Genomic DNA, 72,089 nt, shown 5'->3' with positions numbered 1-72,089 from the left:
GAAAAAATAGAGTAGTGCTATGTGTACATAGTTGTGTACAAAAAATTTGTACACATGAAAATTGATGTGAGATATTTTAATTTGGCTTGTTGATGTGAATCGGGAGCCATTTCAATTAAAATTCACCAAATGTCATGTTGTAAAATTTTTTGTATACAATTCTTTAAATCAAGTATTTTCCAAAAAAATATAATATTTTGTTGGAAAAGACTATGAATTTGGTTTATGTTATTTTCTATTTTGATTATTCTTAATGAAAAATAATACGACATCCATAAAATTAAAATTTAATCGAGTCGAATTATTATAAAACAGGTCAAATCGTCATATTTTAATGCATATAAAATTCAAGCAATATGTCAAAGATGATTTATTTGCAATTATCCACTTAGTTATAAGTCGTTTGAACTATGAACCATAATTGCAAACTCACATAAATTTTAATAATTAAATCAAAATCGAGGCTCATAATAAAGAAGATAACAAACAATCTCTCAACTAGGATACAAACAAAACTAAAATTGCAAACAAAACTATTAGATCCGTAAAACAAAATTATGATAAGATACAATCGAACTCTCAAATTCAAAAGGCTCTGATTAAATCGAAGTTCCGTAACTCCGATTATCTAGATCCGAGAAACCAGTCAAAATAAATTCAAGGGGAAGAAATCATTCATTGAGGAGGAAGATTATTAAAGAAAACAAAATCAAATAAAACAAGAAAAGAATTTGGAAGCTATTATGATAAAAAAGAAATGCCAACTTTTCAAAAATCGTTCTAAAAACAATTTTAAAACACTTAATTTACAATATTTTGTTGGTTATTCTTTCAATTTACAGTAATGTAACTTTTCTCAACTATTTCCTATACATCATGCACGTCAAAAAGAGCCATCATTCTCAAATTACAATTATCATATTTACTCTTATTGAGCAACGAAACATGAAAGCGAGCGCCATTATTTACCATCTCGAAGGAGGATCTCCAAGATCTTGATACCACTTTGTTGGAAAGCAATTTGGAGAGGTTGGTTAAAGTGTTTAAAATGGAAGAGAAAATATTTGGAAGAGAGATACTTCTTTTATTATAAACTCAAATGCTTTGGTTGGATACAAAATAGTGGATTGAGACATCCTTTTATAGGCCTTGATGGATTATTCTAGATACATCATTAAATTAATACTAAACTCTACATTTTTGGAGAGAGCTAAGTTCTCGAAATTTAAACTTTGAAGTACATGCATTTGACTTTTAACACTTCTAGAGGATATTTCAACACAATTCTAGAAATTACTCGAAACTACTAAATAAATTAAATTTATATATTCTACAATTTTGAATATAGTAAATAAATCGAGTTTATATTTTTAACGGTCTTTTTCCATCGTTTATTTACAAAATATAGTTTTTTCAGCGAAAACAGGCCGAGTCAGACATGTGTTGTAGATAAATCCATATGATTATTATTTCCTCCAAAATCAGTTGTAATAAACATTCCACTACAACAAAACTGGCTATTTACGACGGTTAACTTACGACGGAAAAAAGTGCGCGCCTTTCTTACGACAGAAATTTAAATTCCGTCGTAAATTTTTACGACGACAGAACAAATCCGTCGTAAGTATATTATTTTATTATTAAACTTACGGTCAACTGTGCAATCAGTCAACTATGAAATATAATTTACGACGGAATTTATATTTCGTCGTAAGTTGAAATATTTCTTTATTATTCTATTATTAAATTTATTTACAAAAAAGGATAATTAAAATTTAATTATAATAACGACGTCGTTTAATTATAAATTATGACAGAAATCAAGTCGTCGTAAGTAGTATTTACGACGGAACTGTTTCCGTCGTAAGTTTTAATAAAAAAATATTATTTTATGAAATATACTTTACGACGGAATTTATATTTCGTCGTAAGTAAAAATATTTATTATTATTCTATTATTAAATTTATTTACAAAAAATGATAATTAAAATTTAATTATAATAACGACGTCGTTTAATTATAAATTATGACGGAAATCAAGTCGTCGTAAGTAGTATTTACGACGGAACTGTTTCCGTCGTAAGTTTCCGACCTTTCACATTAAATGTCACCGGCTAGCTGTTCAAAAATAATATTTTTTTATTAAAACTTACGACGGAAATTTATTTCCGTCGTAAATATTTGCAAAATATTGCTGTCTCTTTTTAAAGTTCACTCTTTTCACTTATTTTTTCTCACAAAAATATATCTTCATATCATTCAAAATACATGATGACATAACAACAACGAATTTTACAATCTTCAATGTATGTATTAAATTTTAATCTTATTTTATATTGTTTATATGCATTTAAATGTGTGATTTAAATTTTTATATTTATATGTAATATATATATGGGTGCTTATATGTTATTCACGTAGCATTTTATTTTCATTTGTAGATGTCTTATGATACTAGTTGGATCACTAAACGAATTATTCCCGGTGGTTATGGTTTTACGGAAGAATTTAATAAAGGGGTTAAAGATTTCTTGGCATTTGCAATAAAAAATAGCAAGGAACCGAATGATCCGGAACTTTTGATTAGATGTCCGTGTAATACATGTAACAATCAACTCTTTCAACTCATTTCCGATGTCGAGTTTCACTTATATGCGGTCGGTTTTCTTGAGACTTACACCATATGGCATTATCATGAAAAAGAATGTGGCTCACGAAATGAAGAAATGAATGATCGCGAAGATGTATTTGATGAATATGAGATGTTGAGGGATGCCTTTAGAGGGGAAGATTTTGGATATGTCAATAGTGTCCACGAGGAGCCGAACGAGCAAGCATCTAAATTCTTATACAATGTGAGTAATGTCGGAGAACCAATATATCCGGGCAACATCAAGTACACACAATTGAAATTTGTCACTAGATTACTACATTGGAAGAATCATAATAAATGTAGTGATAAGGCCTTTGATGAGTTACTCCTCTTACTTGGAGATGTGTTTCTGGAAGGGCATAAACTTCCTTTTAATTATTATGGTGTCAAGAAGATGGTCAAGAAGCTGAACTTGGGATACGAAAAAATACATGCATGTGAGAATGATTGTATGTTGTTCTACAGTGATGATAAAGATTTGGAAAACTGTAAGTACTGTGAGTTAAGCCGATACAAAGATTCAATTAATGGTGGGAGTGATACCATTCCGAGGAAGATCTTAAGATATTTTAAGATCACTCCTCGTCTACAGCGTTTGTACATGTCTACCCATACAGCCCAACATATGAAGTATCACAAGAACAGAATTGTGACTGAAGGGGTTCTTAGTCACCCTGCAGATGGAGAAGAATGGAAAGAATTTGACAAGAACTATCCGGATTTTGCAGCGGATATTCGTAATGTAAGGCTTGGTCTTGCAACTGATGGATTTCCCCCGTACAGTAATGCTACTTCTACTGTATACTCAGTATGGCCTGTAGTATTACTTGTGTACAACCTTCCACATACCATGTCCATGAAGGATCCATACATGTTTATGACACTACTAGTACCCAGGCCGAATGATCCTGGGAGGAATCTGAATGTCTATCTTAGGCCTTTGATTGATGAACTTATTAGTTTATGGCAGGTTGGTGTGCAGACATATGATGCTTCTACGAAGACCAATTTCATGATGCGGGCTGCCTTGTTATGGACTATCAGTGACTTTCCCGGGTTGGGTATGGTTAGCGGATGGTCAACCCACGGAAAGATGGCTTGTCATGTATGTATGGGTGAAGTTAAAGCCAAGCAACTACCACACAGCAGGAAGTCCAGCTTTTATGGGTTACATATGGGGTTTCTAGACAAACGCCGAAGAAGTCGACGAAAAGGTCGAATTGTCCATAACATGTGTGCTGGAATCACATTTCCACCACCAGGGAAACCACATAGCAAAGAAAGGGCAGATGGATTTGGGGATTCACACAATTGGACACATATTACTAGCTTCTTTGATCTACCATATTGGGATTCATTGCGTCTACGTCATTGTATCGATGTTATGCACACAGAGAAAAATGTGTTTGACAATATATTTCATACTATTTTATGTAGTGCCAAAACGAAGGATACCACAAAATCAAGAGAAGATTTGAAGGCAATGGGCATCATGCAAGAGTTATGGATGAATGGTAGACACAGGCCTAGAGCTAGATACGAACTCACCCGAGATCAGCTGAAATTGTTATGTAAATGGGTACATCGATTGAAACTCCCAGATGGTTGCTCATCAAACTTGAAGAGATGTTGTAAGATAGCTCAGTTGAAATTTCAAGGCATGAAGTCACATGATTGTCACGTATTTATGTAAAAGTTATTATCTTCTGCATTTCGTGAACTTCTTCCGGATGACATACACAAAGTACTTTGTGATCTTTCAAATTTTTTCAAGGACTTGTGCTCAACTACACTACTCGCATCAAATATTAGGCAGTTGGAAAAAAACATAGCTGGGATCATTTGTACTTTGGAGACTAAATTCTTTCCAGCTTTGTTTGATCCAATGGAGCATCTTCCCGTTCATCTACCCGAAGAGTGCAGACTCGGAGGCCCTGTCCCATCACGATGGATGTATAATATTGAAAGACTACAATGCAGAATGAAACAAAAAGTAGGGAACAAAGCACGAGTTGAAGGTTCCATTGCAGAAAAATATGTACATGAAGAGTTGACACATTTCTGTTCCATGTACTTTGAGTCAGGAGTTGAGACAGCGCACAACTTGCTAGGTCGTAATGTGGTTGATGATCGCTCACGGGATCCACATAAACTCGAGGCGTTTACATATCCGGTAGAGCTCCTCGGAGCATATACATGTTACCATTTAGATGTGGATTCCCTACATGTTGCAGCACATTATGTTCTTACTAACATGCGTGAAGTGGCATTCTACATCACGTAAGTAATAAAATATTTTCATTCATAATTAAAACTTTGAAACATTCTTCACTAACATGGTATGATTACTTTTTTCAGTATGTTCGAAGAAAAGGTTCGCAAGCATCATACATTGATATTGAGTGATACTGAGATGGATACAATGCTACACAGTCGATATCTAACGTCACTTAAGCGATCTGGGAAAGAGAGATCCTCCATCTCTGATTCAAAATGTACTGATAAAATTATCAGGTATATAAAATATTGTATTCTTTGGGTCCTATGCGACAATTTATATAAAATGTGCTTGATAAGTGGTACTTGATATAGATTGATATAGTGTTTGATATAGAGTTTACAGGGATCAGGAACAAACTTGAATCAAGTTCAAGTCAGCGTGGGGATACGCCATTACCGGCATGTTGTGCCCCTGTAATCTTCCCTGATATTCCACATTATTAGTTTTCAGAAGTAATAGGTCACTACTCACTAGAAGTTTAGACTCCGGAACAAAGAAAATATTTTAAGTGTAATAAATATTTGTTGATTTCAGCTTTTATTATGAACATCTCCTCATCTAGAAAGTTAGAAACTCAAGATTAACCTTTGATAAAATTTTAATCTATGCCTATCAAAAATCTCTCTAACAATGGTAATCCAACTATTTTAGTTATAGTAATAAAGAACCTATTATGTGAAAATAATAAAAAAATTAAGCCACTAGTCTTGGTCCTAATCTTCTGCAGAAAACTGATCTAGGGACATAATTCCAGCTAGAAAATTTTGTAGTAAAGTGCATGTTGCACAAACCCGAGCATGTAATGTAACCTTGGACAACACAAGTGGGCCTAGCAAGGAAAGTTTAGGAAATTCTTTTAAGTTATGCAAATACTGGTAGTTACAGATTAGCATCTTAATATTCCAAATTATTATTCTGCATGAAACAAACCCCTTTTTATTACAATAATTCACACAAATATCTACATGCAGTAGGTTATCATGTAATATCATTGCTATGTAGAACTTTATCAAGGTATCAAACTCTTCTAACACTTTAAATTTCAGTGAAGGGACTTAATATGTTAGATGTATATAACATTTATAGGATTTGAACCGGAGACGATCACAAGAGTTCTTAATATCATGTTAGGTTGTCGGCCCTCCTTAAATCTTTATGCTAGAAACGATTCTAGAATGTATATCATTGTAATTAAAATTAAAATTTAATTATTTCTTTTGAATCTTAAAATGGCTTCTTATTAGGACTAATACTGAAACTTTAGAAGGGTGAAAATTTGGCCACAGTATGCAGCAAATCAGTGAAAAAGGAACATAATTACTAGAACAAGAACACCAAAAACAATGCCCACCTAAAAATTTCACTATAACAGATTAAGGGAAATAGACAAAGGGTTCCCGAGATAAAACTAGATGCATCATAAATTAAAAAGAGTTATCAAGGATTAAGAAATTAACTAAACAATCAATATCTTAACACATGGAAGTGAGTCTACTCATCCCCTTAGAGCATATCCGACAAACTCTTTATATAGACTCTTAAATGTTAAAACCAAACTTTCTAGACCTCTAAATTAAATTGAGCATTTAAATTTAGATAAAGGAATTAATAATACACTTTCAGACATCAAGAAATTCAATGACTACATAACAAAAAATCACTAAGCAGAATGTTTCTAGCGAAATCTCTCTTTTCTTTTCATAGCTGATATCTTTATATCCTGACCTCTTGAATAAAGGACTGGTACTTTGCCTTTTTTGAAAGAAAACAAGATGTATATTTGTCAAAATATCAAGTATTTGAAAATGTGCAAACTATGTAATAATTAGTGGACTATACAATGGTGGAGATGGTGAATTTACTGAGAGAAGTTAAGCTATCTTTATCTGTTCCTCAACTTTATCATTGACTAAATTGCTGCCATTTCAGGATTGATTGTCCAAAGGCGTTGCGAAATATATTGGCGATTATTCGCATGTTTTGGCCAGATGGTTGTGTTGGCATCAAAGAAATTGATAGGAAATCTCCTGGGTTCTGGAACAAGTGTATAGAGGAGTTCTTGGTATGTTGCACATCTTTGTTATATTCTTATATATTAGATTGTGTTTATTTTATAGTTGTTCCCCTTTATCTTATGCCTTATACTATATCTTTTTTTGTAGCGCTACTACACATGGGACCCGAGATTTGCCACTGAAGATGAGGCAAGGGCTTCCATACTTGTGCATATGCGAGACAACATGCGTCGTACACTTGCTGATGATAGGGAAAGGGCTGATGACAAGATCGCGGAAGCTGGAGGGACTTATGCAGATCATAGGCCCCCATATATGAAGCCTGGTGTTTGGTCCAGATTAGCGGAGTATTGGGTAAGTGAAGAATTTAAGAAAAAGTCTGATGCTGGTAAGAAGGCTCGAGCAGCTGTGAAAGTGCCTCACACTTCGGGAGCCCGTTCATTTGATCGTCGTCGTCGGGTATATCATTTCATCATAATTCTTGACTTGCATCTCTTTCCAATTTAGCCTTAGATTTCTTACTAAATATAATACACATATGTAAATGAGCAGCCTCTTATCCCAGCAAAGTAATATGAATGATTTCCTTTTAGTGTTTACAAAATTTATATTAATTAGTTCAGGGGAAAATCACAAAATTATAAATATTTATCATTTATTTATCATGAAGTTGAAAATTTTGATTTGACTGGTTATAAATTTTCTTAACAGGATTATATGGAGTCACACAATGGCAACCTGGATCATCTTGTTGTTTATAAGGACTGCCACACTTTGAAAGACAAGGAGAGAAAGGGCGATTGGATTACTGAGGACGCCAAAAATATTATTGTAAGTTCTTTTTATAGAGTATCAATTTATAGTAGTGCCAGCTTCCGAAAAAATGAATATCAATTTATAGAGTGAGCCTTCAAAATCAAAATTATCTGATCTTCGTAAATTAATAATCTCTAAAAATAGCTATATATCTAAAATTTAGTTGGTGCCTTTATGTGCTTCATTTTTTTAACTAGTTCATATGTGGTCTAGACGTCAAGTTATAGTCTACTTGCCTTCTGCCTTTAGTATATCTGAGCCTTCAAAAATCAAAATTATGTGATCTCTTACCAAAGTTTTACCACCTGTTGGATATCTTGACAAGAGTATGTGATTGAGTTGGTTGGAGAGCCGGGAGGCGGAGCATTATTCCCACCATTATTCCCACCATTATTTACTGTATTGTATGGATGCCCTGCCTATAGCAAAATTATGTGCTAAGGCTAATTTATACACAGACTCTCCGATTTTGAATTTTGATTTTGAATTAATTATAAAACTCAGTATAAAATAGTTCAGGCCTCAATAATATCTAAAAAATAGCTATATATCTAAAATTTTTAATTGTTAGAATTTTTAATTGTTCAGGCCTCATAGAAGTGATTAATTAAAATGGATGTGTATTTGCATAAAATAATACACCCCTAGCCATTTAATTCCACTGTGAGTATTATTGATGTTTATAATTGCCGGCACAATTATTCTTTCTTTCGATTCAGTGTCTAATTATTTTATTTATAGGAGCGCTATATTAACATATGCGGAAAGAAAGGAGTTGATCCTAAGGTGACCCAAATTCAGAGCTGGGTAGAGGCGGTGGGTGGAGTTCGTAAGAACGTGATTCTTGGACATCCACGGGTTCGAGCCTCTGATATTTACGGTATATTTCTTTTATAGACTTTAAATGTTTAAAATATGTGAGCGTGAGTTGTTACATATAGTTTCTTCCCAGTGATAATATATCAACATTATGTTGTTATAGAGCCTGGTGCACGTCCGCCACGTCCTCGGAAAGGAGAAGGAAGCTCTGGAAGATCTGCTTTGACTCGCTTACAAGATGAAATGTTCATGCGTGTCGTGGATGAGACCTTGGCCCAGGCTCGAGCCAATCCCGAAGAGTATATGTTAACACCCGAGCAGATTCGTCTCTTAGCACAGGGAGTGGTGGAAGGAGACTCCTCACTACCTCCGAACCATCCTATTACCAGAGAGACGCGTCAAGCTATTGTTAGGGTTGTGGTGGATGTCCTAAATAATATCTATAAGACTGACGGACCAGGAGCTGCCAAGGTATGATCAATTTGATTTTTTATTTAGTTTTATTAATTTTTTTATGCCTCGTCACTTGAAATCACTCCTGAATAATTGTTGGAAGCTGGAAACATAAAGGCCACCTAATTAACTCAAAACTTAAATAGGCCAGCTTAGCACCCACTAAAGATTAACTTGATTTCCTATATCTTGATTATTAACATTTCCTCATGCAAATTAAAATTGTAAAAAACCAGACATAAATATGGTCCAGAAGCACACTTGCGGGGAAATACCCAAAGAGAAATATACCAAGTTTATAAAATTCTGGTGCATGCTAGCCCCCAACCAAATACTAATACATCCCTAATCATATATTTATATGATTATATAAACTTGAGAGTAGGAATTAGGATTCTTAGTTGGTAAATTTTAATTAACACAATTATATATGGACCGCTACCAGTGATCAATCACATAACCTAATTCTGATCTTCTTGTACAGATACTAGTTTTATCCATAATAAAATGATGATAAATTTTCTTGCATTACACCAAAGTTGGAATTCATACAAATAAAATAACCTTATTACCTTCCAAATTATGCGACCCCTAAGTTTATGTAAGTGTATACAAGTGTAAAAACAATTCATAGTAATTCCTCATTTTAATATTATCTGAATATACTAAAATGTGAATCATCTTTAATATGATTTGGGATGCTACTCGCAATTCTTAATCCGGGTGCTGCTTGATGTTTAGTCGCGACTCCAAACACATGATTGAAATTAATAAATAGATACAAGCTCAATTTAATTACTGAATTCATGTTCAGGTACGCTATAATTAACATCAACAATTCAGTAAAATAGAGTATAAGTGTTTTATTATACTTAGATTGAACTCTACCAAATCTGGGTGTCACAAGGTCTATACTCTAAGTAATAGCCTGGGTTAGCGGGTGAGGGCCCTTGTTCGAGGGACAAACCTCGACTCCAACAGATCTGCCTATCTGGTGAAAACAAGGGCAAGTGTTTTTCATTTGATTCGGCATGGATGTCAATGAGGTTGTGATTACTTTGATTATTTTTTTAATTTTAAGTTTCTAATTCAGAATTAAATTTAGCAGCACCACTCGCATCATGTAGGAATTTATTATTTATATGATCATGTTTAGTCTTAACAATTTACTGTAATTTATTACTTCGCATGGCAGTTTGTCTCTTATTAGATATGACGGTTAACTTATTAAAGTGTGTATTATAGGGAAAGGCCCCAGCTAACGAAGATGATTCGGATGATGGTGAGAGCAATGACGAGAGTACCGAGTCTGATGAAGATCGTGACATGATCGGTTCTTTTTATGATCATGTCCCTCGCGGTGGTCCAGTCATTAGGGGTTAATTTTAGCTTTATGTATTTGAATATTTGTAAGATAACCAAGTTGTGCTTGTAAACTGAATTTGGTTTGTAAACTGAATTTGGTTTGTAAACTGAATTTTAGTTTGATTTATACTTTTGATTGTGAATTAGTACGGATTTACGGTATAACTAATATAAATTATGTATTGTGACTTGATTGTGAGGTTTAGAGTCTGTTTTAAGTTTGCGATTGCATAAGATTTTGGCAGGTTTAGAATTTAAATTGGAAGCCGAAAATGGGTGGATACTGAAAAATTAGAATTTGGTTATTCTGGAAAAACAAACTTACGACGGTTGTTCTTCAAACATTCCGTCGTAATTTTTCTGGAAAAACAAACTTACGACGGTTGTTCTTCATATATTCCGTCGTAATGTATCAATTTTCATATTTAAAAATATTTTTTTTTGAATTTTCATTTCACGGCTTGTAGACCCCACCTTCTAAAATACGACATTTTTTTGTCGTAACTTTCTAACTTACGACGAATTCTTCCGTCGTAAAATTATCCCGTAAAGTAATATCCGACATTTTTTCCGTCGTAAGTATATAACTTACGACGTTATTATTCGTCGTATTATACTATCTTACGACGATAAATTCCGTCGTAAGTTGATTTACTATTTTATTGAGTATGTGGGCCCCGCCTTCCTAACTTGCGACGCAATTTTAACTTGTGACGAAAAAACGAACTTACTACTCGACCAAAAATGACGATTTTTTTCCGTCGTAAATGGCTCAATTACGACGATTTCAGTTCAAAAAAACCGTCGTATTATAGTAACTTACGACGATAAATTCCGTCATAAGTTGATTTATTATTTTATTGAGTATGTGGGCCCCTTCTTCCTAACTTGCGACGCAATTTTAACTTGTGACGAAAAAATGAACTTACTACTCGACCAAAAACGACGATTTTTTTCCGTCGTAAATGGCTCAATTACGACGATTTCAGTTCAAAAAAACCGTCGTAAATGGCCAAATTTCTTGTAATATTCGTCAAATAAATTTTAGTTAAAAATCAGTCAAATCAAGATCCTTGGAATAACTTATTTCCACATAAATCCGTAGAAATGTCTTCCCGTTAAAAAAAGAATTTGTGGGATCAATTATAAAGTCGGACTTATTTCCGTGGAATTTGTTTTACCATTTAAGTACTACATATGTAAATATTATGAAAAATAAGGGGCATGTTAAAAGATTTATACCTTTTGTGTTTGTTTATCATTTTTCTTTTATCGTAGAGAACCCGCAGCCGCTCCCCTTCAGGTGCGCACCGGGTAAACCCCACGGGCTCACACAATAGCCTGCAAATCACGTGAACAAGATAAACTGCACTTAAGTGACATGCTCTGGTTCAGGAGGCATAATCATAAATTTTCCTCCCGTGAGATTCAAATCTGTGACAAAGAGGATAATTATCCCTCCTTAACCAAGAAAATAAATTTTCAAACTTCCGTGTAAGTTGTATGCTTTGAAATTAGTACTCAAATTTCAATGTCAAAATATTTCGTGGAGTTTCTTCGATGGAATCAACACTCCGTTCAATTTATACCATAGTCTGTTGGATTTAGTTCACTTCAAAAAAGTCTTCCTTTGGGGTTTCTTTTGGTGGAATGATAAATGTGTCAAATTTATAACCTAGTCCGTTGAATTTAGTTCGGTCACATGTAATATCTTTCCGTTATTTAAAATTTCCAAATCTAACAGTAATTATATACTCCATCCATCTCATATTATATGTCATGTTTTGACTTTTATGTAGTCAAATTGACTAGCTTTTGACTGATAATTAAGAAAAATTTATATATCATTTAAAAAAATTTGAAAAATACATTTGAAAGAGAATTAGATATATTTTCTAATGATGTACATTTTTAAATTTATTTAATAATAAATTAAGTGTAATTTACGATCAAAATTTGATAAAGTTGACTATAAACTAGTCAAAACATAACACATAATACGAGATGGATGGAGTATATATATATGTATATAGATGGAGTATATATATATATATATATATATATATACATATATATATATATTCTTAATTTTTAATCATATGCTTGCACTTTAGGATCAACATTATTTAATAATTCCACCACATTTAATCAAATAATCTTATATCAAATTTTATGTATACATGTTCGAGTAATATTATTGATCAAAGAGTGGATATGTACGACATAAGAGACATTGCAGAGGTAAATAGACATTTTAAGGATTTAGAGGGATGAACCAAATGTATGAGCAAAATTTTTTTACAACATACTCGATAGTGCTTTTGAACCTATTTATTCAAATAATAATATATCATTTTTTTTGAAAAAAGCTGCTTCATTTTAAGAACAAATATAATTATAGTATATTACAGTAATAACGGGTTTGATGAGTTTCTTAAAATCATTGCATCAGTTAGAAAAATGATAAAGGAATTACAGTGATATGAGAAGATTGATGCTTGAGATAACAATGATATGTTTTTTACAAGAAAAATAATGATAAAACGTACCGTGACATATGCACATAAAGTCGATAATAAGGCACCGAAGGATCGAAAAAAAAGAAGATCCCAAAAAGAAACTTGCATTATTTTCCTCGACTACAAGGCTTATACATTAATAAAAATACTACAAACTGTATGAAGTGGTACCACAATAGAGTTGTCGATGCCAATAGAGTTGTAGTTGATGTTTAGTTATGTCACCCAATCAAAATGTGGAATGTAAATAATTTGACCAAAAAGTTGTTTTTCAAAAAGTTGTTTTTCATTAGACATTCAGCTAACATGGTTGGTCACGTAATTGTGAGAAAGGCATGTTCATTTCCGCGTTGAGTGTTTGATGGGAGTTCTTTCTTGTCAGTTTGAATTATGTATTGTTGGCTCATTTGGCTTAATGCAACATATTTTTCATCAAAAAATAAAAAATAAAAGAGGAGGGAGGGTTTTATGAAAGGAAACAAAAACTAAAAAAATTTCGGAGGCTATGCTGATAAAAGAGGAGGGAGGGTTTTAAGAGAAAAAAAGGAGAGTAACAGTTTATTAAATATCATACTGCATTTTAATTAATGTTTTAAATGACTTTCTTTTCTTGACAAGTTAATTGTATTTCAATAAAAAATTTAGGTTTTTATCATTGAAATATTATTTTCAAGCTTTTTTTGCAAAAAGAATTTGAAGTCAGATTTTTACCCTATTTATGTAATAATTTAATTATAAAATTAAGATAACTAATACTAATTTCGGCTTAAATAATCTTAATTACACTTTTTTCCAAAAAACATTTTTTAGAGAGAAAATAAAAAAATAAAAAGAAGGTTACAGATTTGAGAAGAAATTTTCTTTATTTTTGTCTACAAAATCTTCTTCCCAATTTTGAAAAATCATGAGAGTAAAAAAATAAACTATTTTCTAATTTTTATTTTCTTTTAGAGATTCCCATTCCGAACACAGCGTAAAGTTATCGGAAAGAAGTACAAAATCCTTATTTGAAAAACTAAGAAAAGAAGAGGGATTTGAAAATAAAAAGAAGATGAAATTAACGCTATTAGGATTTTTTGTTAGATTTGTTAGAAAATGGAAAGTTTGAGGCATGTTTTAGACATGTTCTTGATGTAATTTCCTAAAACTAATTATTGGAGGTTGTTCCTTGTAATGAGGACTTAAACTTTCATGTTTGGATCTAAGTCATTTTCTTAGTGTAATCTATATAGAAATTGAGATGAAGTTAGTAGTTTGAAATGGGTTTGTGGGTTTTGTCCCACATTGATAAGTAAAGAGGGGTGTAGTGCTTTATATATATAGTACTATGTGTAAGAGTAGTATATCAACTACTAAGGCATGTGGATGTGCATGGTGTTATTGTGTGCCTCACGCGCGGCCACACATACACGGGCAGCCGTCACCTCGCCACGACACGACTCGGGTCGGGTCGAAGGGCGATTTGGGCGAATGTCCCGGCGTCTCGCGACCTGGGCGAGGAATTTTACTTAATGTTTAATTAAAATATTTACTAACTTATTATATTGTTTTATGATGAATATTGAATCTGTATAACAGTAAGGATTTGTTAAGTAACATCAATTGATGCACAGAACTCAGCCGTTGATAGACTGATTATGTGCATTATCCGTTGATGGACAGATCTTGACGTGCCTGGATCAGGATTTGTTGCATATGCATCCTGATGAATGGATCAGGATTTGTTGAGTGCAAATACTTATTGGGCTGGCTGTATCAGGATTTAACAAATCCTGATATTGACTGTTACACTTTTTGATTCTGGAAATAGTTCATTAAATACAATTTAAGTCAGAATATTCGTTTTAATTAATATATTATATTCAGTTACGTTCTGTGTTGTATTATATACCGAACAAAAATGTTTGGAATAAATATATACGTCAATTACATATGTGTGAAACCCTAGCTGTTATCAATCTATTTTTCTCTCCTCTATAATATACAGATCATAACATAGGTTTTCTGGGCGAACTGAGGTCAGGTCGCTATTGAGATTCACGTATCTATGGACGAATTGCCCTATATCCTGGAAGTGATATTGTTGCAACCCAACCCAGCATAAGTGGGGCAATAATCTCTTCAAGAACAGTCTAGACTTCTCGAAGGCTATGCGCCTTAGCTGTTATTGGTTCTTTCAGATTTCTTAAAGCTTCTGTTAGAGGTAAGTGTTCTATCCTATCTTTGTCAATTCAGTTACTAATTATATCTTGTTGTTTTGCCTTCGTGTTTTGTTTCGTTATTTGGTTTATTGCCTGTTCTTGCTTAAATCTTGATATATATAACTACCTCATTATTGCGCGTAGTGTTAGTACATATACCCAACAATATTTTCCAAACTCTCGAGAGTCTTTCATAAATAATAACAGCTTGTGTATACATGAACACCCATCCTGGAAATACGGCGGACTACTTATTTTCATGCATACATGGTCAATAGATAAGGTTGACAGGATGTATAAATATGTTAGAGTAAATAAAGGTAGGCAGCCATATGAAACAAAACAAGGAGTTAACACAACAACTAGAAGTTTGATAATATCATCTTGAAAATAAGGAAAAAAGCTGGTCATATGAGAATCCATGAATTAAGGTGGGCTGAAGGAAATCAAAGCTGCAGCTCAACAAAACCAGACGGGTTTTGTGTATATGTGCATTAGTGCCTGTAATACCTATAGGCTAAGTTAGCAAATATATCTATTATATATACTGGTGGCAGGAATATGTGTAAAAGTAGATTGCATATATATATATATATATATATATATATATATATATTGCAGAATAAAAAAAGAAGCAGAAGCTCTCTCTTTAGTGAAAATAGATAAAACAAAGGCAGTAATCCTGCCGTATCAAAAATAAAAGTTGTAGCTTTGTTCTTATTTGAGCAAATATTTTGTGTTTTACAGTAAGTCCATACACGTTTTCAACAAGTGGTATCAAAGTCAAGGTTACGTTCGTCAAAAATGGAGAATATGATGCAACCCAACATTCCAAAATTGACGTCCATAAATCACGGGAATTGGAGTATCCAAATGAAGGTGTTACTCGGTTCTTACGATAATTGGGAAATTATCGAAAATAGGTTAAACGAGCCCGCTGATGCAGCCGCTGAAGCAACACTTCTAAATGCCGAGAAGACGACGTTAAAGGAAATCCGGAAAAAAGATAAAAGGTGTTGTACACAATTATTCAAGGTGTTGATGAATCAACCTTTGAACAAATTTCAGAAGTAAAAACGGAAAAAAAAGCGTGAGAGATTTTGCAAAAATCATTCCTAGGCCTTGAAAAAGTTAAAAAGGTGTGGCTCCAGGTTCTACGCGGGGAGTTCAAAAATTTGAAGATGAAGAGTTCAGAAAATATTGGTGAATTTGTTACGCATTTGAAAATGGTGAAAAATCAGATGAAAAGAAATGGCGAAAGTCTCGATGATGTTCGGGTCATGGAAAAATTAATCCGTTCGTTGACAAAGAAATTTGATTATATTGTTACTTCTATCGAGAATTCAAAGGATTTGTCCACAATTTCAATTGACGAGCTCGTAGGTTCTCTTCAAGTCCACGAGCAACGAATGAATCAATATGATGATGCAAGCCATTTGGAGAAGGCATTACAAAGTAAAGTATCCATTGGCGACAGCTCTGGAAGCAGCAGTTCTACACGGGGCAGAAGTGGCTTTAGAGGTGGCTACCGAGGTGGACGTGGAAGGCATTCTTTCAACAGAGGACATAATACTGAAGGTATCAACCATCTGGTCGTGGTCAAAATTTCAGAGGTCATGGAAGAGGTGGATTTCAACGATGTGATAAATCTCAATTTCAATGTTACAACTGTAATAAATTTGGTCACTTCAGTTACGAGTGTAGAGCACCAAAAGTGGAAGAAAGGAGTCACTTTGCTACAGCAAAAGAAGACAAAGATGTTGGTTCTGCTATGTTTCTCACTTACAAGGGTGATGAGGAAGGCAAGAAGAATGTTTGGTATCTTGATTCCGGTGCGATCAATCACATGTCTGGCCACAAGGATTTATTTACGGAGATAGACGAGACAATCAAAAGAGAAGTTATTTTTGGTGATTCTTCAAAAAATTCCGGTCAAAGGGAAAGGTACGATTACGATTGTGACAAAGAATGGGGAGAAAAAGTATATAAATGGCGTTTATTTTATACCTGCTTTGAAAAGTAATATCATCAGTCTTGGTCAACTTGTGGAGAAAGGATATAATATTCAAATGCAGGATAATTCTCTTACCATCAAAAATACGGTTCAAGAATTGATCGCTAGAGTGGAGATGTCAAAGAATCGCCTGTTCATACTCGATATGCAGATGAAGGTGCAGAAGTGCTTAAAGTCGGTCACTAAAAATGACTCGTGGCTGTGGCACTTGCGATATGGTCATCTTGGATTTTATGGCTTAAAATTATTATCAAAGACAAAGATGGTGGACGATTTTTCAGAAATCAATGAACCAGAAAATTTGTGTGAAGCATGTGTCAAGGGGAAACAACACAGACAAAGATTTCCTGTTGGAAAATCATGGAGAGCCAGGAGGCCATTGGAGATAGTTCACACAGATATAGCTGGTCCATTTGATATCCCATCCCTTGGAGGTAATAGGTATTACGTAATATTTATTGATGATTTTAGAAGGAAAAGTTGGGTGTATATCATCAAATAAAAATCAGAGGCTCTTGATAAATTCAAGGAGTTCAAAGTATTGACGGAAAAACAAAGTGAACATTATTTGAAGACACTCAGATTGGATAGAGGAGGCGAGTATACTTCAAATTTGTTCAGGAGTTTCTGCAGAGCACATGGTATAAATCATCAATTGACAACATCATAGACTCCACAACAAAATGGCATTGTAGAAAGGAAGAATCGCACTATTCTTGACATGGCAAGAAGCATGGTGAAAGCAAAACACTTTCCAAGAACTTTTTGGGCCGAAGCCATTCTATGTGCAGTTTATTTGTTGAATCGTTATTCAACAAAAAGTATCAGAAACAAAACTCCAAATGAAGCATGGAGCGGGAGCAAACCATCAGTTGGACATCTCAGAATTTTAGAGTGTATTGCTTATGCCCACGTTCCCGATCACAAAAGGAAGAAGCTGGATGATAAAGGCGAGAAATGCATCTTTACCGGATATGACAAAAAGAGCAAGGCGTAAAACTCTATAATCCTCTAACAAAGAATTTAATCATTTCTCGAGATGTTGAGTTCGATGAATCAGATTACTGGAGATGGAGCGAGGAAGAAAGAAAAATTCCTGCTTAATTCTTTAATGATGATGATGACAATGATGACTCAAACAATGAAGATGACGGAGATGATGACCAACTCCTCCACAAAGTCTGACTCAACAAACACCTACGTCGACACCATCAATGGGAGGAAGCAGCAGTTCAGAGGGAGCACTAAGAAAAATGCAGAGTCTGGATAATATCTATGAAAAAACCAGACCGGTACAAACATCTTTTGATTATTCTCTATTTTATTTAATGGTTGAATGTGATCCAGTTACATTTGAAGAAGCTTCTGAAGAAAGCAAATGGAATAAAGTCATGGACGAAGAAATTGGCGCAATCGAGAAGAATGATACTTGGGAGCTAACAGATCTTCCTGAAGGACATAAAACAATTGGCGTCAAATGGGTCTACAAGACAAAGACCAATCAAGATGGAGAAGTTGAAAAATACAAGGCGAGGCTAGTAGCTAAAGGCTACAAACAGAGATACAAGATTGACTATGATGAGGTATTCGCTCCAGTTGCAAGAGTTGATACCATACGACTTCTTACAACAATTGCAGCTCAGAACCAATGAAAGATTTTTCAGATGGACGTCAAGTCAACATTCTTGAATGGCTATCTCGAAGGAGAAGTCTACATTGAGCAGCCACCTGGATATGTTTGGAAAGGCAAGGAAAATAAAGTCTATTGGCTAAAAAAGACACTATATGGTTTGAAACAAGCTCCGCGAGCATGGAATACAAGGGTTGATGAATATATACGAGCGTGCCCTCTATACGAAGACAAATTCAGGGGAAAATAGCCCTGATATGTTCAACGATTTTAAGAAGATTATGACTAATGAAATTGAGATGACATATATTGGTCAAATGTTGTACTTTCTTGGAGTCGAGGTGAATCAAAGCAAAGAGGGGATTTTTTTGTCACAGAAAAAATATGCGAAGCGGATTTTGAAAAAGTTTAGAATAGAGGAATGCAAGCCAGTAAACACGCCAGCAGAACCGAGCATAATGCTCAGAGTTAATTCAACGAGAGAGTCAGTAAATTCGATGGTGTTCAAAAGTTTGGTTGGAAGTCTGAGGTACCTAATTTTTACTCGTCCAAATATTATGTATGCAGTTAGATTGGTTAGTAGGTACATGAAGAAACTGAAGTAAGATCACTTCATGCAGCTAAAAGAATCTTGAGGTACATAAAAGGTACACTTGATCATGGTCTGTTTTACACGCATTCTCAAAATCCAAAATTAGTTGGCTATTCAGATAGTGATTATGGTGGTGACTTGGATGACGGGAAAAACACTTCGGGATATGCTTTTCATAACGGTTCAGGGATATTTTCATGGTCTTCAAAGAAGCAACAAACAGTTGATCTCTCAACATGTGAGGCAGAATACATCGCAGCAGCAGTGTGCACATGTCAAGCTATGTGGCTAGTTTACATATTGGGCGAGTTAAATCTCGTAGAGGAAGGTCCGGTTCAAATTTATGTGGATAATAAATCCGCTATTTCTCTCACAAAAAATCCAGTCGCAGCAAACACATCAATATTAAATATCATTTTCTTCGCGAACAAGTGAATGATAAAATCGTGGAGTTAATGTACTACAACACAGAAGAAAATTTAGCGGATATATTTACAAAACTGTTGAAGCCGGACGTGTTCCATAAAATAAAAGAGAAGCTCGAAATGCAAAGTCGAGTTTGAAAGGGAATGTTGGATTTTCCAAACTCTCGAGAGTCTATCATAAATAATAACAGCTTGTGTATACATGAACACATATCCTGGAAATATGGTGGGCTACTTATCTTCATGCACGCATGGTCAATAGATAAGGTTGAGTGTTGACATGATGTATAAATATGTTACAGTAAATAAAGGTAGACAACCATCTATACTCTTTACTAATAAGCGAAACCATGTATAATTTGGTGCTAAAAGTACCAAAGTACCAAAGTACCAAATTTTGGTACTTACCTGACATAAGTTGACTTCTATTCTCAATAAACTTTGTTTTTAACGCAAATCGACTTATATTCTTTGTCAATTTTATTTTCTTTTTAGTTACTGTTCATCCAATTGTCTATTTACTTTATAAAATAAAAATATTTTTTAAACAATTTGGAAATTATATTAAAAATTTATTAAGTTACGTTAAATTAAGTAAAATAACTTATATTTATTTTCAATTTTAGAAAAACTACAAACTACTAAGTAAACTACTGATACGAATTAACTTATATTCTTTGTAAACTTTATTTATTGATAAATTATATTAAAAATTTATTAAGCTACGTTAAATTAAGTAAAATAACATATATTTACTTTTATTTTGAAAAACTACTAACTACAAAGTAAACAAAAAATGACCAAAATACCTCTTTTTAGATGTGCTTTTGCCCAAAATACCCATTCTGAAAAAATGTGCCCAAAATACCCACCAGATACTCCACTGATACTGGAGTATCAGAATGATACGCCATTTTCAATGGAGTATCAGGGTGATACTCCTTTGTCAGCAGAGTATGATGTTAGATACTCTTGTGTCAGTGGAGTATCAGTCCTGATACTCCTTTCCCAGTGGAGTATCACTATTATTTTTTTTTTTAAAAATATTTTAAAAAAATAATAATAAAATTTTAAAATTTTAGATGGTTCTCCACTGACAAAGTAGTATCTCACATGTTACTCCATTGACAAATGAGTATATGGGTCGATACTCCACTGACAAAGGAGTATCATCCTATACTCCACTAAAAATGCAGTATTTAGTGGGTATTTTGGACAGCTTAAAATTCTGGTGGGTATTTTGGGCCATTGTTATTTAAAAATGATTATTTAGGTTTTTCACCCCAAAGTAAACTATTAACACGAATTGACTTCTATTCTCTGTAAACTTTATTTTTTATAGTATTATTTTAAAAATAATTAAGTAATAACAAATGACTTTCGTAACATTTATTAACTTTTAAACTGAAAATTATTGATTTAACGATTGTATTTGTTACTGTCCATCACAACGTTTATTTACTTTAAATTAAAAAATATATTTTAACAGTAACAAATTTATGGGCTGTATTTAGATCATATTACGTAATATTAAATTAAGTTTAATAACATCTATTTACTTTTAATTTGTAAATTAAATTTTATCGATAATTAAGTAATATTAAATAAACTATTTTGAAAAGGCTAATTATTAGATAATTATCAAATTATATTAATAATATTAAATTATTTAAAGAACAGATATTTGGTTCATAAGATAGAGATACAATTCGTTTCACAAAAATAAAACTAATATGTTAGATTTCTATATCAAGTAAAATAATGCAAAACTAGAATTATAGTGGAAAATTTCATAATTAATTCGATTCTTTTTAACCACGTATCTATTTTTTGCAAGTACCAATTTAATATTGATATTAATATATTAATTTTAATTCGTGTTTCGTACGGATTATAAATAATTCTCTATATTAATTCGATATTTTTAACCTCGGGCCCGTATTTCGCATAGGTTATCAACTATCTATACTAATAAGAAAACTATGTTTAGGTCTTAAATCTTGGTACTCACTAAAAAATTATTCAACTATTTTTAAAATTTTATGTAATAAAATCTCAACGGACAAATATTAACTTGTACTCTCCTTATATTTATTTCCCTTCAATTTTATTTTTTGCGCAACATTTAAGCGTCTATTTACTTTGAAATAATCGTATTAGTAAGTTAACGTGTCAGATTTATATAAGTAAATAATTAGGTGCATACATAACTAGAATTATACGGTGAAATTTTAGTGTTACACTTAACTTCGATTTTTTTAACTACATATTTTAACAGCATTTTATATATTATATTATGAGTTTCAATACTATTATTTTTAATTTAGGATCCGTGCTTGGCATGGCTAGTATGAAACAAAACAAAGAGGCAGCTAGAAGTTTGATAATATCATCTAGAAAATAAGGAAAGCAGCTGGTCATGCGTTGAATCCATGAATTAAGGTGAGCTAAAGGAAATCAAAGCTGCAGCTCAACAAAACCAGGCGGGTCTAATATATATGTGCATCAGTGCCTGTAATACCTATAGGCTAAGTTAGCAAATATATCTAATATATACAGGTGGCAGAAATATGTGTAAAAATAGACTGCATATATATATATATATATATTGCAGAAGTAAATTAAAAGCAGAAGTTCTCTCTTTAGTGAAAATAGATAAAACAAAGGCAGTAATCCTGCTGTATCAAAAATAAAAGTTGTAGCTTTGTTCTTATTGAGTGAATAGTCTGTGTTTTACTGTGAGTCCATACACGTTTCCAACATTTTTCAAGCCCACTTCACAAAGCAATGTAGGAACTAACCAGAACTAGAAGCATCAGTATTAAAACTAACCAGGCCTATCAGAGTATACTCAGACTTACAAATTATCGATCTTTTGCTAAATTAATAACCAATCGTTTCATTTGCAAGGAATCCGATAATAATCAGAGTAAAAAAGTCAATGCTGATAGTTCATTCCAATTTCAGGAGATATATGTAGTTTCTTTCTTAACTTCCCTTCAGGCTGGCTGTTGCAGTCATTGCTTAAATTATATGTCTCAACTTCACATAACAAGGTTATAGCAGAAGTTTATGCCTAATCAATTTTCAGATAAGTACAATTATGATAATAATTAAGCTACGAAAACTTGAACTACGTCTGAACATTCTGAAAGGTTATAACCACATAATTGACTTTAGCACACTGGTACTAAGCATAAGAAGCTTCTGAAAGGAATAATCTAAAAGTTGTAAAGCTTCCACATACGTCTTCTACAATCATGTGTAATTAGATTCCATGCATGTATGTTACAAGCTTCTGCAGGTAAAAACTCGTTATAGCATGACAGGGAACTTACAAGTTACAGGTTGTCATTGTCTCTATAAGGCTGCTTTAATTTTTATAGCAGGGCAATGCATAAGGTAACAATCTAATGTTAAGTAGGCTGATTAATTACTTAACTTCATCATAAATAAGGGTCTGGCTCAAAGACCAGAATACATAAATTGATTTTGAGCATGGACAGAATATAAACTAATTTATCTTTTACACATGATGTGAGATGAATACATTGAAAAACTGAAATTAAGTCGATTAAATTCAACTTAAGAAATATAAAACCCATGTAATGTTTAAAAGTAAATGAATCCTCTGTACAACAAAGCCTCACCAATCATACATGACTACAGGTACATATTTAGTCACTGGAGATACATGAATGACGTTCTTACACTATAACTTTCTTAGTTGTCGAGAAAAAGTTTGGTAACTTCTTCAATCCTTGCGACATTCAAGGGTTTGGACAAGTTGTAATCCACTCCCGCATCTTTCATTAGCCGTATCTCTTCACCATCTGTGTGTGCACTCACAGCAAAAATGGGTATGTGCACTTTGAATTTAGCCTCTTCTTCTCTGATGCGCCTGGTTGCTTCGATTCCATTCATGACTGGCATCTGATTAATATTTAACATCATTGTTAATACGTATGTTCATATCGTTTTTGTGCACGTGTGATGAAAATGTGCGTGTGTCATGTGTAATGTTGCTTAAGAACAACATTCTGCAATTTCATAATGTTTTTTTAAATATTCGATAATTAGCCACAAGATATAATAAATAAGACATCAAATAAGTACCTCGCAGTCCATGAAAATGCAATCGTAAGGCAAAACATGAGATGCCCTTTGACCATTAAGGGCTTCGCAGACAGTCAGCACAGCCTCTTGCCCATTAGCGCATACTTCAGTAATTGCCCCAAGCATAGAAAGAATGGTAGTAGCAATTTTTTGAAGCAGTGGCTCATCCTCTACAAGCAGCACTTTCTTCCCACTCAATGGTTTATCAGCTTCTTTGATTTCTAAAGAAGATGATGCAACTGGCCTTGTCTGAAATACAGAAGTACTAGCTTCATTGACGGCAGTAGTTGTTTCCGAGCTGATGGTTAGTGTCTCGCTATGTATCGATGCTGGGGTGGCCTCTGGCATCTCTCCCCCAAACTCGGGAAGAAGCTTTAGTACTTGATACAGACGTGATCCGTGGAAAGGCTGGGAGATGATGATATCGCTTGCAGGAAGTTTGTCTTCACTGAGGCCTTGTAGCTGAATATTATTAGATCCAGGTCTATCTAGCCAGACGACACTGTTAAAACCTGTAGCAATGTTTTTCCTGAATTCTGCTACAACTCTGCTAAGCTCACGGAATGGTGCACCATCCGTATCAATCACAATCAGTATAAAGCTTAGAACAACACTTCCTCTCGTGGTTGACCTTCTATGCGTGGGGGGCATCTCCTGATCAGTTCCATCTAGAGAACTCAACGGCACTTCTTTGGATCTTGTACTTGAATTGCGAGGTACAGTTATAGCTTGAAGAAGTGCATCAGACCTCTTGGAAGAACGGCTTGAAGAAAGAACTCCCTTGTTCCTGATTTTCTTTAAAGTAGTCGAAAGTTCTTCAATGTTCCTCGTGACCAACACTTTGAGTCCTTGTCTTTCGTAGAATTTCTTACAAACTTTCCGCCTTTCTTCATTTTTAATGAAGATCACAACTTGGGATCCTTCAGTGTTTGGGCTGATAATTAAGTTCAGACTTCGAGCTGAATATGATTCACCAGATGACATGCGACCACCGACACTTTCAATATCGTCAGATTGATCTCTTCCACTGCTAATCCTCTGGTCTGTTTCACATACAGAAAAATACGTGTTGAACTTGAAGCAAGTCCCTCTTTTGCACGCATCTTTATCAACAATCTCTATATCCCCGCCCATTAAGCGTACCTGATAAAAAATAACAGATTAAAATTTTCAGTAATGCACAAGCATTCTTTGCATATGGTAGGACCACTAATAGCGTATAAATTTGCATTATAAGCGAGTTATACGTACCAAAGATTGAACGATACCAAGTCCGAGGCCCGTGCCCTCTTTTCCAGCTGATGTCTCCTTGATTTGGGCGTAATTATCAAAAACAGTTTCTTGTTTATCTTTGGGAATGCCGACTCCTGTATCATCGACCTCAAAGATAAACTCCACGCAATTTTCATTCTTTTGAAAACTGTTCACAGTTGTTCCATAATCGGTACAGGCTTCAATCCCTAGAATCCATAATAACCATGACCAGGGACCTTTCCTAGTTGAATTGAGTCTTGAACTAGAACTTCTTGGTTTTCTAGCATATGCTCTTACCGAAACATACCCTTCCGAGGTAAATTTTACAGCATTACTTAGTAAATTTGATAGTACCTGTCTCAGCTTTTTACGATCACCTTTAACGTGATCAAACTTGTTGACAGAACCATCACTGAGATCCAACACAACATCAACGCCTTTCTTGATCCCAACAGCATGAAACAAGTCAGTGACATCCTCAATTAACTTCGACACTTCAAATTCTTCTTCGTCAAGGGGGACTTTTCCCGCTTCTAGCTTACTTCTGTCCAGTATGTTGTTCAGAATAGCTACACAAACAAAGAAACATTATTCACGTACTAATATATTACAATTTTGGTAAATAAAATTACATGTCTTATTATACCTAAAAGATCGTCGGAACAAGTTTTCATGCGCATTATATTTGCCTCCAAATCAGATCCACGATCAACTTGAATCAGGGCTATTTCTATTAGACCGGCAATCCCTGCTAGAGAGCCACGGACATCATGGCTTGCACTTGCGTAGTTTGTACTCTTCTGGATACATTTCCTTTCTACTTGAGCTGTTGCATCCTTTTGTTTCCTTAATGCAACACCCAACTGTATCACTCTTTTTAATGCTACAACAACTATGACAACAAAAAGAACAGTTAGAACGAATATTAGGCCGATCGTCGCAAAAAGATACTGGTACGATATACTGAAGTGTTTGTGCAGGGATCTCTCTGGTCCCTCAAGTGGCATAGCCAATACGAAAACCTGCAAATAAAATGATAAGTAAAAGTTGAGATCTTTTACATGACTATATATTTACAAGAAATATGTAAATGTGAATGATGTGTTTAGTTTATGTTCACTTGCAATGTTAGAAACCAGTTCAAGTAAAATGGTTTTACATCAATGTAATTATCTTAATATTGAAAAATAACAAGTAAAGAAGATATACATACCGTATCTACCCCAATGATTTCAACTTGAGAACAATATGCATCATACTTTGTTCCAGAAGCGGTGATAGTCTTAGGTCGTAGTGTGCCATCGTTTTCTTGGCATGTAAGATTGCCAACAATATGGCCCTCTAATTTATCACCGCTTTGATTTGACAACACAAATGCAACAGAATTGTTACTGTCAATAACAATTCTAGTGTTCTGAATGTTTGCTTTGTTAAGTACTTGCCCATCCTTCGTAGCCAAAAACAAGCTCCCATCATTTCTGATGTTTCCACTTAAGGATTGCACTATCCCCTTTGTTTCAAACCCCATAGATACTGCTCCTCTCCCATCCATAAGAGCGGTGTTAAAGAACAAAATATCTTGGCTATCAATCCACGAATGTCCTACTGAAGAATTTCCATTTGCACTATCCAGGGCCACTAGGATTGATGGAACAAGCGATGTACACGGATGCAAAGTAACAACTCCAAATAATTCCCCGTTTTCGCGATTCACAGGCTGAGAATAGCAAGTGAGGTTGTAATTTTCTGTAGCCATTTCCTTGTCCACCGGAAATAATGAGGTGTTTGTATAAACTGCAACAGTTTGCTGATTGGCTCCATTGTAATATGAAAATAACAAACCATCTTTTCCAATGAATGATACTTGAGACACATATGGAATCGTTGAGAATGCTTGAAATAACAGAGGAGCCACCTACAAGTATGAATGACAAATGCCAAATAGTTATCCCATTATATCTTACATTCCTTTATAAATTCCTACCTCAAAACAAATAAAAAAATTATTTTTTTTGACATCTATACAATACCTGAGTAACATCGTATAAATTACAACATTTATATAAGGTCAATTAATTAATCAACAGCAAGCCTAACAAGCTATGAAGTAAGAATACGGGTGCGGTAGTGCGAATGGGGGAATACAGTATTTGGAAAAATATAATAATATGAAAGTTCACGTAGTGAACACGGCGTATATAAATAGAAACAATTATAGATTTCATGTTAAACATATTAAAACCTATCAACAAAGTCAAATATTGCATGAAGAATGAACCAAATCTAAAACACAAAAAACAAAAATGATTATGAATCGATACTTTTGTAATAACAAAAAAGACGGGGATACTTTGTTTCAAAGAAAAGACATGGATACTTTATTTTGTGAAAGTAGTTCGTTGACATAGTATTTGACTACAACTTCTCAAGATAAAATTTTAAATTGGTGTTATGTGTTCCATACTGCAAACGTGTGTCCGAGTATCCGACACCGAGACTCCGCATGTGCCTCAAGTGTCCGTATTTTGCGAAAGTAGTTTGTTGACATAGTATTTAACTACAACTTCTCAAAATAAAATTTTAAATTGGTGTTGTGAGAGAATGTGTATGTCTGATACGGAAACGTGTGTGCGAGTATCCGACACAGAGACTCGGCATGTGCCCCAAGTGTCTGTCTCCGATACGCGGAAACGTGTGTTCGAGTATTTGGCCCCGAGACTCGGCATGTGACCTAAGTGTCCAGGCATCATGAATTGCAAGTATCTAGCTATGCGATTTCATATTGCAGCTCGAGAGACACATAAAGAAACAAATATACCTCAAATTCAATGACGGGAATCGGTAGTTGTGTTGCATTCACACGGGAACTTAGGATTCTTGCCAGGTTGTTTGCTGATGATTGCAGTGGTGAAAACAAATCCGCCTTCACTCCAACCCCATAAAGTATTTCCTGTTGAAGGTTTTGCGAAAACAGCCTCACATCTTGTTCTATACTCTTACCTCTACTGTGCCAGTAGTTAAACATCAAACTTGAAGGCACCAGTACTGCCCCTGCCTGCAGGCATGCATGTAAATCATTAATTTCCAGATTTGACAATAATACTCAAATCATGTATTCCTTTTTACTAATATATATTTTGTAAGAAAAGCTTTGAGGAATTACCAGAACCAGGAAGAGCACTAGTGGTCGCATGACAATCAGATCGATTAGCAACATCTTGCAGAGTAACAAAATCTTCCTGCATTGCCATTATAATTTTGTGATAGAATGTAAATATTTCAATTCAGGTGTATGCACCACCATTAATAGGTGAAAAATAATTAATATATTGGAGTAACAATAGTTTTGTTACACCATTAAAACAAGATAATCTGAAATAATTACAAAATTGTATAAATACAGAGAAAAGCTATGTAAAAAAATACCTAATCTGAAAATCTCTGAGAAGGGTTTCCAGAAAGAACAGTGAGGCACCGGAGAGAGAGACTGGGAGAGAGAAAGCTGCGAGAGAGATTGAGTGAATGTTAAAACTAAGAACTGTGCAGTTTAGTATTTGTAAGAAAGTATGCATATCTGTAAAAATCTTTCTTGCATATTTTAATATCCATGTAATGATTACTTTTTTTAATTTTCTTGCATATTTAGATTTTGTTATAAATGGTAGTATTTATTCCTTTGATCATCTCTTAAAAAGTAGTATATATTATCTTGAAATTGATTGACTTGTGTGTATGATTTTCATTTTTGAAATATTTTTGAATTTTCAAATATCAATGAATGATAATCCATTCTCATCTTATACCAAATTTACTAACAACAAAAAATGTACTAGAATTTTAATTGTTTCATACATTAAAACACGTTAAATTTCATTCCAATCAATTACGCTTGTATTTAGTAGAAATTTTAAGCAACAACGACTTATGGAAGAATTTTATAAAAAATTAGTTTCCTATTGATAAATAGGACTAATGACATATGAAATTTTAACCGAAGTGACCTCTGAAATTATGTTATAAAAGATCAAATTTTCAAGTAATAAATATGACTCTGTCGTAGAAATTTTGAGTTGTGACAACATATTGAAGTAGGGTATAAAAGATGCAACTACGAATCAATAAATAGGACTCGCGTTATAGGAATTTTGAGCGAGAGTTACTTATCGAATTATTTTTTTAACATTCGATGTTTTAAGAAAAACTCGATACGATATATTTCAAAAACAAAAGATAAAGTCTTATACTTCGACGATAAAGCCTTTCATATGATATTTATTGGATTTATAACACATCCAATAAATATCATTCTATCATTCTATCCAATAAATACATATAAATATTATAACATAATTCCATATGACTGACATCCAATAAATATCATTCTTCCTAAATATCATTGGGATGTTAAAATTCCATATGGCTTGTGTGTAGGATTTTCATCTTTGAGTAATTTTTGAATTTTCAAATATTAATGATTGATAATCCATGATCATCTTGTACTAAATTTACTTGCAACAAAAAATGTACTAGAATTTTATTTGGTCACACATTAAAATTTCAAATAAAAAAATGAAACGAAAAGGCACATTAAATTTCATTTCGATCAATTAGGCTTGTAAGTAGTAGAAATTTTAAGCGACAGTGACACATGGAATAAATTTATAAAAATACAGTTTTTGATTGATAAATAGGACTAATGTCCTGTGGATTTTTAAGGGGAGTAACGTGTGAAATTATGTTATAAAAGATACAATTTGTAATTAATAAATAGGACTCGTGTGGTAGGAATTTTGAGCGGTAGTGACATATTGATGTAGGGTATAAAAAATGCAATTACGGATCTATAAATAGGACTCGTGTTGTAGGAATTTGGAGTGGGAGTTATTTATCGAATTACGTTATAATATTTGATGTTTTCAGAAAAACTCGATACAATAAATTTCAAAAACTAAAGATAAAGTCTTATACTTCGACGATAAATGTTATTGAAAGACATTAAGAAAAATCTACTAAAAAATCAACATATTTATGATCATTTTTTGCATATCTATATACATCTCAAAAAATAAATGTATGTTATCGATATTGTATAAGTTAATATTCACTCAAGACTTTATATTGGATATGTAACGTAATTTCATAAATATGTCGATCTTTTAGATGATTTTTTTTCGGAATGAAATTCACATAAATTTATTTGTCGATTTAGAGGATTTTTCTCTTTATTCTTTTAAAAGTATTGTATCAAGTTTTTCCTGAAAAAATTGAATCATTTATAACGTAATTCGATATGTCACTCCCTCTTATAATTCCTATAACTTGAGTCCTATACATTGATCCGTAAATTGCATATTTAATTACGTTATTCGATACGTTACTTTAGCTAAAAACCTATAATAGAGTTATATTTATTATTCAAATATAATTTTTTTCTAATATAATATGGTACGTCAGTACTGCTTAAAATTCATACGATAGTAGTTTTATTAATTAACCAAAATTGAATTTATTATAACATAATTCGATACTTCACTCCCCGATAGAAATAAAATTTAATGTGCCTTTTTGGTTAAAATTTGATTAATAAATAATTTAAATTGTGGAAACAAACCTTTTTGATTAAAAAAATTTCACTGAATATTTTAATTTGTAGCACCAAATTTTGTTGTCACATATTAAAAGTTTAGTACATTTTCGGTTAACAAGTAAAAAGATAATTGCTTAAGTTAGAATCAGGATTTGCTGGGATCAGGACCAGTCACCAATCACGATTTGCATCAGGATGAAAAATCATTAGGATATGACTAGGTGTCACGGTAAAAAAATAAATCAAGATTAGCCGATTTATACAATCCCAGTAATTGATGAGTAGTTTAGTGTTGGTTTCCGATTTGTAGGAACAAAGCTGTTAATTTGGATATATATAGAAATAAGATAAATATTAACATATCTTGTAATTGATAGAGATTGATAGAGCAACTGTGTACTATATAAACACTGAAAATGTTATAATTATTGATAGCTTTTACACGAGTATCTTTGTAACCTAGCAGTTCTGAAGAACATCAGAATTTCTTGAGAGAGTTTGTAACAGTATATACTAGAAGTAATAAATTGTTATTGATTCTATTGTTCTTATATTCTTATATTGATTTATTTGATTAATTGTATCAAACCCTCTTAAATAATTATCTTCTTACTGGATAACAAGTGGTATAGAGCAGTCTAATTTAATTTGAATTAGAGAAGATCAAAAAGGTCAGGAAGTAAGTATGAAAGCATGAAGATCACAATTTTGAAGAAGAATGACTACTTTACATGGAAAGTGAAGATGCTGATGTTTCTTGAATCTATTGATGATAGCTATATTGATATCATCAATGATGGGCCACCCTATCCTAAGAAGGTTGTTCCAATGACATCAACTGTTCCTCAACACTATATAATAAAGGAGAAATTTGAATGGTTAGATATTGAAAAGATGTAATGCTTAAAAATACCAAGGTCAAGAATATTCTTCGTAGCAGTTTGGACAATGTTATGTCTAACTGGGTGATTGCTTGCAAAACTGCCGAAGCTATATGGGATGCATCAGAAACTCAATGTCAAGGAACCCTAGCAATCAAGAAGAATATAAGGCATGTTCATGTTCAAGAGTATGAACAGTTTGAGGCTAAGTCTGATGAGAGCATTACTGATATTTATGACAGATTCCTGACATTGTTGAGTATTTTGTCATTAGTTGGAAAGAAATATGACAAGGAAGACTCAATACCAAGTTTCTAACGGCTCTTCTTGAAGAATGGGATATATAGACCTCCATCATCAAGCATCAGTATGATCTAGACCAATTTTCACTGGATGAAATTTATGGGTTACTGAAAACCCATGATGTAGAGATTCTATGGAGGAAGAACAGGAAAGGACCGAAGTTGAAGTATGTTGCTTTAAATGCTGAAATTAACATGTTCAAGACTAGTGAGAACTCAAACAGAAGGAACACTGTTGAGATGTCAGATACTGATGAGTCATCAGATCCTGACACTGATACTGATGAGGATTCTGAGATAGAACTGGATGATCCTCATGTAATTTAGATGGCTGCAATGTTGGTTAGAGGATTCAGGATGATGAGGTTTAGAACATCATAGAGAAAAGGTTATTTTAACAAAAAGTATTCAGGAGATGACAAGAGAAAGCTCAAGAAGAATGAAGGTCATTACTCCAAGAGAAGAAAGTTTGACAAGGCCAAGGTGACATGCTACAATTATAATAAAAAGAGAAATCTTGCTACTGAATGTCTAAAGTTAATTGGGAAAATACTTATCACCTGAAAGTCAAACAAGGACTAGGTGGACATATTAGGACCTGACATTGATTATGCATGTTATGCTCTAATGTAAAATCATAGAGATGATTTGTATTCTACTCACAAGGTACCAATGACTGATTTTCCCATAGATACTGATAACTTATCTAAGTTAAAAAAGATTTTTGAAATCTCTGCATGTTAAATTTAAAAATAAATTTCTTGAAAATGAAGGTTTAGTTCTTGAAAAAGATAACTCAAGAAGAGAAATGATCATTTCAAAGTTGAGCTAATTTGTATGCATGAAACTGAAACTGCATGTAATTGAGCTAAGCACAATGAAACTCAAATGCATATTAAATATGCCATGCTAGAGGAAGTTCTTGAAAATGAGAGAAAAGTTTTAAAACTTGTATGACTTCAGGAAGAAAGGTTCATAATTTTATTAATGATAAAAAATGGAAAGAATATTTAGGTTATAATAAATACAATGATAAAAACATTAATAAAATTATCACCAACATAACACCAGTTAAATTTGTCAGTATTGATGAAAATATAGTCAAGTCAGTCTATGAAATAGGATCAACGTCTAAAAATCCTGATAAAAAGAAAGTTGAGTTGAAAGGTGTTAAAAAGAAAGGTAAAAACATAGGTCTTCTCTCTAAGGGACAACTAAAAGAAATTGTGAGGTAACTGATATTTCTCAAAAATAGGAAAAAAAGTGGTAGGAATGGAAATCAGGATATTAATAAAGTAAGTAATCATAAGTATATTTTTCATACTCCCAGAAAAGGCTTGATTTAAATATGGTTACACTAATCATATTTTTATTGATTAAATGAAGAGTAAAAAGAAAGTTGTTGTTATTCCCGAGTCTAATGTTAGTGGTAGATCAGTATTTTATAAATCACATAACCCTTGTTTTCACTATGGTAGTGTTAGGCATTCCATCTATACTTGTAATGAGTATCATGGTCTATATCACAACTATTATGATCTTTTTCCCAAGTTTAATAAAATTGCTATGTCTTGTGAAAGGGAATAATAAGTTTTGGTCGGAGGAGGAAATTTCCAACCAATCAAAGAATAACATTTGGATTTTGTTTTGGTTGAGAAATTTATAATAAATTTCTTGAAGTTGTGTCTTTTGTTCTTTGAATTTGGTAAAAAACCAATATCCTTTTTCAGTATTTTGGGGAGAGTAGAACTCTTCTCGAAGAAAATTTTTATTGATTTGAAATTCTATTTTAATTACATTTAGCTCACTTGGCATTCTCATATTCTCAGTTATAACAGAGAAGGTTGGGGATGTTGGCGATGAAGGGGAAACCATATTTTGGTTTGGTGGTAATTGATTTTGTGTATAGAAAGGGTGAGGTATATTGGAAGAAAAATTCACACAACCCATAGATGCACGAGTTAAATATGATGTAGAGTATCTTGGTCTTGAAGAAGTGTTAATGATAGAAGGGATTTAAGAGATTCTTCCTAAATTTAATGTCCTTTAGGAAGCATCAGAATATCGAGAACTAATAAAAGTGGCTCGCGATGATCGATCAAACGCAAGAGTGACTCTTCCATTGTCATCTTGGAGAACTTAGTGTATTTATGTGTTTGGTTCTAATCTTTCTTGTAATTTAGGGTTAGCTACCCCTTCTAAGACCCATTCAGCGGGAAGGGAAATATCATGCCATTTTATTGATCGAGGAATAATTGTATTAGACCTTGAAAGGTCAGATTGAAAAAGGATGGTTTCTCCTTTGACGAAAGCATTATTATGTCCATCATCATCAATGGACATTATTGCTTTGTAATGAATTCGAAAGATTAAAGCAGCCGAAATTGATCCTTCTAACATATTATAGTTGTGAGTTTTAGCATGGAGTGTCATGCTATGGATAACATTTCTGTCTTTAAGAGAAATAGATAAATTTGGATAGCAACTAAAAGAGATGGGTCCATTACAGAGACTTGATACTATTGAACTTAACAGAGAGTCTTTGGACTCCAGGAATCTATCATCTCTTAAAATGGCTAATATTGAGGTGTCTATCTTTGGTTAAGGACTTAATTTCTACTTGGACTAGATCTATATGGATGTAATTGTATGATTTTGCCATTTTTTCTAGAGAACTTTTGGTGAGAAGGTGAATTATTTTGAACGATTTTGATAGGTGTGAGTCCCTTTTTTCGGTTTTGATGGAAGAACTTGAACTATACCATTTTGTATCATAAACTTGGCTTTTGGGATTTTTTGGAATGTCCCGATACTCTAATGCTTTTTGGAGGTTTTCGACGTACTAGTGGAAGAGTTTGGAAATATGTGTTTCTGCAATGTAGAGAATCCATGATCTAGGTTCAAAAAAGATGTAGGCTAATCTTTTGCTTACAATCCTAGAGAAAACGCTTTTACTGCCTCCTATAGACTTATAACCGATAAACTAGGCAAAATCATTCGGCAAGGCCTTAGCTACAAAAGTTAAGAACTAAGAACAGATAAACAGTAGGCAACAATATTACAACTCCATTGTGGACACAATATATATATATATATATATATATTTGTGTGTGTATGTATATTTATATTTAATTACATTAAATTGGCACAATGTGACACATGCACATCTATATAAAGGATTAAAAGAAAAGAAAGATCCCAATTTAATATCTTTGTAAAACCTATAGTGTACATCTTAAATTCGAAAAAAATAAGTTCTACAATACTATTTCAACCTAATTTTTTGATCATATAATTGGATCATTAAAAGAATCTCATTATATATAAAATGATGTTTTGAACTATATATTAACAAACAATTGTTTAATAATGACCTAAAAATTTCAAGCCAATATATGTTTGAAATACATTTCTGCTTTTTATAATTTAACATAAAGCAATTTTATTTGTTTAATAAATAATTTATAATATTTTAATCTTACAATTTACAATTTACATGGGAAACCAAAAAGAGTTCTCCGTCCTTTTCATGGTAATAAGCTTACTTATTAGTTACGATTTAACTTCTCGATTGAATAATAATGGATTTAATAATAAATTTTCTAAAATATTTTTTTTTCCGGTTATAACATAATGAAAATTTTCACTACAAGAAAAAATACTAAATTCGACAGAAAAAATAGGTCGAATTTAGCTTAATTGGACCGTGTGCGCAGTCAAATTTAACTAAATTTACTCCCGCTAAACTAATAAACTAGTTAAAGTTTTTTTTTCTCCCAAGCCCATTTTTTTAAAGAGGTTTAAGTATATGTTCAAAATTTAAAGATGTGCTAATTTGAGGGATTAATCAAAACAAAAGGCGAATATATTTTTAATATATTAATATATTAGCCTTATTTATTTTGAAATATATATTTCAAAAATATTAATCAGATTTCAAAAGTAGAACCGCTCAATTTTTTTTGATAATTATGAATCCATATTAATAAGATTTTTCAATAAAGCCTAGGACATGGAACATTGTTCGTGAGTCATTAATAACCTTTATTAATAAGAAAAACCTTTTTAAGTGTTATTTGGTTTCACTTATTTTTTGGTACCACCACCTTTTGATTTTACTAATTTGGTTTCACTTATTTTTTTGGTACCACCACTTTTTAGTTTTTATTTTTATGGTATTATTTTTATCGTTCTTGATTCCTATATAACTTAAAATTTTGTATATATTATTTTTACCCGTTTTTTCTTTATTAATAATTTTTTTAAGTGATACTTTATTTTCACTTATTTTTTGGTTCTATCACCTTTTGTTTTCGATTTTCAGTTTTTATGATTCCTGTTATAATTCTAAATGTGTTATTTTTATTTTTTTTTGATTTCTATATGACTTATAATTCTATATTCATTTTTTTTACACTTTTTCTTTATTAATAAAGAAAACCTATTTTTAAGTAGTACTTTGATTTCATTTATTTTTTAGTTACACCACATTTTGGTTTCACCTCTTATGATTCATGTTAGAATTATAAGTGTATTATTTTTATCCTATGACTTATAATTCTATATGTTTTATTTTTACTCATTTTAAAATTTTTATAAGCCATGATTTTTTATTTTTTCTCTAGGCTTGAATCCTTTTTTTAATTATATGTTAAAATAAATAAGTCCATAAATTGGCTCAGCTAAATAGCTTCGGAGAAATATAAACCACGACAAGTAAATAGGCCTTGTGTTTCAACTGAAATTTTTTAATTTAGAATTTTTTAATTTTTTTGTTGAATTCCATTTTAACAAAATGGTATGAATATTATAAAAACTATATTTTGATTTCACCACTAGAAAATAATAAAATTGTTCAAACCGCAATATGATTATAATTCTATTTTCGTTGAACTCTTAATTATTTTTTAATACGATAATTGGTTTCATGTATGATTACGCCGTATTTTGGTTTCACGCCTATATTTCTCTTTCATGTAGATGTCTATGTTATTTTTTAACAAAAAATAAATTTGAATCATACTATAATTACGATATTTCTATTTTTCGTAGAATTCTTTTTTATTTTTTATTAAAGTAATAAAATGAATCCTTTAAACAGTATTATTATTAATTAATAAGGAAACGAGGGATATTTTGGTTTCACCGGTTTCCGGTTTTATGAACTTTTATTTTCACCCTTTTTCAAATCTTACTATAGCTCTAAATATATCATTTTTATTCTTTTTATTATTCATATATGACTTATAATTTTATATGTAATATTTTACCCATTTTTGATTTTTATATACCACATATTTATATTATTTTTATATAAACAGAATCGTATATACATAGTAATTTTTAAATTCATACCTACATAATTTTATTTTAGCACCAAATGCAAATTTATACATAAATACTGAATATTTTATTAGAAAAAATTATGCAATCACAAACTATATAAAAACACAAATTCAACTAAAAATAAGAAATTTAAAATGCAATTACTTAGTAATGTTGATTTAATTTTTTGTTAAATTATCCATCAATCGTGTTGCGACTAAAATTTCGATGTAAAATATTAGTTATGTCTTTTCGTACGAAATATACATAATAACGTTGAGTTTGCGGTTCTAATAAGATTTGAGTTATTGAAAACTACATATAATTTAAAAAGAAAAATTGCAATAATCGTATAATTTTATATATTGCATATTTTAATGAAAAATAAAATAAATTTTTATAATCATTATTTAATATTGATATTTTGATCTCGACTCGTGCTTTAATAACCTTTATTAACAAGCGAAACCTTTTTAAGTGGTATTTTGTTTCACTTATTTTTTGGTACCACCACCTTTTGGTTTCCCTTTTATGGTATAATTTTTATCATTTTTGATTGCTATATAACTTATAATTATGTATATATTATTTTTACCCGTTTTTCTTTATTAATAATTTTTTAAGTAATACTTTATTTTCACTTATTTTTTGGTTATATCTGCTTTTGTTTTCAGTTTTTGGTTTTTATGATTTCTTTTATAAATCTAAGTGTATTAGTTTTATCCTTTTTGATTTTCATATGACTTATAATTCTATACTTATTATTTTTACCCTTTTTCTTTAGTAATAAACAGAACCTATTTTTAAGTGGTACTTTGATTTCATTTATTTTTTAGTTTCACCACATTTTGGTTTTATGATTCATGCTATAATTCTAAGTGTATTATTTTTATCCTTTTTTATTTCTATATGACTTATAATTCTATATGTTTTATTTTTACTCATTTTTTAAATTTTTATAAGCCATGGTTTTTAATTTTTTCTCTAGGCTTGAATCCTTTTTTTAATTATATTTTAAAATAAGTAAGTTCATAAATTGGCTCAGCTAAATAGGTTCAGAGAAATATAAACCACGACCAAGTAAATATGCCATGTGTTTAAACCGAAATTTTTTAATTTTTTGGTTGAAATACATTTTAACAAAATGGTATGAATATTACAAAAACTATATTTTGGTTTCACCACTAAAATAATAAAATTGTTCAAACCGCAATATGATTACAATTCAATTTTCGTAGAACTATAAATTTTTTTCTTAGGATACTTGGTTTCGTCTTAGTATGATTACACGCCTATATTTATGTTTCATGTAGAGTTCTATGTTATTTTTTAACAAAAAATAAATTTGAATCACACTATAATTACGATATTTCTATTTTTCGTAGAATTCTTTTTTATTTTTTATTAAAGTAATAAAATAGAATCCTTTTAATAGTGTTATCTATACTAAACTATAATAACCGAACACGAGTATAATTTGTTATTTGGTTAATCCTGTTTTTGGTTATTCAAATCTCTTAACCAAATGATCATAACCCTTAGATCCGAATACTAAAAAAAAATACACTAACCAAGCTTACACGTTCGAATCCCGCCAACAACAAACATTTATATTATTATTTATAAAATTATAAATAAATTTCTAGGTTCGAATCCTGCCAATAACAAAATTAATATTTATAAAAAAATACACTAACCAAGTTCACAGGTTCGAACCCCGCCAACATCAAAAATTTAATTATTATTTATAAATAAGGTTAATGGTTCAAATATCATCAACCATATAGTATTTTATACTATAGTCTTTAATTTAACTTAAAGTTATACACAATCAAATTATAATTATATTGTTATTAATTTACGTATTTAATTATTTATATTAGAATTTCAATAAAATCATATAAAATAAAAATAAAAAATCTAAATATTAACGGAACCCGTGCATGGCACGAGTTTTAAGCTAGTTATTAATTAATAAGGAAACCATACTTTGGTTTCACCCGGTTTTACAAACTTTTGTTTTCACCCCTTTTTAAATCTTCCTATAGATCTAAATATATTATTTTTACTCTTTTTATTATTCATATATAACTTATAATTTTATATGTAATATTTTACCCGTTTTTGATTCTTATATACCACATATTTATATTGTTTATATATAAACAAAATCGTATATACATTATAATTTTAAATTCATACCTGCAGAATTTTATTTTAGCACTAAATGTAAATTTATACATAAATAATGAATATTTTATTAGAAAAAATTATGTAATCACAAACTATATACAAACACAAATTCAACTAAAAATAAGAAATATAATATGCAATTTATTTATTAATTACATATGACTTGTGATTACATATGACTTATAATTCTATATGCAAAATAACGTTGAGCTTGTTGTTATAATGAGATTTGACTTTTTCAAAACTACATATAATTTAAAAAGAAAAATTGCAATAATCGTATAATTTTATTTATTACATATTTTAATAAAAAATAAAATATTTTTTTATAATCATTATTATTTAATATTGATATTTTAATCTAGGCCCGGGGAGGGGTTATCTACCAGTATATACAATATTGCAGAGGAAACCGAAAGGAGTTGTAACTGTGGCATTTTCTAATATTGAAACCCTAGTTGTAGCCTCACAATCAAATTGAGAAGAAATGAGCTTGTCAAAGCCAAATTACATCCCCTCCTCTGACGTCGTCCCTGAAGAGCTCTTGTCAGAAATATTCAAAAGACTTCGTGCAAGTACGTCTTAAGCTGTGGAGCTGTTTGATAAGGGCTTCGAATATAATCCAGAAATTTATATCTGGAATCCTCTTGTTCAAAAATTTAAGACTGTCCCCAACTTGCACCTTTCTACAATTGAACATATGGAGCTTATGATTATGTTGTGGTGCATATTGCCAACCGTTGTCCGATCTGTGCACCTGATGTTGATACTTATGGATATAAACAATACCAGCACTCAGTGGAGATTAGTGTTTATAGTCTGAACATTAATTCTTGGAAGAAGATATGCCAAGATAAGTTTTTTGTTGATGATATAAGTCCACATCAATCAGTATTTGTTAATGAACTGCATTTTGGGTAGGGGTTACTGCCAACAATTTTATTATGTCCTTTGATACCAAGACAATGTTGGTAGTATAAGCTAGAACCTTCTCTAGATTTGACTTGTTTTCTCAGACATATACCATTCATGTATCTGGTATCTAAGTAGTTACTTTTGGAACTATTTTTAATCTAAGCTTTATTTATATTATTTTTTCTTAATAAATAGTTGGCTAATATATATGTAGCTGACTGAATTAGTCGTACATCAGTTAGAGAGTTTTTAGGAGAGTCCAGGTTTAGTTGGAATAGTGGAGTGTTTGTAGGAGATGTGAACTCAGTTTGTTTTACTTATCTGCTTGTAGTGTTTTCCATTTTAGTCGGTACGTTCAATACAATCAGTAAGTTTGTTCTGAATTATCTATCATTTACTTACATATATACATCTGGTTTGGGTTTTTGAACCAACAGTTAAGAGGTCTTTCAAATTCCGAGGATATTGAAAGCCATATAATTCAATGTATTTGCTATTTTGTAATCCTATAAATAGGAACTAAATTTGTTGAGATAATGTAATCAATTTTTCAGAGAACAAGTTTCTTCTCTGCACTTTAATCCCGTCAGACAAATATACTGCAAAAGATCATGCCACCAGGCTCCATTTTACCTTTTGAACATCATATTCTTTTTTCATTTGATCAATCTATTGCTTGCTTTGTTGAGGTTGATCCAGACGATATTGACGACGAGTTCAATGAGCATGATTCAGAGGAGGATGATGATGATTCTCCTAGTTTGGACATTTGGGTATTGAAAATTAAAGAAAATATGATAGATAAGTTTTTCTCGGAGGAAAAAATAAGTGTTAGTCCAAGTGAAAATGTTTGTACCGAAGTATTGGGTTTAAGGAACAATGGTGATCCAATACTAGAGAAATCAAATAATTTGATTACATATGTTCTTAAGACACGTGAACCATATGATTTGGGTGAATAGTGTAATTTTGTTGAATCGTTTGATCGTTTCGCTTTTTGGGCCTATTACAAGTATGGCTTTCCATCACTTCTTGTAATTTGTCCATTTGTGGAAACTCTCACTTATCTTGATATTGATTGAAGTAATTGGACAGAATGTGGTCCAAAACCTATTATTGTAATGGGAGCTTGTTGTAGTTCTTATCATTTCTTTTTTTTTTGCTAGGGGTAATTAATGTACTCATTGTAGAATTACTTCAGTAAAATAGATATAGATATAGGTGTTTGCATATATGAAACGAGTAAAACAAAAGACGTTGTAGAACCTGTGTTCTTATTTCTGCAAAATGAGATAGATACAAACATAAATAGAAAACATGCAAGCTAAGTGATGACTAGAAAATAGCGCTTAACTTCCTAAAACTTCTCTACTATCCTAAAGTTTATTCTCCACCACTCTCCTACACTTTCTCAACTACGTGCAGACTAGTTCAAAAAAATTACTTCTCCTCAATAATAATAATAAAAACTACTAGTTTAGATTAATTAAATCAACATACTCATGTATTTATATGTATTTATATGTGTGTACGCTAGATCTATAAAGGATGTTTAGACTTATGTCATTGAGAATGATACAAGTTTCAGGTCCTCTAATTTCAGGTGCCAAAAAATAAAGTTTACTTATGTGTAAAATATTGAAATCAATTTGTAATCTTATAATCTTAATTAACATTTCTCAACTTCCATTGTTGTTAAGCGATATATGAAAAGATTTGATAGAGTTTGAGACTTTAATGCAAAACTAGATATTTTTTACATATGAATTAAAAATTGATTATATATTTCAAACTACTCTCACACAATGTTTTTAAACTAGTTTCACCAGAGAAGGTTCCCTAAGTGTACATTATCAAACTCACTTTAAGATTCAAGTACAATATCAGAGTTCGTACTTCCGTAACAACAATAGATACTATATAGTCTAAACAATAAAAGTAGCAACTCATATTTTGTTTGATTATACTGTTTTATAAGCATAAAATTTTTATATATTAGTGCTTCAGTATAATAAATTGGTTTTACTAGTTGGGCACTAAATTGTTTTATTTCAAGTTCTCAGAAAAACTTAATTTTTTAAGTATTTCAGAGGAAGCAAACGTTTCCTGAATTCTGATTTCGTATTTTAAATTATATCATTGTCCACTAGGAGTTGGCTCTTTGTCCTTAATAGTGTGTCATGCTTTAGAATATTTTGTTTTTCGGTTCACGATTATTGTGACAAAGTTTTTTGTACAACATTATCTGATATTTTATCATGATTTTGGTAACTTAAAGTTATGTTATTAATTCTCAAATAGTTTATCATTTCCTTTTCTTTTGCGAGGAAGTAACTAATAGAGTCATGTATGTAGAGTCACGTATGTATATATGTGTGTATGATAAATCTGTATAAAGGATGTTTAGACTTATGTCATTGAGAATGATACAAGCAAATGAACCAAAATGATACAAGCAAAGAACTAGGTAATCGTCAAATGGATGTGCAAATCAGTTGTTTCATTCTAAGTGATCATTTATATTTTTGCAATCCAAGTACTTTTCTTTGTATATACCGACTTATGTTTATCATTCAACTAGATTAATTTTGCGATTATATTTATTGAAAATATGCAATAGTCATACATGACGCATCTTTCTATTAAACAAGGTCACTCACAATTATATTTGCTTTTCGGTTTAAAGACATTGTTTCATTACAATTACATGTTCTTTACCAGTTAAATGTAATGCAATTTTCTTTATGTTTTTTTAATTAAAAAAATTCTTCATATCATGTTTTTTTATCGTAGTTAACCCGCAGCCGCTACCCTCCAGGGTGTGCACCGGGTAAACCTTACGGACTCACGCAATAGCCTGCAAAACACGTAAACCAAAGTAAACCGTAATGAAACGACATGCTCTGACTCAGTAGGCATAATTATAAATTCTCCTCCCCTGGGATTCGAACTTGTGACCAAGATGATAGTTATCCACTTTTTAATCAACTGAGTCATATCATGCTTTTTCTATGGTTCTTAAAAGGTTTCATCACTAGATGTCATGATTTTACTAATTTATATGTTTATGAGGTTGTGATTTTATCACTATATATATCTTTTTAAAACTTAAATTTGTTTGTTTAGGTTGATGTTCCTCTTTTAGTGTTTGATGTTCTACACAGACTGAAGTTGGAGTTTCGTTAAATCTATCCCTCATTATAAATTGATTTTATTTGTTTGAAGCCTTTTCCACTAGGTCAATGTATGGTGCATGTTCCATGACTTTCCACTCCCTTTTATATTACTCGGTTTTACTAAGATTACTTTTCTCGAATATATAGAGGCTCTTGCATTAAACTTTTTGGAAAAATACCTCTACACCAAAACGCAATTTTATCATATATATTCTAGCTACTTCACTTGAAAATTAAAAAGTTAAATATTTAGTATACAGTACAAGAAAAACAATCTTTATTTACCAGCGTTTTGTTAGGAAATAAACTAAATCTGATAGAAAAATGGGTCAATTCCTAACTTGATGAAAAATACTCATCTAAAAATTGGTGTTTGTATCACACATGGTCAGCCACGTCATTTTCACGTCAACTACCAAGTCACACAAATGGAGACCCAGTTGACGAGTTGGCCAAGGGACGTTCTTCGAGGGGGCAATTTACACAGTCAAGTTCTAACAAATCAACACACAGTCTCTATTCACATTCATTTTTAACATTTTACAACAAATATTGTCAAACAAAAACATTATTCAATTTTATGTATTAGCATAAGTGCATTTATACAAATTAATAATATAGGTCGTGTTTTGCACATAAAAATTTATTGAATTATTGACATATACAAAATTAATTTGAAAATATTATTATAAATTCCTGACTTTAATATTGCACTTTTTTTAATATTAACAAATACATTTATATTGATATGCACCATATTAGTCTTTATAGGTGCACATGAGTTAAAAAATAAATTACACTATATGAAAAAATATATATGACAACATAATTATAATTTTTTGATTGATTTCTTTTAAAATTTTAAAAATTATTGTAAAATGTAAAATAGCTAGCTTAAAAATTACTATATTTAGTTTGTTTCACATTTGAGATTTTTTTAATATACAATATATCATATATTACTATGTGCATTTATTAAATAAAATAAGTTTTGAAAGTCATACCTAAAAGACTATTTTTACGATTATAATATATGTAACTCCTTAGTTTTGATGATCACAACACAGCAAGCCATCATGTTGTTATTTCAGAATATTTGCAGGATATAACAGCTTGATATCAGTGCTGTTTAAGTATCATGACAGCAAGCTATCATAAGACAGTAATCTATTTCAGCAAGCTATGATCAACTATGTCAGAATAACAGCAAGCCAAGATGCACAGTCCAGATTCAACAAGGAAGTCGAATTTCTTGGAGATTTTATAGGATCTTCATATATATCAGTTATAAGGACTTCTCTAATATAATAAACGTGCATGATATATAGAGAGCTCATTTATAAAACGTTTTTACTTATTCAAATTGATTTCCTAAAGAATAGGAGTTTGTTTCTCTTTCAAACTCTTTCTTCTATCTTCTAATTAAAATGTTTTATCCTCTACAAAATAGAAAAGATATTTTCTGTACGTTGGACATCTTTCTTTCTCTTCTATCTAATGTACACATGAACGTTGGAAACAATCCCAACGATCTTACACGGTAGAATTGGATTCTAGCCGTTGTAATTTGTTGAGGCTGTTTTCAAATGTTAATGTATGGTTATATATATATGTGGTTTCTTGCAGTTTTTAAAAAGAGGACGACTTTGCAAGTAAGAACACATATAACTCCTGATCTTTATTGATTTCAAAATACTCTCGAGCTCTAAATATATCCACGTGTTTCATCTTAGAGAGAGTTTATAGTTTGAGTTGTAAACTTTATCATTGATTTGTATTGTTCAAAGTGTATTGATTAGTTGCTGGATAAGTTGGCTAGGGAAACAAGGGTTTAGTGGTACTTGCTAGAGGAGTTTGTATTACGGGGTAGTATAGTACTTAGAGAGCAGGTTCTTAAACAGGGTTTCAGCAAGCCATTATCAGCAGCTGGGATAAAGGGAGATATATTGTTGTATCTTATAGTTGTAACCTTCATTGATCAATAATATATTCTCTTACCAAGTTGGTAAGGAACCAGGACGTAGACCATAGGGGCTTAGGGGTCGAACCTGGCTAAAATTTTTGTGTGTTCTATTTACTTTCATGCACATTATTTTCTGCATTGCATTTAGTCATATCAGCTTACTATCATTGTCAAATTATAGTTCTGTTGGTAAAATCTCAGTAAGCCATTTTCGGGTAAAATTTAAAAGTAATCCTAGTTAGCCATAATCACCTATTCACACCCCCTCTAGGTGTTATTTCAGTTGGTATCAGAGCTTTGGTATACTAATCTTTCTGTAACAGGAATAGTATTCGATCGAAATGGCTGACAAATATCCCGAAGGAACCTCAGATTACCGAGCACCTCTCTTGCTTGGTACAGAAAACTATAACTGGTGGAAAGGTCACATGGAAGTGTATCTAGCCAGGGAGCCACTAGCTTTGAGAGTTGTTCAGAAGGGTCCTTTTGAGTTTAAGGACAAAGAAGGCAAAGTGAAAGACGTTGATGATCTCACAGAGGCTGAACTAATCAAATACAACTTCAATGGAAAGGCTAGGAATTCTCTCATGAATGGGTTATGTCCTAGTGAATGTGATAAAGTCTCTTCATGCAAATCAGCTAAAGAGATATGGGATACTCTGGAATTGTATCACGAAGGATCCAAGAGTTTAAGAAAGGTGAAATTGAGTAAACTAATGAATGAGTTTGGAAATTTCAAGCTTCAAGACGGAGAAACTATTCGAGAAAGTCAAGCTAGATTCCAGATAAATCTGAATGCCTTAAAGCAGCTTGGCAAACATATCCCACAAGAGGAAATCAACATGAAGATACTTAGTACTGTGCCATTTATCTATGAACCAAAGGTAACAGCTCTAGAATCCTCTCCAACTATAGATACTATGGATCAATTGGCTATTTTTGCAGAATTGGAACAATTTGAAAGCAAAATCAAGGAAAGCCAATCAAGTTCTATGCAAGCTCCAATTGCTCAAATGAAGCAATTAGCTCTTCACACTAATGATAGCTTACTGGAATCTGAAGATGAGTCAGACGAACAATTAGCTTTAATATCCAGGAAGATCAGAAAGATGATCGAGAAGAAGAACAAGCTGAAAAGAGATAAAGGCAGATTTTCCAACAACAAGAAGCCCAACAAGGATTCTAAAGATCAGACATGCTTTGAATGTGGAAAGCCAGGCCATTATAAGCGGGACTGCTACAAATTGAAGTCAAAACAACAAACTGTCTTCAAGGATAAGAAGAAAGCTAAAGCTCTAATGACTTGGAGTGATGATGACTCGGTTTCCAGTGATGATTCAAGTGGAGACATGGTCAATCTTGCCCTAGTTGGACTTGATGATGATTCTGTTCGAGGAAATTCAGAAAGTGGATACCTAAAAAGTGATTCAGAAGAAGATCGGAGTGAGGTAAACTCTTGTAAATATAATTTATCTTCTGAAAATATTGTTTTGGAACCACTAACCCAGGAATGTAAGAATGTATCTATGGGTGAATATTATTCTCTTAAAGCTGAAAATAACAAGCTAAAAGAGAAGAATAATTATCTCAAGACTATGGTTCAAGATTTGATGAGCAAAGTAGATACTTGGATTGACAAGAAGGTACCTACACAAGCTGACAAAGAGGCTGAAATCAAGGATCTTCAAGCTAAAGTTAGTCATGTGGAAAACTTCAACAAAATTCTCCTCAAAAGAAACAAGACTCAATTAATGGAGATCACAGAGTTAAAGAAGGAGATTGAAGCAAGGGATGAATGTTTGGAGCTGTTCAAACTCAGAGAATCAATAGATGCAACACCTTCAAATCAAGCAGAAGAACCATCTCAGCAAGCTGAAATCATAAGTCAGCAAGCTGAAAAGATTAATCTGCTCACAAAGGATGTTGAGGATCTGAAAAAGGGCATGGGATCATTTGTTCAAGGAGAAGAAAGTCTCAAATCAATGATGAACAACACAAATATTCCATTGGTCAGAGAAGGAATTGGAATGAATGCAAACAAGAAGGACAAAGCTCTAAGATATGAAGGAAAATATGGCATACCCTATGATTATGCTATGCCTTGGAAGATATGCAACATATGTGGAAAGAAAGGGCATCTTGAAAAGCATTGCAAAGTTCAGAATGGACAAAAATCATACCATGGAGGAAACAAACAGAAAATAGTTTACTATGATCAGAATGGCAGAACAAAGACAGCTTACCATCATCAGGCTGGCAGAGTTAAATCACCTAGATTTATCCAAAAATGGATAAAGAAATCTGATATACATGTTTTATATGTTTTATCTGCTAACCATGTCGGACCCAACAAACTTTGGGTACCAAAAGGTTGAGTTATTTTATTTATTTTGTAAATGTGTCTTGCCGCTCGAGTCAAATCAACTCAATGAATTTTAGATAGCGGATGTACTAGACATATGACTGGAGACAAAGCACAATTCTTGAGTCTTCAGATGAAAAAGGGTGGAAGAGTGACTATTGGTGATAGCAAAACTCTTCAAATTCTTGGTAAAGGTAAAATAGGTAATAAACACATTTCAATTGATAAAGTTCAATATGTTAAAGGCCTTAAATATAATCTGCTTAGCATAAGTCAGTTATATGATGATGGTCATACTGTTAACTTTGGTATTGATAAGTGTATTATTACTATTGGTACTTAAAAAGTCCCCCTAGTTGCTAGAAGGGAAGGAAATATATATATTTTGGACTTTGAGTTGCAGAAAACAGCTTGCTGTCTTGCTGCAATAGACACTGATCCTTATGTTTGGCATAGAAGATTGGGTCATGCTCACATGGACTTACTTAACAAGCTTTCAAAGAAGAAGCTAGTCAAAGGTTTACCCAAAATCAAGTATGTCAAGACTGAGGTGTGTTCGGCATGCCAATTAGGCAAGCAAATTAGAAGTACTCACAAAGCAAAGAAAATGGTATCTACTTCTAAACCCTTAGAACTTTTACATTTAGACTTATTTGGTCCAGAAGCTTATAAAAGTATAGGAGGTAAGCAACATGGTTTTGTAATTGTTGATGATTATTCTCGTTTTACATGGGTATTGTTTCTTAGAACTAAAGATGCTGCTTTTAATGAGTTTGAGAAACTAATTAAATTACTTGAGAATAAGCTCAATACAAAGCTTGTAGGAATAAGGAGTGATCGAGGTGGTGAATTCAAAAAAGACTTTGTTACTTATTGTGAAGAAAGAGGAATATCACATGAATTCTCGGCTCCAAGGACTCCACAACAAAATGGTGTGGTGGAACGTAAGAATAGGTCACTGTAAGAGACAGCAAGGACTTTGTTGCAAGAAAGTAAGTTACCTAGAAGTTTTTGGGCAGAAGCAGTCAACACAGCATGCTATGTTCTGAATAGAGTATTGATAAGACCTATTTTGGACAAGACTCCATATGAATTGCTCAAGAAAAAGAGGCCCAACATTAGTTACTTCAGAATCTTTGGCTCAAAGTGTTTTGTGCTCAAGACAATTGGTAATGATGGTAAATTTGATGCTAAATCTTATGAAGCTATTTTCTTGGTTATTCCATGAATAGTAAAACCTATAGAGTTTATAATTTGTCTAAGCATATTGTTGAGGAATCTATAGATGTTACTTTTCAAGAACCTAATAATGATCTTCCAAGAGACGAGGAAGATGATGCAGGTGAAGCTGCAAAACAGCAAGATGAAACAGAGACTGATTCTGGAAAACAGCAAGCTGAAATTGAAACTGCCTCAGGAAATCAGCAAGAAGAACCTTCTACTCCAGTTGATGATGCAATTGTAAAGATGGCAAAGATGACTCTTGATGGTCCTAGAGGAAATAGATCAAAGGATAAAATGCCAATCTATAATGGTGAAGACTTAGCTCCTCCATCTAAGATAAGGAAGACTTCACATGAAGATATTGCAAAGCATTCATTGCCTAAAGCTACACGGACTATGAAGAATCACCCTCCAGAACAGGTTATTGGTGATATTTCTGATGGTCTCAAGACAAGAAAAGGCACTGCAAACTTTTGTGCTTATGCTGCATTTTTAGCTCAAGAGGAACCCAAAAATGTCAAAGAAGCACTTGAAGATGAAAATTGGATCACGGCTATGCAAGAAGAACTCAATCGATTCGAACGATGTGATGTTTGGGAACTGGTCAAGCCACCAAAGGGTGCTTCAATCATTGGTACAAAATGGATTTTCAAGAATAAAGTGGATGAATTTGGTACTGTTACTCGAAATAAAGCAAGGCTCGTGGCACAAGGGTACAACCAACAAGAAGGCATTGACTTTGATCAAACTTATGCTCCAGTAACTAGATTAGAATCAATTAGGATGCTTCTTGCTTATGCTTGCTACAAGAAGATCAAGCTACATCAAATGGACGTCAAAAGTGCTTTTCTTAATGGATTTCTGGAAAAGGAAGTTTATGTCAAGCAACCCCCTGGTTTTGAACATGAACAAGATCCGGACTATGTTTACAAGCTCAAGAAGGCATTATATGGCTTAAAGCAAGCACCAAGGGCTTGGTACAAGAGGCTTAGTAAGTTTTTGATCAAAAATGGCTTCATTCGAGGTAAAATTGATCCTACTTTATTTACTAAGCAAAATGGTAATGATATTTTGATTGTCCAGATATATGTAGATGATATAATCTTTGGATCCACTAATGATTCTATGTGTGAGTGGTTTTCTAAGTGTATGAGCAGTGAATTTGACATGAGCATGATGGGTGAGCTCAATTATTTCTTGGGGCTCCAAATTAAACAATCTAAAGATGGAATTTATGTGCATCAATCAAAATATGTCAAGAATTTGCTGACCAGATTTGGTTTTGACAATGTCAAGCCGAAATCTACTCCAATGAATCAAAATAGCAAGCTAACATCGGATGAAAAAGGTAAAGATGTTGATATCAAGAAGTATAGAGGTATGATTGGTAGTCTTTTATATCTTACTGCTTCTCGGCCAGATATTATGTATAGTGTATGTGTTTGTGCTCGTTTTCAAGCTAAACCTAAGGAATCACACTTAAATGCAGTTAAAAGAATATTTCGATATTTAAGTGGGACTATTAATCTTGGGTTATTTTATCCTATTACAAGCACATTTGATCTTGTGGGGTATAGTGATGCTGACCATGCAGGTTGTCAAACTGATAGAAAGAGTACAAGTGGTGTTTGTACATATTTAGGACAAAGTCTCATATCTTGGCAAAGTAAGAAACAAACTTCAGTTGCATTATCCACAGCAGAAGGTGAGTATTTAGCAGCTGGTAGCTGTTGCTCTCAAATTTTGTGGATGATTCAGACTCTACGAGATTTTGGAATCAAGTGTGGCAAAGTTCCAATCTATTGTGACAACACTAGCACCATCAACATATCAAAGAATCCAGTTAATCACTCAAGAACAAAGCATATTGATGTTCGTTATTATTTCTTGAGAGATAATGCTGCCAAAGGTAAGATTGAATTAGTTTTTGTACCTACTGAATATCAATTGGCAGATATCTTTAGAAAACCCCTTGGCGAAGCAAGATTTTCTACCATTCGAAGGGAACTTGGCATGTGTAGTGTATAATGGCAAGCTATCTTTGGAAATTTGGTAATGTTGGCTTACTATCATTTTTAATGTTAGCTTACTATGATGGGTTATTAAAATGGCAATTTTATGTTTAATGTAATTTTTTAATTATGATATGTCATTATCTGTTTATTGTTGTTACTTGTTTGTGTGTTTTGACGCTTTATCTTATAATTCTGATCAGCCTTCAACCTAGATCTTTTTTATGCTTTAAGGGGGAGAAATTTAGGAGACTTATTTTATGCTTATGTTTATTTCTTTTTGGTTATTAAGACTATCTTATGTTGTCTTATGGTTAAGACTTTTTGTTGACTAGTTGGCTTATGTTTAATCCGTGGTTTGCTACTTGGTTTGTTACTTGGTTTAAATTGACTTTTGGTTTTTTAAGACTTGATGTAATGATTTATGCTGGTTGTTAGTTATGACTGGATATTTGGATATGCATATGTGTCATTTATATTAATTGCAGTAACATGCTATAAGATTTTGAGATATGCATAGATTTAGGGGGAGTTTTTATAATTCTCCTAAATGTGTGTAATCATCAAAAAGGGGGAGATTGTAACTCCTTAGTTTTGATGATCACAACACAGCAAGCCATCATGTTGTTATTTGAGAATATTTGCAGGATATAACAGCTTGATATCAGTGTTGTTTAAGTATCATGACAGCAATCTATCATAAGACAGTAATCTATTTCAGCAAGCTATGATCAACCATGTCAGAATAACAGTAAGCCAAGATGCACAGTCCAGATTCAACAAGGAAGTCGAATTTCTTGGAGATTTTATAGGATCTTCATATATATTAGTTGTAAGGACTTCTCTAATATAATAAACGTGCATGATATATAGAGAGCTCATTTATAAAATGTTTTTACTTATTCAAATTGATTTCCTAAAGAATAGGAGTTTGTTTCTCTTTCAAACTCTGTCTTCTATCTTCTAATTAAAATGTTTTATCCTCTACAAAATAGAAGAGATATTTTCTGTACGTTGGACATCTTTCTTTCTCTTCTATCTAACGTACACATGAACGTTGGAAACAATCCCAACGATCTTACACGGTAGAATTGGATTCTAGCCGTTGTAATTTGTTGAGGCTGTTTTCAAATGTTAATGTATGGCTATATATATATGTGGTTTCTTGTAGTTTTTAAAAAGAGGATGACTTTGCAAGTAAGAACACATACAACTCCTCATCTTTATTGATTTCAAAATACTCTCGAGCTCTAAATATATCCACGTATTTCATCTTAGAGAGAGTTTATAGTTTGAGTTGTAAACTTTATCATTGATTTGTATTGTTCAAAGTGTATTGATTAGTTGCTGGATAAGTTGGCTAGGGAAACAAGGGTTTAGTGGTACTTGCTAGAGGAGTTTGTACTACGGGGTAGTATAGTACTTAGAGAGCAGGTTCTTAAACAGGGTTTCAGCAAGCCATTATCAACAGCTGAGATAAAGGGAGATATATTGTTGTATCTTGTAGTTGTAACCTTCATTGATCAATAATATATTCTCTTACCAAGTTGGTAAGGGACCAGGACGTAGACCATAGGGGCTTAGGGGTTGAACCTGGCTAAAATTCTTGTGTGTTCTATTTACTTTCATGCACATTATTTTCTGCATTGCATTTAGTCATATCAGCTTACTATCATTGTCAAATTATAGTTCTGTTGGTAAAATCTCAGTAAGCCATTTTCGGGTAAAATTTAAAAGTAATCCTAGTTAGCCATAATCACCTATTCACCCCCTCTAGGTGTTATTTCAATATATTGTGTTCTTCTGAACTACCTCAATTTAATTATGTCACATAATTATATCAAAACCTCTTACTCGGCCTTACATCCCACAATTTAAATTTTATAAAGATAATGTTGTTTGTTTAATGGAAGATTGGTCGTGTTATCTTTATCATAAAGTTGGACGAGATGTTTCCTCCCCATTTTATATAAAATATTGTGGTGTGATAGTGAATATTGAGATGCTAAGATTTTTGGGAATGAGCGGTTTTAATGATTTATTTAATTAAATTATAAATAATAATATTAAAAAATATATAATGTACATATTTTTATGACGTATATTTTAAAACATCCGATAATCTGATACCTTTTTTATAATCCTCATATTATTTATTAAATATTAAATTTTTTATTAATTTGATGTAATTAATTACAATGACTGAAATAAAATATAACATAATAAAAAATTATTGTTCAAGATTTGCAATTTTTTACTTGGTACGATTTAATTTAATAGAATAGTTACCTCATATTGGGAAGTATTATTAATATTCGGAAAAAATGCATTATCAAGAAATTTAATTTATTGATATTAAATGTAAGACAAATAAATCACATATTTTATTATAAGTCATAACAAATAAATGACTATAAATAGTTATATTAGATTTAATACAAATTTTCTTTCATGTAATTAAATTTTCATAAATTTTTTATTCAATTTAATCATAAAAGTTTCCTCACATCATGCTAAGACGAAGAGATATTTACATTTTCTAATAAGTGCTTAGTAGACAATATAAAATAATTTTTATATCTAAATAATTCTAAATCAAACTTAAAATGATTTCAAACTATTTTTCACAAGGAACAATGGGGATTTAAATTATACGTTTTCTAAACAATGGTATTTCAGTTATATAAGTTCAAAATATTAGTTAGTATCAATATAAACTATTAAAATAGGAAATATTAAGCGGGGCATCATCATTTTTTGGAGTTTAATAATGTTATAAGCATTTGACTTATTTTTCATAATCAAATTACTTGAAAAATATATGAAAATGATATTTACATGCATTGCCTATTATGTGAAACAATGATGTCAACCTATCAAATAAGTAGAAATTTTGTTTTAACTATAATATTAATAGACAATGATATTTAATATATATTATTTATGAGTATTAAAATAATATTTTTAATTAACAAAATGACCATCACTCTAAATGTATAAACGGGATAAAATTTTAAATAAAAAATACTTTCTATGAAAAAAGAGTTATTTTCGATAAAAATAAAATATCCCGATAATGAAATCTAGTAATTATTTTTTTCGAAAAAGTATACATGTTAAAAAGAACCAAATGTGTCCCTAGATAAGGAAATTGAATTTAGGGTTTGGAAAAATAAACAATATTAAGAATTTTCTTCCTTTGAGATAGGGAAATTCAAGCTTTGTTATCAAGGCATAAAACACTAATGTTAGAACTTTCAAACGTTATTCTGCAACCCACTTTACCTCTGCATAATTGGTTTTTTTTCTGATGATTTTTAATATTTTGGCAGAACAATTGCTATGCATAAAAATTTAATTCACATGTTTTTAGTTACCATGTGACAATGGCAAAGAAAGATTTAAGTAGATAGACTGAAATTTGGTGTTGAACGTGCCCAAAAATTCTAATTCCCTTTTAATACCGTAGCTAGCTTTTGTTATTGCATTTTCACTTTCATTGATATATTTGGTGTAAAATGCTGCAATTCTGATTTAGCCTGGGTTATAATCTCTTATAAGTTACTTAAAAGTTAAAAATACATATAATGTTTTTAACTTATAAGGCATCCCAAATAGGGGATCTTGCTGTTTGTTATCTTCCCCGAATGGTGATTTTTTCACATGCTATGTTATGTATGGGATTACATGTATCTCTATATAGTTTAGGTGGACTCTCATCATTTATGGAATTTGTTACCTAAATTACATATATAAAAATTGAGGGACATGTTCTTTAACATCTGCCTATAGTTTAGGTGGACTCACATCCTTTATGGAATTTAAATAAATGAAAACACGCGAAAATTTATTTTCTGCAACTCTATTTTTCCAAACTTATCTCGAATGATATTCGAGCGTAATGAATATGAAATAAACTCTCAAAATGATAACATATACTTGAAACTATAAATACAATATATAATAACTTTTACACACATCAATTTTATAATTATAAAAAAACTTCCTAGAGGAGGCAAATCAATACTCGGTGTCTAAGAGGTTATACCTAATTAAGCTGATACATGTATCCAAGGTGTGTAAGAATAAATTATACTCTTGAATAGTACCTACATAATATAATAGATAAAAGTAACTACTTTCGACCTTAAGACGGAGAACGGATAAAAGTAAATACAAACTTAATGCACGTTATCGGTTATTGGAGATGATGACATACCTGATTTGTCCATTAAAAATTGTTCTACCCCGCCAATAAACACAAATAAGCCACAAACTTCTTAGTTATAGTGAAGAATATAAAAGAATAATTTTAAAAAATAAATATTGAACGATGGATAAGGTTAGGATAGGTAGTTCCATATATTTGGGTGAAAACCAATGATTTGAAATTCAAAACTAAGTGCTTCCAAGATTAGTTGATGCTTGAGCAATTGATGCACGTATAAAAAAATACTAGATCCATATGTACGAGGATATTCCATGTTCTGCGTGCAAAAAATCCAAGATCCATCAGTAATGTGGATAGTCGTGATTTGTATGTAAAATGGATATGGGTCGATCCATGTTTTGATTTGACATATTCAATCAAAAGTGAATGGACATAAAAGCAAATGATTTTGAATTAGCTATAAAATAGGAAGGAGGGTATAATGTGTAATTAGGGGAAGATAATGATAGTACAAATTAAGAATATATAAATATCTCAACACCCAACTAGCTATGAAAGCTTTCACGGAGTAGGAATTTGACTAAGAGGGGGCGGGCGAAGCAGCTACATGGACTCCTTCCTTTCTGTTGTTGCTAAAGCTTTCTCGGGTCGAGCCAAAATTTTTTATTCTATTAGAAAGGGAGGGTAAACCCCGAAGGCTGCGGGTGGAACGAGGGTCGTATTTATTCGGGTTCGCGCCCTTCAAACACCAAAAAGTGAAGGCTCACCCAGATGAAGGAAGGAGCGTGTAGAAATCAAGATCGCGTCTATAGTAGATAATTTTATAAAAATATTTCAAGTCACATTTTAACACATTATTTTTAATATTATTCCTTAATAGTTATCTTTCTTAACAAATATTGTGCTTGTTTAATAAGAATTAAAACAAGAAGTTTATTAAAACTAGTTGAATGCACATTTTACACATATGAGTTGGGACTGAAAAGTTTTTATTGGGTCGAGCGGAAGAGATTTTGTCAAAAACTATAACGTCCATTTTAAACCTATATAGGTCGGGCATTATTGTAGCAGTCATATACAATCAATTTACCCTATTTCTTTAGCGAGCCGCGGAGCTATGTCGAATTTAGTGGATGCAATTTAAATTTTCTGGCTCAACCGCCGTCTCGGAAGATGAGCTTGTCAAAAACACAAGAACGTGCTCTTCTAAAACTTTACTCAAGAAATCTTGTCTCAAGTATTCAAAAGATTTCATGTTAACTATATCTTACGTTGTGAAACTGTCCAAAAATCATGGTATTCTCTCGTAAAAACTCCTTTTTCATCTCTTATTATTGCAACTATGAAAAACTAACAGCCCAAATTAATCCTAAGTATTTACTTTTCCATAATATTGATATCAATTTTATTCACTGTACATTCTGACAATGCACAATGTCAAGAATTTTACACATTTGATTATCCACTTGACTTGCCCACTAGTTTGTGGTATGTGCAATCAAATCATTTAATTTAGGTATCTACTATGTTGGATAAAGAATTTTACCATAATCTCGACATTTATATCTAGAATCTTCTTGTTCAAAAATTTAATATTATACCATAGTTGCCCCTTTCGACACTTACATTTAAGGAGACTACTCTTTAGCTTTTGGATTTTTACCTGAAGTGAATGATTACGTTATGGTACGTGTCGCCAAACCTAGATCAACCTATAAAACTCTATCATTGAAACATATGGATAATAACTCACATGTTAACTATGAACAATAACTGCACACATTCATCATTGATCTTCATAGTCTAAATACTAATTCTTGGAGGAAAATATGCCATTCTTATTAATTGTATGTTTGGTCATCAGTCAATGTCTATTAATGGTATTGCATACTGGATAGGGTTTGACTTGTCAAATCAGTTAATTATGCACTTCGATATCAAGACAAATGTATTGTGAAATATATCAGGACGCCTGATGTACCTCACGATCTTCAAATTGAGGATCAATACATCCTTCCGATTGGTCAATCTATTGCTTGCTTTATAGAGGTTTATGAGATCGATTTAGATGAGGAGGATCCTAAGTTGCACTTTTGGGTATTTAAAGATAATGTGAGAGGTGAGGATGATATGATAGGTGAGTTTTTTTTGGAAATGAGTGTTAGTCTAGATGAAGATGTTTGGGCCCAAGTTTTTGGTACAAGGAACTATGGTGATCCAATACTAGAAAAATCAAACAGTTTGACTGCATAAGATCTTGATACTCAAGAACCATATGATTTTGTTGAATTCTTGTATACAGGTAACAATTGTTAAAAAGCAAGTTTCGAAGATCAAAGTGGACGGCATGATTTTTCTAGGTTTCAGTGGAAGAAATTCTTGAGTTCGAAAATTCTTGAGAAATCAAATATATTTTTCATTTCTTATACGCTAAATGTTTAACACAAAATTAAATCAATAAACTAAAACAACAACAAAATAAAATTTTTTAAATTTTTTAAATTAATAAAAATTAGTAAATTAAATATATTTAAATTAAATATATCCATTACATCACTCAACCAAATATCAAGAATGACATTTCAATCTTATACTATCTTAACCCGAGTCCTCATTCCAACCCCTAACCACTGTCAAACCAAACAATCCCTTAATTCTTATAAATTAGTTGGGATAAGGCTATATAGAACTAAAATCAGTTATATTGTAATTTATAATTACTTTATAAAAACAAGTTTTTATGATACAATATAAACTATTTTTAATCTAAAATGCTAGATAAATCAACAAAAAATTGGAAAGCGTGAGTTGTATAGCCTATTTAATGTATATTAAAACAAGTAATTTAAAGTTCATAATTGTCATATCAGAGATATGTAAATTATTTATTAGGATTTTTCTCAAATTTGAGAAGTGATGATTTTCGTAGTTAAAATTGATGATTTTATAAAATAAAAATTTTTTGGTTTGCACAAAATAACTAATTTACAAAATTCAAAATTTCAGTATTTCAAAAAATCGTAATTTTTCACTACAAAATTACTCGTTCTCACAGTTTTCCTTTTATGAAGTTCTCACTAGAGTGCGACCCATATTTATTATAAGTTATTTAGTTATTTTAAAAATTATATTTATAAATTGGTGAGGTATAAGCTAATTATTACTTATAATTTTTAAAAAATCTAAAATTTTGATTATGAGTATGAATATAGAATTTAAAACAGAAATAAATTATTAATATTAGAATTCTCCGATTATAAACATATACCGACTAGTTCATAGCTTGACTGTCGGCATACTTTTCTTTTCATTTTTGACAGGTAAAGGGTTGGAAAAACCATCCCGGAAATAACAACATTATAACATGTCACACATAACTAGGGATGAAAGATCACATTTAGGGAAATCTAAACGAAATATTAAATACAAAGCTTTCTTAACAATCCAATGTGCCGGAGCATTACAAAGCTTAGAAACAAAAGTAGAGTTTTAATTTAACATGGAAGCAAGAATTCTTATATTTTCGGTTAACGTAATAGCATGCCAGGGAGGTGTCTGGTTTAAAGATGTAAGAGAAATGGCCACAACCGAGTCAGATTCGATATAAGTTGAATATAGTTATCTTTAATAAGCAAGGCTAGCTATAACCTTCCAAATTACCAAAATTTCAGCATGCAGATGAGAAGAAGCTTTAACCAAGCAACCTTGACCTTCGATTATACCTCCGGTCATAATTATGCTTCACAAGACTTGCAAGTGGGAAAGATCACTGGTGATAGTAAATAATAAGTTTAGGAAAGTTAGTCTATGAAGGACTGAAGAGAGATGCAAACTCACAAGAATAAGTTTAATTTAAGTTTTGACTGTGGGTGGTATTTAAGGGACTATCTCCAAATAAACAAGCATTTCTAGCTTTTAAGATAGCCCAACTAGTGATAGTTAAAGATACAAGAAAATTCAATGCATTTTTTTGAAGAAGCATGCATAATCATGAATGCCAGAGCTGATTCAACTTACTTGAATTTTTTTGTATTGAACTAAGTTAATTATGAGCTTGAAAGTAAAAAAGCATAAATGATGAAGTACATCTCCTCTAACTTTGAACTTATGCACATTTCCATGTATATTTCAGAAATGGAAAAAATAGAAATGGGATTCGTTCTATTTAAGTCAACTTTTATTTGTATCCTGTTAGATTATTTCAGTTTCAATTTTTTCCAAAAAAATGCTTTTTATTTACATTATATTGTATATCCATGGATGAGTTATTTCTAAGATTTTATTCGTTCGTGTCAAGTTCTTTGGATATTGTGTGTAACTGAATCTATGCATCGCTACTAGAAATAGTAGATACGACATCGGTGCTTAGACATCGACATGTAATGCACCCGATGTTAAAGTCCTGTTTAACATCGGTATAGAAAAAAGTAATGTTGAATACGAATACTGAGATCGGTTTCACATAGTAGGCGTTGTCTATGTTCGGAAATTAAAAAGGCCAAATATATGCTTTTAACTTTGACATCGCCTGATTTTCTTAACCGTTGTCTATGGCCATTTTTAAAAAAATAAAAATTTATTTGTCTTCCCCCCCGGTTTCAGTACAATTTCCCCCCTTTAATTTTAACCAAGTTATTCACTTTATCCTTATTCCCCCTTTTCCAAAATATCTCTCCCGTGACCCTAATCTCTCTCGTCTCTCTCACCTCTCATATCTCTCTTATCTCTCCCCTCTTTCTCTCTTACCGTTTTCTCACCTCTCATCTCATCTCTCATCTTCTCACCGTCTCTTTCTTTCTTTTCGCCTAAACCCTAATTTCATCCCCAATTCAAATTCAAGCTTTGGAGCTCCAAATTAGAGCAAATTAAGCTTCAAATTAAGTAGAGGTAGAGGCTTTGGAGCATCTGGTGGTTGGAGCAAATTAACCATTGAGGTTTTGGAGCATCTCGAGTTTTGCAACATTGAAGAGCATCTGGAGGTATATTCTTCTTACCCTCTTTTTTACGGTTTATATCCTGTTTATATTCTTTGTACATGTATATAAGAAATGTTTTTTGGGGGGTTTTATGTTTTGTTTTTTTGGGGGTTTATTTTGTTCTTGTTTGTTTCTTTTTGGGGGTTTCTTATTGGAGGTTTTTATCATAATGTGTTTTTAATTATGTGTTTGCAAGAAGTACGTATTTTTTGAGGGTTTTAAATTTATGTTTTTTGGGGGTTGTTCATACATTCTAGTGTGTTTTGGGGGTTTGTTTTGCTTCTGCTGCCTTTGACAAAACTTAGAACGGAGTAAGTGCATTTGAACCTAAAGTAAGTGCATCATAGTTCAGATAGTTGCCTCACTTGGCTACGATACACACTGTAGATTTGTACTTGGGCTATGGAGCACATTTTGGAATTATGTATTTTTAATTATGTGATATTTTCAAATCATTGTATGATCTATAATATGTAAATCATTTTGATAGTTTCGGAGCACTGTTTGATGAGTAATGAATATCTTGCTTTGTTTGGTGTTAGTTTGGTGATAGCTGCTCACATTGTTTGTGTTTGTGATATCTCGGCTTAAATATCTTGATTTAATTTAGTCTAGTTTATAAATTTAGTCTAGTTTTGTAATTAATTGGGTATATGCGTAGGATTTTAGAGTAACGAATTAGTACTATAAATTATTAGGATATCAAGGTATTTACTCCTTTCTAAGTGTATATAATTATCCCTACAGTAACCAACACAAATTTGATATAGATTATAGGTGACCCTCCTTTGGTTTGGTAGTGAACTGAAAAACCTTCGCTTCGCTTTGTCGTCGGATGGTGTAAACCCGCACAATAATGGCCTATCTAACAGATATAGTTGCTGGCCAGTCATATTGGTGACTTACAATCTTCCTCCCTGGTTATGTATGACAAGGAAATTTATGATGTTGTCGATATTGGTCCCTGGCCCGCATGAGCCTGATAATAACATCGACATCTACTTACAACCGATGATTGATGATTTGAAAAGCTTTGGAGGAAGGTGAACCAAATGTGTATGAGGCGTATAACAAATCATTTTTCACTTTTAAAGCAGTTTTAATGTGGACGATAAATGACTTCCCTGCTTATGGAAATTCATCTGGTTGCGTCAATAAGGGTTATAAGTGTTGTCCAGTTTATGGAGATGACACCGTAGCTAAATATTTGACTCATAGTAGGAAATTGTGCTACCAAGGTCATCGCCAATATTTGCCTCTACATCATGCTTATAGAATGCAAAATGCCGCTTTTAATGGAAAACAAGAGTTTGGGCAGCCGCGTCGAATCCTATCCGAAGAAGAAGTGTTAGCAGAGCAAGAACAAATCAAATTTGAATTTGGGAAGACAATGAAGAAGGCAAAGAAGGTTGAAAGTCCATAGAAGAAAAGTCAGTATTTTTCGAGTTAGAATACTGGAAATTTCACCATGTTAGGAATTGTATTGATATCATGCATGTTGAGAAAAATGTATGTGATAGTCTGATTGGCATATTACTAAATATGTGCCATAAGGCAAAAGATAGTGCAGCAGCCCGTCGTGATATGATGGAAATGGGCGTTAGATCTGATTTTGTTCCCCAAGTAGGAGTCAAGAAAACCCATTTGCCTCCTTCTCTCATTACTTTGTCAAAGGCAGAAAAAAGACATTCTTGTCATCATTAATGTCGATGAAACTTATATACGGACATGCATCGAACATAAAAAATTATGTTTATATGCCTGATTTGAATATTTACGGGCTGAAGTCACATGATTTCCACATCCTTCTCCAACAATTACTACCGGTTGCAATATACTCCGTTCTTCCGAAGCATGCTAGGGTCAAAATTATTAGATTGTGTTTCTTTTTTAATGCTTTATGCAACAAAGTAGTAGATGTGTTAAAACTGGATAAGCTGCAGTCAGATATCATACTGACCTTGTGCGATCTAGAAAAGGCTTTCCATGTGTCATTTTTTGATGTAATGGTACATATAGTAGTCCAATTGGTTCAGGAACTACGCTTATGCGAACCAGTATTTAATAGGTGGATGTATGCGTTTGAATGGTTTAATAAAGTACTAAAGGGTTATGTTCGAAACCTTTATTATCCCGAAGGTTGTATGGCAGAGAGTTACCTTTGAGAAGTGTCCGTAGAATTTTGCACCAAGTTTCTTAGTCGTAATTACTCCACTGTCGGTCTTCCAAAGGACCAAGATAATAAGAAATTTGGTCCATTATCCGTTGTGATAATAAAATCAGTAGAAGAGATGGAGCGAGATGAAGCACATCTACATGTCCTTCTAAACAACGCTCAAGTGTTTCCTTACATTATGTGAGTTTATTCACTTTGTTGTTTTCAATTCCTCATTATCCAGTTAATTAGTCTTGTAATGTGTTTTTAATATATCATTCCATATGCATTTTTCAGAATGCATAAGGAATATCTTGAAGAAATTCACTGAGGGAAAAGGAAAAGCTTACATTGGCTCATGAGAGAGCACAATCGGCTCTTTGCTGATTGGTTTCAAAACAAAGTCAGTGTTCTATTAGGTTCTTTGATCTGTAGTGTAATGACGACTATTAGCTATTTAGGATTTAAAATTTCTTATCATATTTGTAGGTGAATGATGAACTAAGGGAGAACAACAAAGGTGTTTCAGAAACGATAAGATGGCTCTCTACCAAGTCATAATTTTCAGTACTAACTTATCAAGGTTATCTAGTGAACAGAGTGCGATATTTTACAAAGGAACAAGATGACATACGCATTGTTCAAATAGCGGGGTGTCTGTCATTGCTAAAGCGATCCAGGTGTCTAGTGCCAAGGACTTGAACCCTGTAGAAAGTAATTTGACATTTTACGGTATCATACTAGAGATATGGGAATTAGACTATCATACATTCAAGGCTCCCTTGTTCATGTGTAAATGGGCAAGTAATGATAAGGAATAAGGGTTGATGATCTTGGGTTCACACTTGTGGATTTTAGTCGACAAAGTCACAAAAAAGGTAAATATATTTTTGTTGACCAAGTCAAGCAAGTATTTTACCTTGAAGATCCCGTTGATGCTACCTGGTTTGTTGTACTGTCCTCCACAACTCGAGACTATCATGAATTGTATAATGAAGATGACTTAGGAGACACGACCATGGAACATCCCCATTCTGCACTGAAATCCCCGCAACTACTGATGATGTCGCTCATACTGCTAGACCTAATGTTGAGGGAATTTGGATTAAAAATGCTGCTACTAAAACCCCTACATCTAATGTCGTTACTGACTGATGATGTAGCTTTATGTATTATGTAGTCTTTTATTATTGGTCAAATAATTTTTTTATTGTGTGTAAAATATATATCTTATTGGGAATTTTGATGACTGAATGAACCATATATATTTGCCTTTAATTGTGTTATAATGAGTAAAATACATTATTAAATTGTTCTTTTTTTCTTTTGTTTTGCACTTTTATAATCATATAAATAATTCTTCCATAATTACTGATTGATGGCATTGTTTTTTCTTTAATTGTTTTGCATTGTTTAATTGTACTTGTATAAAATGCTTCATTCAGTAAATAAAAATGGAACAAAATTTATGTTCAATTTTATTATAATTATTTTCTTTAATTGTAATGACTGATGGCATTATTCTTTTCTTTAACTGTAATTATGCTTGTATTGATGGCTTTATGTTCAATTTTATTCAGACTAAGGGAGCAAAATGGTAAATAAGCAAAAAGCCAAGAAAGTAATTTTCGAAGAAAGTGAAGGGAAGAATAACTCTGAAAAGGTTGAGGATGAGATGGTTCCTGATGTCAAAACTACAGAGACTTGTAATGATAAGAACAACATCAAACTCAAAGTAGTGGTGAAGAAACAATGACCACTTCTGAATCTACAAAAAAGAGGCTATGAGGTGCGCGTGGTGTTTTAGCTCTTCACAAAGTAGTGGTGAAGAAAGCTCGGTGAAACAAATTTAAAGTTAGATATAATGAATTTGGAGTTCCCATCAGAAATACCAAGCCTACTTTACAGTCTTACATAGGAATGCTCACAAGGACAATGATTTCAATCGACACTGAAAACTGGCCAAAAATGGATTGTGATTTAAAAGCAAAATTACGGGATGTTGTCCAGGTAAATTATATCCCTTGTTGACTTTTATATTTTATTTAAATTATGACTGTAAATTATGTGGCTTATTTATATTGTGTGCTTTAATACGCTGCTCTTTAGGACACATTCAAAATTTCCTTAGAAAGTGAGAAGTTTGTGCTATAGTCGGCAGGTGAAAAATGAAGGGAGTTTAAAGCTCATTTAACTGCAAAATATGTGATGCCATTTATTGGAAAAAAAGAAGAAATTGATGAAGCCTCCGAAGAATTATGCCTTTGTTGGTAAAGAACCTTGGAAGAAATTTGTTGGAGAGAGGACGAGCCCCAAATGGATGGTATGAATATATTCTACTAATATAATTTACAGGATTTCCATTTTACTTGCTAAATGATTAAATAAATTTTGGTTAAATAATATTTATTAATTTTAAAATTTGTTTTGGTGCAGGAATAAAGTAAGTTACAGAGCAATAGAGTGGGTAAACGGAAAAATCATCACCGCTTGTCAAGGAAGGAGTATATTGGTTTGCGAGAAGAAGAAGTAAGAACCTATATCTATGTGGCTTTGCAATTCTATGTTTTAAGGGAGTTCAAACATTTTTTTTTAACAGATGTCAAAGCAGTACAAGGTGTTATACAAACATGTTGTAGTCATCGTAAAAGCCATTGGGGAGTCAATACCGATTTCGTATGATTCTGATGTGTTTGGAACTGAGAAAATAATTTATATCTTGCATGAAAATGTGAAAGCATTGTTGGAGTTCGATATGATTGGCCAAGCTGTAATATCATCTTATATGGCGTAAGTTACTTTTTGCATCGTTATATATACAATATTCATATTTTGTACGCATATTATAAGTAATGTAATTCACTCCCTGTTAGGCTCTTGCAAAGACTGATTAAGATTGAGAGGAAGAATGATGATGTGGTCTTATATGGATTTTTCGATCCAGGAGCTACATTTACGTTTAACAATTCTTTTCGTTCTTATTTTGTTAATCGGTTGAAAGAGAGTAGTCCCTATTGCATGTACTTCATGCCACATAATCATAAGTATTTTTAATTTAGACTTGCTTTTACAAATTAATATATTTAGGTAGTTCTTTTTAAAATTTCTGACTTGTATAATATTATTTTTTCTTTTTTATAAACATGGTTGTCACTGAACTTTGGTTGTAGTTTCGGATGGCGAAATTTATATTATGAACCCTCTGCCACATCCAACACATTTTGACGAGTTGGAAAATCATTAACAGAGTAATATATTTCTATTTACTATATATATATATAGTAAATATTCCCTCTTTCGAAAAATAATCATGTATATTATTGTTGTTTTGTAATGTAGAGCGATGAAATCCTACAATTCTCAAACTGGAAGGGGAAATAAAGCTCCTCAGATAAAGAATCTTCTTGTAAGTTTTTTGTATTTTAAATTTTTTTATCAGTTTGTAATTTTAAGTAATTTCTAGAGTTAACTTATATTTATATTGTAACAGGGATCTCCCAAACAACCAGGAGGGGATGAATGTGGTTATGTAATAATGCAATACATAGAAATATATCATTGCTGATAATGAACTATCTTTTACTACCAAGGTATATATGCAAATCATTTATGATATATGGCATGTAGAAATTTTTTATGCAGTTTTTTGAAACAGATGAAATATGAGTGTTGTTTATGTAGATATTTTATATAATTTAAAATATATTGCATGGATGGCGTTAGTGGTTTTGATTTCCATATGGATCTTGTTTTTATTATTATAGTAGTGATAGATAACTATTAGCTGATGGAGGTATGGCTGGATGAAAGTATGGATGGGACTTATCCTAAATTCCTATGTATGAAACCTTGAAAACTGAGGGTACGGTTTTGGATTGACGAAGAAAATTACTGTTAAATATAGTAAAGGTCCTGTTCTTATATGCTGTCAGTATTCAGTTATATTTATACATAATTTAGGATTCTGGATAAGCTATATATATGTTATATATTGGTTATGTTTATATTTAACTATACATATGGTAATTCTGGTTAATAATATTCTGGTTGTTATCATTATGATTTATAAATAGTTAGCATGGACTAAAATAAATGCATCAAACCATTTTAGAGCAAATGAGAAATGCATACCTGTTGAGAGCGAGCAAACTTTGAATATAAAGCCTCTGTCAATAATGCTAATTTTTACTTGTGTTATTTAGTGGGCAGCCAAAACTCGAAAGTCCTACACAAGGCAGGAGCTGGATGAGGTGCAGTTGGAGGTGCTTGAATTTATCCAAGACAAGATGTAAAACTACTGTCTGATTAAGGGTTTTGAATTGCTAAGTATCTATATATAGCTTTCCTCTGAACTAAATGATCTTGATGTTGTGTTTTGCTGGTGGTTGGTGGTTATCGGAGGTTTGGTGAAAGTTACATCCATCATTCTGATTTATGTTTGGAATTGTCAAAATTTAACAATATTGGTACATATTAACTAGTCTAATATATTTAGAATGTTGGATGTAATAACTAGCGAATTTGGGTTTTATTATTTTTGGTTTGGATGTTTATTTTAGACTTGGAGTGTATGTCCGAATTGAGCTTGTTGAATTGAATGTTAAGAAAGTTGGTATCAATGTAGCTTTATGTTTCTGTTGGAAGTTTTTTGTTGGGATGTTGCATTGTTTGGTATTTTTGTGGTTGTAAATGCAATTGGTTCCCTGTGCTATAAATTATACCAAGATGGTATGCAATTTACAGTACATTAACATCACAATGATAAATGTAAACAGATGTAAAAAATAAATAAAAGACATCAGGTAAAATAATATTAAACGAAAAAGAACTACATAAACCAACGTGAAATAGTCATTTGACATCGGTTCTGAAAAGAAACTCAATGTATTTTAAGCCAAATAACGTTGAATTTTTCAGAAGCGGATGTCTTAAATTTTAAATATTAAAGAGTAAACATCGGTTAGAGAAATAGGCTGATGTTAAACAACAAGATTTAACATCATTTTCGAAAAGTAAACCCATGTCTTATCGAGCATTTCACATCGGTGTGTTAAACTAACCGATGTCTGATCCAGCATTTCACATCGGTTGTTTAAACTAACCGATGTCTGATCCCACATTTCACATCAGTCATTTAAACTCACTGATGTCTGATCTAGCATTCACATCGGTTTATTCGAAAGAATTTTAATAAATGGCTTTTAGAGTTTGTAGGTTTCATGTTTTAATGGATAAATACCTCATAATATACTCATATTCACCTAAAAAGACTGTAATATAAGCTGAAATTTGTTGCAAAGACATCACATTTAATCTTAAAACTGATGTATAGCAGTGTAATAGACATCGGCTGTTAATTGATGTCAAAGGCTGATGACATTTAACATCCCACACGAAGACATCGGTTCAGATTTATTTTAACATCGGTTCTGAACCGATGTCTGATGCCATATTTCTAGTAGTGAATTTATACTCAATATTGATTCCTGAAATCCAAATATTATATATAACACAAAAATAAAATGAAACTGCCATGGAAGTATAGGAAATGTTTTTATACACAAAAATACACAAAATATATGTGAACCAAGATAAAATATCAACATATATATCTAAATATATATATATAGTCCTCCTTCAATACAAACTAAATTAAAATATACATTGAAAATCTCTATAAATCACTAATTTACATACTCAAAATCACTAAATATAACAGTAAATAATATGTTAAAAATTTAGTGGATATCACTAAATTACATAATACTGATCAATAAATGAGTGGTGCCACCGTCAAAAATATATAATTGGATTATTATATAATTACTAATTATACATATATCATTTAGTAATAGGTCATTGTATAGTTTGTATATATATTGGTTTGTATTGGATCACTACATTCTATAATATATATATATATATATATTATATATATATAATTTATTAAAAAAAATAATAATTAATTGTTTCATATATAATATATTGATATCGTATAACTTTATGTTTGAATGTATACTAACCCAAATATATATGTCATATGACACCGAGTATGTTCATATTCCTTCATTTGATGTTCTTACATCGAAAATATAAAATAATTTCGAATATTTGTATCATTTCCATAATTTTAATAAACTCAAATTTAGTGTTTTTTATACAAAAAAACAAAAAATATATAAATTAGAAAATGGTTTTAAGTACTCTCGTACCAAATTAAAATTAAAAATCTATAATATCTATACTATACTATAATAACCGGAATAAAGTATAATTTGGTTCAACGGTTATTCCCTAATTTCAGTTATTAAAAAAGTAAATAAATAATGTTATATATCCGCTAAACTACTAAATTGTTAAACTAATAGACTTAGAGTACTTATACTACTAAACTACGATCACAAATCATTCTATTATTAAAAAATAAATAAATAGTGGTATATATCTGCTAAACTACTAAATTCTTAAACTACCGGACATAATCTACTTATCCTACTAAACTACGATCACATGTTATCCTATAATTTTTATTATTAATAAAAATATTTTATAATTAAAATATGAAGGCATAAATAAAAAATTTAAATAATAACGGGAACCCTGCATTGCATAGGATTTAAGCTAGTATACAGAATATAATAATCAGAATGGAGTATATTTTAGTTCAACAGTTATCCCCTTATTTTGGTTATTAAAAATAAAAATAAATAGTGTTATACACATGCTAAACTACTAAATTGCTAAGTTATTAGATATAGTCTCCTTATCCCCCTAAACTACAACCAAAACTTATCCTACAAAACTACGATCACAGCTCCTTCCTAATTCTTTTATTATTTTTATTATAAATCTATAATTAATATATATTTATATAAATATATTAAAATTAATATACGATTGGATAAATAAAATTTAGAATTTATTTAAATATTAACAGAACATGTGCATTGCACGGGATTTTATCTAGTATACTATAATAACTCGAATGACGTATAATTTGGTTCAACAGTTATTCCCTCATTTTGTTTATTGAAAATTATAAATAGTGTTATATATCTGCTAAAATACTAAATTATTAAACTACTAAACATAATCTATTTATCCTACTAAACTACGACACCATGTTTAAAAAAAATATTAACTGAATCGTGGATTTAAACTAGTATCATAAAATTATATTTTATGTTCAACAAAATTACATAGACAAAAAACAGCATAACAAAATTAATAAATTTATCAAGCCCGACCGAGTTATAACCTGAAAACCAACACCCCTAAATCCTATTATCAGGCTTCTTATAGTCAAATTGAGTAGAAATGAGCTTGTCAAAACACAAGTACTTTCCCGAACAGCTTATGTAGGAGATACTCAAAAGACTTCCGGTTAAGGATATTTTATGTTGTGGAGCTGTCCAAAAATCATGTTATTCTCTTGTAAGAACTCCTATGTTTATCTCTCTCCACTCTAATTATCAAAAACTCACATCCCATATAAACCCTAAATATCTATTTTTCCATAATTTTGATACCCATGAATTAACAGTACGTTTCCATGATCCACAATGTGAAGAATATTGCAATCATGCATTTGACTTGGGATCAGCTAGTGCCTGGTATGCACAATCAAATGGGTTTAATTTGTCTGTCTTTAATGTTTGATTCGGAACATCATTATAATCCCAACATTGCTCTCTTGAATCCTCTAGCTCATAAATTTAAGATGCTCCCTCACTCGCCCCTTTGGATATTTACATTTCTCGAGACTGAGTGGAAGGCTTTAGCTTTTGGGTTTTTACCGGAAGTTAACGATTATGTTGTGGTACATATTGTCAAACCTAAATCGACCGCTGCACCTTACTTTGATCCATACTCACGTGATGACTCTTACGAACAGGCCCTGCATACAGTAGAGATTGGGGTTTATAGTCTTAACTCTAATTCTTGCAAGAAAATATGCCAAGATAAAGTTTTTGTTGATTTTATGAGTACTAATAGATCTGTATTTGTTAATGGAACTGCATTTTGGGTAGGGTTTAACACCGACGTTTCATATCAATTAGTTATGTACTTTGATACCAAAACAAATATACTGGGAAAAATCAAGGTGCCTAACTGGATTGCACTTCACGAACGTCAGCTTTGTAATCCTCTTATTCTTCCATTTGGTCAATCGATTGCTTACTTTGTTGAGGTCGAGGATTTCGATGCAGAAGAGGATGATGAGGATTATAAATCTCCTCATCTGGATATTTGGGTATTGAAAGATGATATGATAGATGAGTTTTCTTGGGAGAAAAAGATGAGTGTGAGTATAAGTGAAGATGTTTCGGCTCAAGTCTTGGGTGTAAGGAACAACGGTGATCCAATACTAGGAAAATCAAACAGTTTGATTACATATGATCTTGACACCCATGAACCAAATGATTTTGTTGATCGTTTGACTCCCTATTCCTATGATGAGGATACACCATTCTTTTTCATCAGTCCTTTTGTGGAGACTCTGCGTTTGCTTGATATTGATCGACATAATTGAACAAAATGTTAATTTGGAAGCCTTGTAATTGCAATGAGAACTTGGTAGAGTTCTTCAGCTAGCTCTCCATTTGATATGTGCTTCAAAAGTAGATTATGAACAGGGGAAGATTTCAAGCAAACAATTCTTTGGATTTGGCGGATTCTGATTTTGGTTCATCAAGTCTATGATTGTACGTTGAGAGTTTTCTTGATTTTGCTTTATAGTGTGTTATGTTTCTAAGATAATTTTTTGCTAAATTTTCTAAGATTATGTTATTTTGCCGCTATTGACAATTGGGACAAAGTTGTTTGCACAATATTATCTGATAATTCATCTAGGTTTTTGTACTTGAAAAATATGTATTGTTTTTTCATTTGTTTATTTTATCTTTTTGTTTCGCTTGGAAGTAATATAGTATGTGTTTATATTGTCTATATGCAGGATGTTAGGTTTATGTTACTCAGAAATATACATGTGAACCAAAATGGTGTGTTTTTTAGAGTACTTGGATTAGAGTACTTGGTTTATGTTTTTTTGCTTGATCGTTTCAATTTGCAATCCACTTCCTTGTCTGTACCTTCTAATTTGTATCCTTCAACTTAATTAGTTTTCTGATTCTTTGTATTGAATGTTCCGGTCCTTGTCAACTGCAATGCATTAGGCCAGTATCTGGTTTAGGTTCTTGATGCAAAATCCAGCAGGTTTATCTTACCTGTTGTTTGTTATCTTCCCTTAACCGTGATTTTTCAGCTGCTATGTATCAGATTACAGGTCTTATTGCTAAACCTTATATCATTGCCAAAGTTAAATGGATATAGAAAGAGATAGTTCTGGTGCCCATACACTCATGGTGGTTAATGAAGTTTTTTTTAGTGGGAAAACTTCAATTTAAATGAATTAGCAAAGATGATTGATTATAACTCTCTCTCTCCAATTACAAAAGATAAATCATTTAAAATAAAATTCTTATTTTTATCTTTTCTTATTTTACAATAGACCAAAGGCCTTCTTTTTTAGAGTTTGTGAATATTGTTGGTTAATAGTTTAACCATTTTTTTATAGGTTTCTCCTATCATCTAAAAATAAATTTATAAGAAATAAATAATTTTTTATATAACTTAGAAGCCACTATTAATATTTTTTCTTAAATACTTCTCACATGCGAAAATTCAAAACTTT

At 31.8% G+C, this 72,089-nt stretch overlaps 3 protein-coding genes across 3 annotated transcripts; 2 read left to right on the top strand and 1 right to left on the bottom strand.

Moving 5' to 3' along the window:
• The first annotated feature begins 2,441 nt into the window (after positions 1-2,441).
• On the top strand, positions 2,442-4,937 carry LOC141674899 (uncharacterized). Its single transcript, XM_074481598.1, has 2 exons — positions 2,442-4,334; positions 4,428-4,937. Exons 1-2 carry the CDS (start codon positions 2,442-2,444, stop codon positions 4,935-4,937), a joined length of 2,403 nt encoding a protein of 800 aa, XP_074337699.1.
• A 10,989-nt stretch (positions 4,938-15,926) lies between these two features.
• LOC141674898 (uncharacterized) lies at positions 15,927-19,793 on the top strand. The gene is made up of 7 exons (XM_074481597.1): positions 15,927-16,140; positions 16,242-16,668; positions 16,815-17,103; positions 17,198-17,570; positions 18,484-18,719; positions 18,937-19,233; positions 19,350-19,793. Exons 1-7 carry the CDS (start codon positions 15,927-15,929, stop codon positions 19,791-19,793), a joined length of 2,280 nt encoding a protein of 759 aa, XP_074337698.1.
• A 3,713-nt stretch (positions 19,794-23,506) lies between these two features.
• Positions 23,507-28,404, bottom strand: LOC141674897 (histidine kinase CKI1-like). The gene is made up of 7 exons (XM_074481596.1): positions 28,317-28,404; positions 27,972-28,204; positions 26,367-27,068; positions 25,800-26,175; positions 25,151-25,722; positions 23,900-25,042; positions 23,507-23,716 (listed from the first exon to the last, which is right to left on the bottom strand). The coding sequence occupies exons 1-7, from the start codon at positions 28,402-28,404 to the stop codon at positions 23,507-23,509; spliced, it is 3,324 nt and encodes a 1,107-aa protein (XP_074337697.1).
• Positions 28,405-72,089: the final 43,685 nt, after the last annotated feature.

This window comes from Apium graveolens, chromosome 7 (assembly GCF_009905375.1).
Source record: "Apium graveolens cultivar Ventura chromosome 7, ASM990537v1, whole genome shotgun sequence".
Taxonomy (NCBI): Eukaryota; Viridiplantae; Streptophyta; class Magnoliopsida; order Apiales; family Apiaceae; genus Apium; species Apium graveolens.
Note: the sequence above shows the minus strand (reverse complement) of the source record. Positions and strands in the feature narration are given on the sequence as shown.

Bases quoted from the DNA above. Each gene is read 5' to 3' on its own strand.
- LOC141674898 (XM_074481597.1), top strand. From the start codon at position 15,927: ATGGAGAATATGATGCAACCCAACATTCCAAAATTGACGTCCATAAAT. The intron at 16,669-16,814 runs GCATTCTTTCAA...TGGTCACTTCAG, and splicing joins TACCGAGGTGGACGTGGAAG to TTACGAGTGTAGAGCACCAA. The intron at 17,571-18,483 runs GTAATAGGTATT...AATGTGATCCAG, and splicing joins TGATATCCCATCCCTTGGAG to TTACATTTGAAGAAGCTTCT.
- LOC141674897 (XM_074481596.1), bottom strand. From the start codon at position 28,404: ATGGCAATGCAGGAAGATTTTGTTACTCTGCAAGATGTTGCTAATCGA. The intron at 25,723-25,799 runs GTATAATAAGAC...TTGTTTGTGTAG, and splicing joins TTGTTCCGACGATCTTTTAG to CTATTCTGAACAACATACTG. The intron at 23,717-23,899 runs GTACTTATTTGA...AATATTAATCAG, and splicing joins GCATTTTCATGGACTGCGAG to ATGCCAGTCATGAATGGAAT.
- LOC141674899 (XM_074481598.1), top strand. From the start codon at position 2,442: ATGTCTTATGATACTAGTTGGATCACTAAACGAATTATTCCCGGTGGT. The intron at 4,335-4,427 runs GTATTTATGTAA...AATTTTTTCAAG, and splicing joins TGAAGTCACATGATTGTCAC to GACTTGTGCTCAACTACACT.